This window comes from Notamacropus eugenii, chromosome X (assembly GCF_028372415.1).
Source record: "Notamacropus eugenii isolate mMacEug1 chromosome X, mMacEug1.pri_v2, whole genome shotgun sequence".
NCBI lineage: Eukaryota > Metazoa > Chordata > Mammalia > Diprotodontia > Macropodidae > Notamacropus > Notamacropus eugenii.
The window spans coordinates 65272487-65342619 of NC_092879.1; the positions used below are offsets into that span (position 1 = coordinate 65272487).

At 47.7% G+C, this 70133-nt stretch overlaps 1 protein-coding gene, 4 long non-coding RNA genes and 2 pseudogenes across 8 annotated transcripts; 3 read left to right on the plus strand and 4 right to left on the minus strand.

The window, feature by feature from the left end:
• Positions 1-180: 180 nt before the first annotated feature.
• On the minus strand, positions 181-1180 carry LOC140515223 (uncharacterized). Of its 2 annotated transcripts, none has more exons than XR_011970902.1 (3): positions 983-1180; positions 793-885; positions 181-527 (listed from the first exon to the last, which is right to left on the minus strand). It is a non-coding gene; the product is annotated as an uncharacterized lncRNA (long non-coding RNA). The 2 variants fall into 2 exon arrangements; XR_011970901.1 differs by having other exon boundaries at positions 181-530.
• A 23372-nt stretch (positions 1181-24552) lies between these two features.
• Positions 24553-25522, minus strand: LOC140515415 (uncharacterized). The gene is made up of 3 exons (XR_011971019.1): positions 25331-25522; positions 25141-25233; positions 24553-24878 (listed from the first exon to the last, which is right to left on the minus strand). It is a non-coding gene; the product is annotated as an uncharacterized lncRNA (long non-coding RNA).
• A 3105-nt stretch (positions 25523-28627) lies between these two features.
• On the plus strand, positions 28628-29680 carry LOC140516347 (gamma-soluble NSF attachment protein pseudogene; annotated as a pseudogene).
• Positions 29681-38592: 8912 nt separating this feature from the next.
• On the plus strand, positions 38593-39375 carry LOC140516349 (gamma-soluble NSF attachment protein-like). Its single transcript, XM_072627321.1, has one exon. The coding sequence runs from the start codon at positions 38593-38595 to the stop codon at positions 39373-39375; it is 783 nt and encodes a 260-aa protein (XP_072483422.1).
• A 9182-nt stretch (positions 39376-48557) lies between these two features.
• On the minus strand, positions 48558-52677 carry LOC140515434 (uncharacterized). Of its 3 annotated transcripts, none has more exons than XR_011971029.1 (5): positions 52508-52677; positions 52089-52171; positions 50632-50713; positions 49046-49582; positions 48558-48799 (listed from the first exon to the last, which is right to left on the minus strand). It is a non-coding gene; the product is annotated as an uncharacterized lncRNA (long non-coding RNA). The 3 variants fall into 3 exon arrangements; XR_011971030.1 differs by having other exon boundaries at positions 48559-48799; positions 49314-49582; positions 52508-52676; XR_011971028.1 differs by having other exon boundaries at positions 48558-49582; positions 52508-52676.
• A 141-nt stretch (positions 52678-52818) lies between these two features.
• On the plus strand, positions 52819-53667 carry LOC140516350 (gamma-soluble NSF attachment protein pseudogene; annotated as a pseudogene).
• A 4765-nt stretch (positions 53668-58432) lies between these two features.
• On the minus strand, positions 58433-59403 carry LOC140515170 (uncharacterized). The gene is made up of 3 exons (XR_011970864.1): positions 59211-59403; positions 59021-59113; positions 58433-58758 (listed from the first exon to the last, which is right to left on the minus strand). It is a non-coding gene; the product is annotated as an uncharacterized lncRNA (long non-coding RNA).
• Positions 59404-70133: the final 10730 nt, after the last annotated feature.

Here is a 70133-nt window from a genome sequence, read left to right on the forward strand (position 1 = left end):
ATGCCTCGATTTCTAGTCCCAATGAAGTGAAGCCCAATGGGCATTATCAGTGTTTTATTCTGAATTTTACTGTGAATGAGTCTAGAGTTACTCTTATATACAATGCCAGTTAATTCAGAGTTTTAGATAGTTCAGTTGCACCGACAAATGAAGATTATTAAAGACACGAGAAATCTCGAATTGTTCGTAATCAATCACTTTATTTAGTGACCAACACAGAGGAAAGCCAGGAAAAGACAGAAGACTGAGTGCACGATGCAGAAGATGCAGAGCGCATCTAGGATGATCAGCGTCACGTCACAGAGGTGTCCTTAACTGGCTGGAAAGAGGCTGCAGGATGTTATTCCTCACTGGCGCCATGCTGTCTTGCGTGCTGTAATCCAGAGCACACCTGCAGCCCCAGGACAGTGACATTGTCTGACAGGAACCTGACACTGAGGAAGATCTTGTCTTACAAGGATCTTGGTTAGAGAGACTTGGTAGTGCTACTGCTGCTGCTGCTGCTGCTGCTCCTGCTGCTCCTGCTGCTGCTGCAAAATGAATAGATTAAAAAATACCTCCTGACCCCTGGAAATGTGAGGCTCTCCAAAGCTGGAGGTTACTATACGTTCCTCCATCAAAAACACCATGTTACAAGTTCAATTCATGACGAGTAAGAAACTACATTAAGTTGGAACTTGCTTACTCCGTACGTGTCTACTTGTATCGTCATTTTGAACGTGTAGGATACGTCCGCATGACCTTAAGTTCTTAACGTTTGGGGGTGAGGATCAATGAGCCAAGGGTGCTTACCTGACTGGAGAATGTCATGCTTCTAAGAGTCTGGAAGCCAAGTCTTGTTTTTGAAAATCTTTGTAGAGGTGCCAAGATTTTCCCTCAGAATATCTGGAATGAGCAGTAAACAACCTTGAGTTCCAACTTGAAAACCTTTGTAGAGGGACTGAGATTTTTACTCAACAGTCTAGAAAGAGCAGTAAACTACCTTGAGTTCCAACGTGAAAATCTTTGTAGAGGGACTGAGATTTTATTTTAACTCAGAATATCTAGAATGACCAGTACAAAACCTTGAGCCTCTACTTTCAGTTAGGTCAGGACTCTTGGGTTATCACTCACTTTCCCAGGGGAGGGAAGTTGATACCCTCCCTCTTAGACTTGTTGGCCCAGATTTAGGCTTTCCACGGAGCTCTGGCCCTCTATTTATACCCACAGTAGGGGTGACACTCCCATTGACCCAACAATGCTTGACATCTCAACAACTGCTCACAGTAGAGGCATTTTTACCAAATATGGTTGTACTGTCCTACTTGGCATAAAAAGGCTAAATTGCCTTTTTTAACCAAAATTAGTCCTATGGGTTTTGAAACCCAACAGTGGTGACACTGACTTTTTTTCACCATAAATGGTAATACCAACTTTAAAATCTGACATGCCTTTAACTTTCTTCATGCGTGACACTCTGCAATGGGGTATACTCTTGTCAGTCAATCAATCAAGCTGTACTTTTGATTGCTTAGTGTTTGGAAGTACATATTTGCAAGTGAGGGAGCTGTGCTGCCTCCAGCTTTTGCTCTGCTAGGATAAGGTAATAAGCTGATTTTCTATTGGGAAGGTGATGGCACAAACGCGACTTTTAGAACCAGATGAGTTTTAAGGTGCCTTCTCACTCCAAATCTATGACAATTGTGCCGGTAGTCAGCACGGGTAAGTGGGAAAGTCACGTACACATTTGAAAGGAGAGCATGGAAGACGTGGACTGTGCTGTTCCTATGGAAATTACGAGCTCAGAAGAACAACAGCTGTGGCTTCCCCACCTTTGGAAGGTGAATGAAAATTGTAAAACCTGAAGGGACAGAAACCAAGGCATGATTATGTTACATTCAAATTTACCCCTGCTGACAAAAGGATAGTAATAGTAAGGCAATTCAAAACAAGACTTAGACAGATCACCTTTGTTCATGGATGACTACAATGAGTTGCTGTTGGACCCTGGGCTTTGACTCCCTGCTGTGAATCATTACTTTCCTCTTACCTTTTGTGTTGCAGGTTCCTCTGCTGTTTGTCTGGTCTGGATTTCAGGTCATTCAGACCCCTCTGCTGCTTTCCATATCTGCACTGGAACTGTCCATGGCTAAAAGGCAGTCTGTGTATAGAGTTCTGGGGTGTCTCCTAGAGCTCACCCTCACACCCACTGTGAGTGATATAATTCTGTGTGGATTTTGGCTGTCTGTTCCCTTTTCTTGACCAGGGGCATACTTTGGGGAAATTCTGGCCTCCTTCAAGCTGTCATTTTCCATCATTCTGTTTTATCAGGTGTACAAACTCTTGGTGTGTCCAGGTTATGGATTCTGGCCCAGATTCCAGCGTTGGCCCATCTCTTGTCAAAGCCTGGCCTATGGATGGTATTTTCTGTAATATTTCCTTCCTCTATATCTGGGTCTTCATTTGAGGAGCTTCTGGTCCACTTCCTGCTTTCCCCTCTAGACTGAAGGATTTTCTTCTGATCACGTTTAGTTATGGTGGACCCTTGTGGGGTCATTTTACACTCCAAGTGGCTGGTTCACTGACTCTTCTGCATGGGCTTTTTGCTGTTCTCTTTGACTCGTTTTTGCTGGGCAACTGATTAAGTAGATTCTGGGTGAAATCCTATTGTGAGTAATGATGCAGGGAATACTGACGGTCACAAGAACATCTTTTGACAGATATGAAGGGAAATCATCTGTACTGAGTGATGTAGTCCCATGGTGACAGTGAGCTCAAAGTTGAGGGCTTTGTTTCAGATTCAACCTTTTTTGCCCTATCACATATTTTGTAGGGAATTGTCCCTTCCACAGAAGCTCCCTCTCACCCAGGAGACTTTTCCCAGTAACTGCAAGGTCCCCATATCAATGTCTGTGGGGTTCCCTCCACAGAGCACCTTGGATGATCTCCTGCTCTGGCACCTGGCACCTTGGAAGCTGCCTGGGTCCTCCAAAGGGGCATTGAGTCTCATTGCTTGCAATCAGTTGAGCAGAACACTTCCTTTGTGGTCCACCTAACAAGGTGAGACATAGCCTCAGTGTCCCTCCATGCAAAATATCTCTGGGCTCAATTTTTTTAACAATTTGTTCCTGAGTTGGGATGGTTTTTGACCATTCATCTCCTTTGTTGGGCAATTCTGATCAAGTACTCAGATCTCTCTTGAAACAGGAGCTGTCTACACTCCAGTCACTATCCGTAGATCACGAGAGTGGATTGCTCTTGGGACCTGGGTTCTGACTCCCTGCTGTCAAACTTGTCTTCCATTTTAGCCTTTTGTGTTGCAGATTCCTCTTCTCTTTTCCTGCCTCTGGATTTCAGGCCATTTAGGCCCCTTTGCTAATTTCCATGTCTGCACTGAAACTGCACAGTGCCGCCAGGCATTCTGCATAGACTTCTGGTGTGTCTGCCGGAGCCCATTCTCACCCTTACCACAGTGTGACTGATTGAATCCTGGGTGTATTCTGACGCTCAATTCCCTTTTCTTTACCAGGGGCACACATATCAGGTGCTTTGACAAGGTTCTGGCGCTTCTATTGGTCCATTGGTCTTTCCAAGTTCTGCAGACTCTTGGTGAATGGATGTGAGGGAATATGGCCAAGAGTGAAATGTATGTCCCCTGGCTATAATCAGCTTTGGCATGCATGGGATTTTGGGGAGATTCTCTTTCTCTGTATCGCGGTCTCCGTTTCACTTCCTTCTGGTCCTTTTTCTGCGTTCCCTCTAGACAGAAGGATTGCCTTGGGACCGTGTCTAATCAGTTGAGACATTTCTAGGGTCACTTCTAAAAGCCAAATAACCGGTTCAGTGACTGTATCTGCATGAGCTTTCTTGGTGAACTCTCTGAATATTTTTTGCTGGGCAGGTGATTGAGCGGATTCTGGATGAGGTCCTATTGTCAGTCACGATTCAAAGAATATTCAAGGTCACAAGAACTTCTTTGCAAGATTGGAAGGGATCTGTTTTGTGTTCCCTGGAAGGGCCCCCACTGTGACTGCCCGCTCTCACGAAGAGATCTGTTTCAGATTGAATTTCTTTTGCTCTATCACACAGTTTGTGGGGACTTAGCCCATCCACAGATGATCCCTGTAACCCAGGAGATGTTTCGCAGAAAGCACCATGTGTGCACATCAATTTCTGTGGAGTTCCCTCCACAGAGCCCCTTGGAGGACCTCCCGCTTTCTCTGTTCCTGTGTTCCCCCTCCTGGGCATTCAGACCCATTGCGTGTGTTCAGTTGAGCGGAACACTTCCTCTGTGGTCCACCTATAAACTGTGACATAGTATCTTTGTCCCTCCATCCAAAATTTCCCTGTGCTCGTATTTATTTTTTCTAATTTGTTCCCGCATAGGGTTTGTCATTTGCCATTCATCTCCGATTCGCTGAGGAGTTCATTTGGGGAATTCTGGTCAAGTACTCCGATCCCTCTTGAAGCAGGGGCTGTCTACTCTACAGTCATTGTCCATGGATAACTACAATGGTTTGCTGTTAGGACCTGGGGTGGAACCCCTGCTGTGAATCATGACTTCCCTCTTAGCCTTTGGTGTTGCAGATTCCTCTTCTCTTTGCTTGGGTCTGGATTTCAGGCCATTCAGGACCCTCTGATGCTTTCTGTCTATATGCTGGATCTGTCCTGGTCTGACTGGCCATCTGTGGATAGATTTCTGGGACACCTCCCTAGAGCCTGCAGTACAGGATACAAATGCCTAACTTTGCTATTGTCACCTCTGTAACCTGCCATTATGTTATCTTTCCAGCCTAAAGCACCACTATTTTCCTTCAGGGATTCTCTGCTTCTGCCTTACAGGGCAGTTCTTTGTAAGTCCTGCCACCCTTTGCCCACCCTTTAGGTTTGACCAATATGGTCTGAAAGCTTCCTTCTTCCTTCAAGGCTTGCATTGACCCAGACAAGCATTTCTGACAGAGGTGATACAACTTGCATGATACCTTTCAGATTTTTTCCCCAACTTTCAATTCCTACACAGAATTCTGACTCAGTTAGACTCTCTCCATCCAATAATCAGCTCCTCTTGCTCATGGTCTCTGAGTCCTTTGCCTGAAACTCAGCTTAGATCCCATTCAAAGAAACTCTGAAGATTCTGAACCAACTTTCTGGTTTTTCTCAGTGGGATCTGGTAGGCCTTAGCAAAAAAAACTTTGAAAGTTTTTGGATAAACCTCCTACAGAAAGGTTTGTTTTCTTAAAATCATTATATGTCATCTGAGGGAGCATAGTGTGGAGGACACAACTGTGGACTGGGGGAGTCAGGGGACCTGGGATTGAATTGAGCCTCCCCTAGTAGCTGTGTCACCCTGGGCAAGGCCTTTAACCTCTGTGTCTCCATTTCCTCCTCTGTTGAGTTTAATGGAGTGTGATGTCCCTTCCCATCTCCACACCTGTGATCCTGTGACTGGGATGCTCTTTCCATGGACATTGTGGGGTTTCCCTCCCTCTCAAAGCATACCCTTGAGACATGTCTTTTTTTTCTCTCTTTTCTTTCAGCAATTAGGATTAAAAACTTCCCCTGAAATTTAAAAGCTACTTATAAAGACTGCAGAGATGAATCAAGAGATAGATGCTAACCCATGGCCAGGCTAACAGCTTGCCCAGCAGCCGCCCTCCCCTGGGGTCCTTTGTGGTTCCCAGCAACCTTTTTGCTGTTCCAAAGGATCCCCACCCCTCCAGTTCTTTGGCACGTTCTCAGGGTCCCAGAGGGGTGTGATGTGTTAGTTACTAGGTCTGAGCCCTGTGGCTCTCCCTGGAAGCATCCCCTTCCTCCACTCCCCCACCCTGTGTTCCCCTCTGCCTCTCCATTGGCCCTTCTCTGTCGCCCCAGTCTGGCCCAGGTCTTTGGCTACCCAGTGCTGAATGCTGTACAGACTCCCTCTTTGTTGGTTCAGCCACCTCCTTGCCTGGATGGATTGCTGGGAGAGGCCCTTCTTGCTCTCCAGAGACACAGGAGGCCCTACACCCCCACCCCACTTCCACCATGGCTCTGACTCTGGGGACCTCTGTCGGGATTCTAATGGAGTAAATGGGATGTTCCATTTGCACCCCTCCCCCACAATGCTCAACTCCACACTCTGTTGGGTTCTGTTGTTGGGGTGAGCTGTGGCTTTCCCTCTCTCTCTCTCCAGGCAGTTCCCTGTTGGCCCAGGTCCTCCTCTCCTGCAGCTGGCAGCCAAGGGACATGGAAGAACAAAAAAACAAGGAGGCCTTGGGGCATATGGCCCAGGCCACCCAATACATGTCCATTGGGCTGTGGAGATGGGAGCCCGACTATGGGAAGGCTGCGAGTGAGTACGAGCAGGCTGCCTTAGCCTTTCGCAGCGCCAAGAAGCTGGAGGAGGCTGCAGAAGCCTTCCTCAATGAAGCCGAGGCCCACGAGAAAAACAGAGCTCTCCTGTGTGCCGCAATGGCCTATGAGCAAGCCGGCCTGTACCTGAGCAGGTCTGACCACCTGCAGGAGGCTGCCCAGGCCGTGAAGCACGCTGTTTCCTGGTACCTGGAGTGTGGAGAGGCAGACACCGCAGCCTGCACCTTGAGGAGCTTCAGTCAGCTGCTGGAGAGCCAGATACCACACCAGGTGGTATGTCTCTACCAGCGAGCATCCCAGCTATTTGAGGGGGAGGACCGCTTCTTGCTGGCCCTGGACTTCACTGGCCGAGCCTCCAAGCTTCTAGTGAGGCACAAGTGCTACAGGGACGCTGCAATCTCCCTAGGCCAGGAGAAGCACTTGTATGTGGAGGTAGAGAGCTTCTCCATGTGCCACCAGAGAGCCCTGGCACAATGTCTAGCCTACCTGTGTGACCTGGATTTCCCTGCCGCCTGCAAGTGCCTGGGAGATAGCTGTACCTATTTTCCCAGTTTCCAAAGCAGCAGCGAATATGTGGCGATGGTAACTTTGCTAAATTTCTATGAAGACCAAGACCAAGACGGAGTGGATGAAGTCTGCATTTCTCCTGTCTTCGAACACCTGGACCAGGAGTACAGGGAGATGACCACAGTGCTGAAGGTACCTGGCTTCGAAAACGTGAGGACCAGTATTTTGGCACCATCTACATGCATGTCCCCCTATGACAGCAGCAAGGAAACAGCCTCAACAACAAAGAAAGAGGAGGGGGAGGAGAAGAAGATGGAGAATGTGGAGGAGGAGGACACTAAGGAAGGGGAGGAGAAATTGGAGGACAAGGAGGAGGAAGGGGAACATTGGTTCCCTTTCTCTTTCCCATGTACCATTTGTTAACCTATCCTTCCTAGAGCAACAAATAAATTAAAGCTAATCAAATAAGAAAAAAGTTCTGTGATACCTGTCTTTGGTGTGTGTATGTGTGTGTGTGTGTGTGTGTGTGTGTGTGTGTGTGTGTGTGTGTGTGTGCTTTGTCCCATCATACCTATTCTCACCCTCTTTATTTCAAATGTGCATGCAATCCTTTGGGATCCTCCACCTTCCCAATGACCCCTCTGTTCCATCCTCCCAGAGTAGATGCATTCCATGCATGGTTAAATATTTTCCCTTTACTGACTGGTAATTACTGACTCAAGTCATGGGTTCCAGTAGAAAACCACCAAGTAGGTTAGTCTCAGCTTTCCCACTCCTCACCCTCTCCTTTCCCAATGATCATCAAGACATACTTCTTACATTAATAGACATTTTGACTGCCCAAACTCCTCAGGATGACATTATAAAACACCTAAAAATTCTGAGACATTCTTCATGCCTCCCCCATCGTTAACCTTCTAAGACACATTGCCCAGACCTTGAAAAACTGCAAATGACTTAGACTTTTTCCTGGAAAATGGAAGTGAACTTCATTCAGTCAGCTTGAGCTTGAGGCTCAGGTGTGGGATAAGGAACAGGATCAGCAGTTAACCTGGATGGGACTTGAGCAGGTCTACCCAGACTATTCCCCTTATTTTACATAGGAGGTAGCCCTGGGGCACAAAGAAGTTAGCTTGCTCAGGAACCAACTGGTGACAGGCCACAGGGAACATGGACAGGCTGGGTGGGCCCTCTGGGTCTTTCAATTCCAAATACAGTGAAGCAGTGAAATCAAGTTGGAGAGGAAATGGGACCAGACAACAGACAGACGTGACCAGGGATGCATGGAACGCCACTGACATAGTAATGCAAGCTTTGCCTAACCTCACACAGATGGGACAGAAGTGCCTTGTGCAGGAGGAATCTGCAGCATCTCTCAGATCCATCCCTGTCCTGCTTTTCTCCCTGTACACATTTTCTTTTTCAAAATCATTCAACAGTATTTAAATTACCAAAAGTTAATTGGAGCCAGATTGAGGAAGGTCCAACAGAATAATCATCTAAATTCCTTGACACATCTGACATTCCCAAGGGAGGTTGGAAAGAAGGTAGAACTTGAAGCTTCACTTAGGAAACACTTGCTAATAATTAGAAATATCCCAAAGTGGAATGAATCGTCTCAAGACAAAGTGGGTCCCCAGGCCGAGGAACTTGGGCAGCAAAGACCAGCTGACTTCTTGCTGGTTTCCTGCAATGGAGGTCCTTGTCCAGGAGTTGGACTGAAATGGTCTCAGAATTCTCCTCCACCTTTCTAATTCTGTTCCCACTTGTAACCCATTAAACATGCAGACTGTTTGCAAAACTGGGAAACAACTGACGGAACTCTCCTGGACATTTCTAGAGTGTTCCCTGCATGACACAATATGATTATATGTAGAGCCCCTAAAAGAAAATTGCCTCCAGGGTTGTGTTGGCTCTCATGTTAATGTGAATCAGGGAAAAACCTTTTCTATTCCTTCCCAAAAGAACACTGAAAGTAGAACGAGCTCCCATCAATATGACCGCCTCTCCAGCAATACACAAATGCTGATTCCTTCCATGGAGGGGTGGTCCTCTTAAACTTGCTTTGAGTATCCTGGACCCCTCTGGCAGCTTGGTGAAGACTCAGAACACTTTCAGAAAAATATCCTTCAATGCAAAACATATATAGGCTTACAAGGGGGACTAATTATGTTGAAATAAAGATGTATTTTCTTTTTCTCCAGCATATGTAATGGATGTCCTGAAATGCGTCAGAATGATGCTGCCCTAGGAAAGAGTGTTGCAAGGTAAATGAGGTCATAAAGACATATTTCCTTAGTGCTGCTTTCATGTTCACTTCCAGTCACAGATGCTCTTATGGTGTGGATGTGCATGCCTTTGTAGAATGTCCACCAGAAGCATTCTTATCCATCGTCCCTTCTGCCCCCTCTCTCCACCCCTGCCAGGGTCTACCAGTGCTTTTAAGACCTATGAGTCCACGTCACTGTGCACAGAGCAGAGTATTTATTTTCACAGCAGTGGAAATCCACCTCTGCTCTCCCTTCTACTTGCCAAAAAGAAATACTGCAATTATGAATTAGTTTACTTAGAGCAGCATACTAAGCCTTCAAGGTGAGTGTTTCTTGGACAGTGCTTTTTTTTTTTTTCTTTTTCTGCTTTGGATCTGTCATGTCAATGAAGTGGAGAACTCTCAGAATGAAAACTTACTCCACAGATGAGCCTCACTCAGCAGGACTTGGGGAGCTTCCTGGTGAGAGACTTGGCTGTTCCAGGTGGGACTTCCCAACCAGACCTGAAGTCACTTTTCTGATTGCCAGCCTGACCCCTGTACTGACCACTTCATGTTCCTATTGTCTTTTCCTTAGAGCATGTATTTCAAAGAAAACAAAATACACCATCTATGCCAAAATGACCCTTTTGCCCTCAGTTGCACTTGACTCATTTTAAGATGGTGACCTAGGAGAACAAAGCACAAAGTCGAAGACAGTGATGTTTTATTACAGGGATGAAACTGGATCTCGAGAAAACCTGTTCTCCGTGTTGAATTATGTCACTGTTTCCCAATTTTGTCTCTCTTTTCATGATTTAATGGGGACAAGATGCATGGGCTGCTACTTTCAATGGATCTGCTGGAAACATGTCATTCGATATACCATTCCATGGAATGTAGAATTCCATGGCAAAGAAACTCCAGGCTTGACAGCTATGCCAAGAAAGCTGAAAGTTTAAAAGGAAGTCACTGCAAATGGCGGGAGGTAATTAATATTGTCAGAAAGTGGAGTAAGATAAGTAGCAAACAAAATGTGAAGGAAACTCCCGGCAGCAGGCAAAAGGAGCGCCACTAGTGATAGAGCAGAAAGTGCTCAGTTCCCTTCTCTAGGAGTAAGGCTAGAGATGACTTTCTAATCCCTAAGGCAGACCTATTCCTTTGTCTGCAGGAAAATCATCCGTGGCTTCAGTCAGGAAGCAGAAGCTTCCTTCAGTCAGGTAAATCACTAAGCAGGAACATAAAAGCTCACTTTCCATGAGACCTCTTCTGAATCTCCAGTTCCCTCAATACTCATTCCTAGATAGACCAGTGGAGTGCCCAATTTGGAGGAGGCAGAACACTGCTGCAGAAACCCAGACTAAGTTTCCAATACATCTTTGCTGTCTTGGTCCAAAACATCATGGATTCAACTGGATTAAACGAGTGCAAGGAGCTTCTCAATTCAAATCATCTCCTATCTCTAGGTCTATACCAACTGCCCCCAGGCCCAAAAGTGCTTTCCTGTTCCTCCTTCACTTCTCAGCATTCCCGGGTTCTCTCAGGATCATTTCAAGCATCCCCTTCTATACAGGGCCTTGGCCAGTTTCCGGGCCACTAGGACCTCTCCTTCCAAAGGAACCTCCCATCTACTTTGTATGTGTCTTGCATGTTGCTCTACATGGACATATTGGCTTTAGCTAGCAGACACAGTAGATAGGGAGCCAGCCCTGGGATCAAGAAGATTGGAGTTCAGGTTCTGTCTCAGATAATGCAGAGCTCTGTGACCCTAGTCAGATCATTGTTTAAAAACTGCCTCAAGTTCACCATCTGCAAATTGAAGATAATGAATGCACCTCCCAGGGTTGTTGTGAGGACCAGTTGAGGTGGAAGAATAAATGTCTGATCTCTTCCCCTTATACAACAGGCAGCAAGGTCGCATGGAAGGGATAGAGCCCTGTCCGCATCAGTCCCTGTGTCCCCATGTATCTGTGCATGTATTTCCATCAGTCTGTGTGTCTGCCATCAGTCTCTCCATGTTTCCCCACCTGTGCTTGTATCCTCATCTGTCCTTGTCTCCCCATTGGTTTGTGTGTACCCATATGCCTGTTTCTCTCTCTGTGCTTGTGTCCCCATCTCTCTGTCTATGTGTGCCCATCTGTCCGTGTGTCCCCATATGTCCTTCACTAGACACTTTTGAAAGACCTCCTGCTGTGGTTGTTGCTCCCTTGGTTGGTTCCTGTACTTTTCCTTGGAGGTCACTGAGGGCCATTGCTTGTGTTTCTTTCAGCATGTCTGTGCTCTCTCTAGGCTGAGGGATAGGGCCAGGGTCCCTGCATCCAAAATTTGTCTGGGCCTATTTCTTTTAAGCAATTTGTTACCAGATTGAGTTTTGTTTTGTTTTGGGTTTTTTTTTTTGCATGTTCTTCTCCTCTTTCCCTGTAGAGTTCATTTGGGGGATTGTGGCCTAGTTCCTGGGGTCCCTCTTGATAAAGGGGCTGTTTCCTCTTTAGTAACTGTTCATGGGTCATTTTAGTGTGTTGCTACTGGCACCTCAGTTGGGATCCTATGCTGTGAATCGTTCCGTAGGTCTTAGATTTATTTGTGCAGATGCCCCTTCTGTGTCCTGGGTCTTCATTTCAGACCACTGTAGGTACTTTGGTCATTTCCATGTATATACTGGAACCTTCTTGGGTCGATCGACATTCTGTAGATAGATTTCCGTAGTGTCTGCTAAAACCCATCCTCAGTACCTACTGTGAGTGACTGATTTCTGGGTGGATACTGGCTGACTATTCACTTTTGTTCACCAGGGCGACACTCTTCACGTATTTTGGCAATGTTCGGGCTGCATTTTTGCTCCACTTTCCACTTTCCCTGTAGACTGAAGGATGGCCTTGGGATCAAGTGTAATAAGTGGAGACATCTCTAGGATCATTGGTAAGGCCCAAGTAGCTGGCATACTGACTTCCTCTGCATGGACTCTCTTGTTGTGCTTTCTGACAGTCTTTCTCACTGAGCAACTGATTTAGGTGATTTAGTTGAGATCCTAATATCCGTCATGGTTGAGGAAATGTTGAAGGTCCCAAGAACTTCTTTTGACAGGTTTGAGGGGCTCTGTTCTGGTCCTTGGAAGGGCCCCCTGCTGTGCCTGTGGTCTAAAAGTTCTGGGTTTTGTTTCAGAATCATCAGGACATTTTCCCAGTAACCACCATGTCCTTGGATCAATGGTTGTAGTGTCCATCTGTCTGTGTGTCTCCTCTCTGTACTTGTCTTACCCTCTGTGTGTCCCCAGTGTCCTGATTTTGTGTCCCCATCTGGCTGTTTGTGTGTCCCCACGTGTCTGTCTGTGTGTTCCATCTGTCTCTGTGTCCCCTTTTGTCTCTCCGTGTGCCCCATCCATGTGTGTGTCCCCATCTGTTTTTCTGAGTGTCTCCATCAGTCTGCGTATGTGTCCCCATGTGGCTGTCATTGTTTCTCAATCTGTTTCCCATTCTGTCCATCCGTGTGTCCCCATGTGTCTGTGTGCCCCCATATGTCTGTCTGTGTTTCCCCTTCCGTTGGTCTATGCCCCGCCTGTGTGTCCATGTTTCCCCACCAGTGCTTGAATTCTGATCTGTCTGTCCATGAATCTCCATTGTTCTGTCCTTGTGTCCCCACCTGTCCGTGTCCCCATCTCTCTGTATGTTTGTCCCCATGTGTCTGTCTGTGTGTTTCTATCACTATGAGTGTTCCCATCTCTTCATGTGGCTCCTGTCTGTCTTTGTATCACTTCTCAGTCTGTATATCCCTGTTCTTTCTCTCCATGTTTCCCCAGCTGTGCATACATCCTCATCTGTCCATGTGTCTCCATGCATCTGTCCGTGTTTTTCCATCTCTACCGTGTTTGGTCATCTGTCCATGTGTACCCCATCTGTCTGTCCATGTTTCCCCACCTGTCCATGTCTCCTCGTCTGTCTGTCCGTGTATCCCCATCTGCCTGTCCATGTGTCGCCATCTGTCTATGTGACCCCATATGTGTGTTTTTGTGTCCCCGTGAGTCTGTGTGTCTCCTATCTATCCATGTGTTCTACTCTCTCTTCCCATGTGTCCCTATCTTTCTGTGCCTGTGTCACCATCTGCGCTTCTGTCCTTTTTGATCTGTCTCTGTGCCCCGTTCAGTCTCTGTGTTCGCATCTCTCTGTGTTTCCCCATACGTCTCAGTATTGTCTGCGTGTCTGCTCTGTCTGTGTCCCCCATCTATCCGTCCATGTTTCCCCACCTGTCCCTGTGCCCCCATCTGCCTGTCTGAGTTTCCCCATCTGTCTTTGTATCTCCCATCTGTCCATGTGCTCTACTCTGTGTGTCCATGTGTCCCCATAGGTCTGTGTGTTCCCTCTCTGTCTGTTTGTGTGTCCCCATCTGTCCCTCACTAGAGGCTTTTGGTAGACGTCTACTATGGTTGCTGGCACCTAGGATGGTTCTTGTATTTTCCCTCTCAGGGCACTGAGTCCCATTGCTTGTGTTCGTTTCAGCATGACCCTTTGCCTGTGTTCCCTCTCGAGGCTGAGGCAGAGCACCATTGTCCCTGCATCCAAAAGCTCTCTGGGCCTATTTCTTTGAAGCAACTTGTTGTAAGCAACCTCATAGGGTTGAATTTTTTTCTTGCACATTCTTCTCCTCTTTCCCTGAGGATTTCATTTGGGGGATTGTGGCCGACGTCCTGGGGTCGTTCTTGAAAAAACAGGCTATCTACTCTCGAGATATCACTTTAGCAGTTGATACAGGCACCACAGTTGGGACCCTATGCTGTGAATCATTCCCTAGATATTACGGTATTTTTGTGCACATTCCTATCCTATGTCCTGAGTCTCGATTTCAGACCATTGTAGGTACTCTGGTCATTTTCATGCATACACTGGAACCCTCCTGGGCCCATAGGCAGTCTGTGGATAGATTTCTTGATTGTCTGATACAGGTCATCCTCTGCCCCCACTGAAAGACTGAATTCAGGGTGGACCCTGGCTGTGCATTCTCTTTTCCTGACCAGGGGCATGCTTTGGGGGAATTTTGGCCTAGTTCCTGCTGTGCTTTTGCACCACTGTTCTTTATCAGGGCTGCATACAGCTGGTGGATCCCCTTTATGGAATGTAGACCAGAGTGCAAACAAGGAGCCACTGTGTGAGGGCCTGGCCCCTGGATGGGATTTTGGGGAAGATTCTTTACTGTCTGCCTGGGTCTTGATGTTGGCCCCTTCTGGTGCCTCTGTCCTTTATATGTACACTGTGCTATTGTCTTTGGCAGACATACAGCCTGTGGACAGATTTCTGATACGTTTGCCAGAGCACACCCACAGGCTCCCTACTGTGAACGACTGAATTCTGGCTGGATTTGGGCTGTCCATTCCCTTCCTTGAGCAGGAGTACGCTTTGGGTGTACGTTGGCTTAGGAGTGGCTTTGCTTTGCTTCCATTGGACTTTCTGCAATTTGCACCGTGTTGGCTAAGGAATGTGAAGGAATGTGAACCAGAGTGTGATGTAGACCCCCGCCCCGGGGTAAAGGCCTGTGTTTTGATTGGGATTTTGTGGAAGATCCCCTTTCTCTTTCCCTGGGTTTCCATTTCGGGTGCTTCTTGTCCATGTCCTGCTTTCCCTCAAGCCTGAAGGATTGCCTTGGTACCACATGTAGTCATTGGGGTCCTTTCTAGGGTCACATGTAAAGCCCAAGAAGCTGGATTGCTGACTGCTTCAGCATGGGCTTCCTTGTTGCTTTCTGACTCATTCTCTGGGCAGTTGGTTGAGGGGATTCTGTTTGAGATGCCATTGTCAGTCATGACTGAGGGAATATAAAAGGTTAGAAGCACTTCTTTTGACAGATCTGAGGGGGTCTGGTCTGTGGACCTTGCCAGGACCCCTGCTGTGCCAGCGTCTCCAAGTCTGGGGCTTTCTTTCCCAAACCTTCTCTTTGTGGTATGGCACACTTAGCAGGGAATTTGCCCCCACACCGATGCACCAACGCATCCAGGAGGCTATTCTCAGTACCCAGAATGTCCCTGGATCCATTTCTTTGGGGTTCCCTCACCATTGCCTTTGGCTACTCTCTGTGTCTCCATCTGTCTGTCTGTCTCTCTGTGTGATTTCTTTAGTGCCTGCTGTAGCCCAGCCTCAACCACCCATCTTGAGTGACAGAATTCTGGGGGGATTCTGGCCATTCAAACCCTCTTCCTAACCAGGGGCATCCTTGGGGGGTATTCTGGCTTCATTCTAGCTTTGTTTTTTCCTCGATTCTGCAATGGCAGGTCTTTAAGCTGTTGGTGGATCCAGGTTAGGGAATATGGCCTAGATTCCATGGGCAACCGCTGTGGTGAAGGCCGGCAGTATGGATTGGATTTTGTGCAAGATTCCCTTTCTCTCTTCCTGGGTCTCCATGTCAGATGCTTCTGTTCCTCTTCCTGCTTTCCTTGTAGAGTGAAGGATTGCCTTGGGACCAATGTAGTCAATGGAGAGGTTCCTAGGGTGACTTCTGAAGCCCAAGTAACTGGCTCAATGAGTGCTTCAGTAAGGGCTTTCTTGGTGACTTCTCTGACTCTTTTGTGCTGGGCAGCTGCCTAAGGGGATCCTGGTTGAGATCCTCTTGTCAGTCAGGATTCAGGGAATATTCAAGGTCAAGAGAACATCTCTGATAGATTTCAGGTGATCTGCTTCGTGTTCCAGGACTCTCACTTCCAAAGAAATGCTTAATGTGAATGATCACGGTGACAAAAATCCAGTCTCCCAGGCATGAGGATTTATAGCTGCACTGGCTTCAGGATGGATCTGAATTTGGTTTTCCATTCTTTGCCTAAAGACCTGTAGGGTCCATATATATCTATAAACTGTGACATGCTCTGTGTTCACAGTGTTTGTAGAGGGACTGAGATTTTCACTCAGAAAGTCTGGAAGGAGTAGTAAAGAACCTAGATGGGGATGAGACTTTGGGGAAGATTCCTCTCCTCTCTGCCTGGGCCTACATTTCAGCCCCTATTGGTGCCTCTGTCCTTTCTATGTACTCTGTGCCATTGTGCTCGACATACACACTGTCTGTGGATAGATTTCTGCTTTGTTCGCCAGAGCACACCGACAGATTCCCTACTGTGAATGATTAAATCCTGGCTGGATTGGGGCTGTCCATTCCCTTCCTTGACCAGGGACACACTTTTTGGATGCTTGAGCCTCGTACTGGCTGTGCTTTTCCTCCATTGCACTTTCTAAGTTTTGCACACTGTTGGTGGATGGTTGTGAGGGAATGTGGCCAAGAGTGTATTGTATGTCCCCCTGCAGTGAAGGATGTTGTCACGTATGAAATTTTGTGGGAGATTCTCTTTCTCTATCCTGGTGTCCCCATTTCAGGAGCTTCTGGTCCTCTTCTTGCTTTCCCTCCAGCATGATGTATCTTTCTGTGTGTCCCCATCTGTTCCACTAGTCCCCTTCTTTCTGGGTGTCCCCATCAATCCGTCTGTGTATCTCCTATCTCTCTGTGTGTCCCCATCTGCTTATCCGTGCATCCTCATCTGTTGAGACCCATCTGTCCGTGTCTCCTCTCTGTCCCAGTGTTCCCCTCTGTGTGTCCCCAACGTCTTGATTTTGTATCCCCATCTGCCTGTCTGTGTGTCCCTCAAGTGTCTGTCTGCTTGTTTCCATCTGTCTCTGTGTCCTCATTTGTCTCTCCGTGTGTCCCATCTAGCTCTGTGTCCCTATCTGTCCATGTCTCTCATATCTCTTCTTGTGTCCCCATCTATCTGTGTGTCCCCATCTGTTTTTCCAAGTGTCTCCATCAGTCTGTGAATGTGTCCCCATCTGTTTGTCACTGTTTCCCTATCTTTGTTCCCCAATCAGTCTGTCCTCAATTGTCTGTGTGTCCCCATCTGCCCATCCTTGTGTCCCCATCAGTCTCTGTGTCCCCATGTGTCTGTCCGTGTTTCCTTTTCTCTTGGTGTATCCCCCACCTGTCTGTCCATGTTTCCCCACCAATCTTTGCATCCTCATCTGTCTGTCCATGCATGCCCATCTCTCTGTCCTTGTGCTCCATCTGTCTGTTCACGTTTCCCCATCTCTCCCTGTGTCCCCATATGTCTTTGTGTCTCCTGTCTGTGCTATGTTCCACTCTGTCTGTCCCTGTGTCTCCATCGGTCTGTGTGTCCCCTCTCTGTCTGTTTATGTGTCCCCATCTGTTCCTTCCTAGAGGCTCTTGGTAGAGCTCTAGCTATGGTTGCTTCTACCTTGGATGGTTTCTGTATTTTCCCTCTCAGGGCACTGAGACCCATTGCTTGTGATCCTTTCAGCATGACCCTTAGTGTGTGTTCCCTCTCGAGGCAGGGGCAGAGTACCAGTGTCCCTGCATCTTAAAGCTCTCTGGGCTGACCCAGCTGAGCCTTTCTGGCCAAGCTGCTACCACTTGCATTGACCACTTACCTTTCCCAATCTTTCCCCACCTTCCAGCCCCCAAACAAAAATCTGACTCAGTTAGACACTCTTTCTCCAATAATCAGTTCCTCCTGCTCATGGCTCTCTGAGTCCTTTCCCTGGATCTCAGCTTAGATCCCAGACAAAGAAGCTTTGCAGATTGTGAACCATCTTTCTGGTTTTTCTCAATGGGATCTGGTAGGTCTGAACCAAATAGAAGTTTGAAAGTTATTGGATAAACCTCCTACAGAAAAGTTTCTTTTATTAAAAATCATTATATATCATTATAGGCAGTATCCTGTAGTGGGCCAAGTTCGGGACTTGGGAAGTCAGAGGACCTGGGTTTGAACTGAGCCTCCCTTAGTAGCTGTGTCTCACTGGGCAAGTTATGTAACCTCTGTGCCTCTGTTTCCTCCTTCGTTGAATTTCATGGACTGTGATGTCCCTTCCTGACTTCACACCTGTGATCCTATGACTGTGACCTTGTTTCCACAGGAAATGTCAGGGTTTCTCTCCCCCATAAAGCACACCGTTGAATTATGTTTTATTTTTGTCTCTCTTTTCTTTCAGCAATTAGGATTAAAAAAATCCCCTGAAATTTAAAATCCACTTATAAAGACTAGAGAAATGAATTGAGGGATGAATGGTAACCCTTGGCCTGGCTAAAAGTTTGCCCAGCACCTGCGCTCTCCCGGGGTCCTTTGTGGTTCCCAGCAACCTCTTTGCTCTTCCAAAGGATCCCCTCCCCTCCAGTTCTTTGGCACGATCTCAGCATCCCAGAGGGGTGTGATATGTTACTTACCAGGCCTGAGCCCTGTGGCTCTCCCTCGGAGTGATCCCCTTCCTTCCTTCCCCCACCCTGTGTTCCCCTCTGCCTCTCCATTGGCCCTTCTCTGTGGCCCCAGTCTGGCCCAGGTCTTTGGCTACCCAGTGCTGAATGCTGTCCAGACTCCCTCCTTGTTGGTTTGGCCACCTCCTTGCCTGGATAGATTGCTTGCGAGATGTCCTTCTTGCTCTGCAAGGACCCAGGAAACCCTATATCTCCAGCCCCACTTCCACTATAGCTCTGACTCCAGGGACCTCTGTCGGGATGCTTATGCAATCAATGGCGTGTTCCATTTGAACCCCTCCCCCCCACACACAATGCTCATCTCCTCACTATGTTGGGTTCTGTTGCTGGGGTGAGCTGTGGCTTTCCCTCTCTCTCTCTCCAGGCAGTTCCCTGTTGGCCCAGGTCCTCCTCCCTTGCAGCTGGCAGCCGCGGGACATGGAAGAACAAGAAACCAGGGAGGCCTTGGGGCATATGGCCCAGGCCACCCGATACATGTGCTTTGGGCTGTGGAGAAGGAAGCCCAACTACGGGAAGGCTGCCAGCAAGTATAAGCAGGCCACCTTAGCCTTCCTCAGGGCCAAGAGGCTGGAGGAGGCTGCAGAAGCCTTCCTCAAGGAAGCTGAGTCCCATGAGAAAAACAGAGCGCCCCTCTGTGCGGCAATGGCCTATGAGCAAGCTGGCCTGTACCTGAGCAAGTCCAACCACCTGCAGGAGATGGCCCAGGCTCTCAAACAGGCTGTCTCCTGGTACCTGCAGTGTGGAGAGGCAAACATCGCAGCCTGGATCTTGAGGAGCTCCAGTGAGCTACTGGAGAGCCAGATCCCTCACCAGGTGGTGTGCCTCTACCAGAGGGCATCCCAGTTATTTGAGGAGGAGTCCCGCTTCCTGAAGGCCCTGGACTTCACTGGCCGAGCCTCCAAGGTGCTGGTGAGGCACAAGCGCTACGGGGACGCTGCTATCTCCCTCGGCCAGGAGAAGCGCTTGTATGTCAAGGCAGAGGGCTTCCCTGTGTGCCACTGGAGAGCCCTGGCGCAGTGCCTATCCCACCTGTGTGACCTGGATTTCGCTGCTGCCTCCACCTGCCTGGAAGATAGCTGTATATATTTTCCCAATTTCACAAGCACTGCTGAGTTCATGGCGATGGTAACTTTGCTGAATTGCTACGAAGACAAGGACCAAGAAGGAGTGAACTGGGTCTGCCGGTTTCCTGTCTTCAAACACCTGGACAAGGAATACAGGAAGATGACCACATTCCTGAAGGTACCTGGCGTCGAGAACCTGAAGACCAGTCTTTTGCCACCTTCATCCACATGCATGTCCCCTTCCAACATCGAAAAGCAAGCAACCTCAACAACAAATAAGGAGGAGGGGGTGGAGGAGAAGAATGTGGAGAACCTGGAGGAGGACATTAAGGAGGAGGAGGAGAAATTGGAAGAGAAAGAGGAAGAAGAGGAACATAGGATCTCTCTCTCCATGGAATGTACCATCTGCTAACCTCTGCTTCCTAAAACAATGATTTAATTAAAGCTAATTAGTTAAAAAAATAAACGTTCTGTTATACCAGTCTTGTATCTGTGTGTGTGTGGGTGTGCTTTCTCCCATCATACCTTTTCTCACCCTTTTTATTTCAAATTTGAATGGAGGCCTTTGCATTCCTCCCCATTCCCAATGACCCCTATGGGCCATCCTCCCAGAGTAGATATACCTTCCTTCCAAGGTGAAATATTTTCCCTTTACTGACTGGTAATTCCTGGCTCAGGGCATGGGTTCCAGGAGAAAATTATCAACGAGGTTACTCTCTGCTTTGCCAGACCCACCCCCCCAACCTTTCCCAATGATCATCAAGAACTACTTCTTATATTTATAGATTTTTTAACTGCCAAAAGTCCTCAGGGTCAGATTATAGAACACCTAAAAATTCTTAGATTTTGTTCATGCCTCCCCTGTGCTTACCATTCTAAGACCTAGTGCCCAGACCTTGAAGTCTGCAAATGAATTAGCCTTTTCCCTGGAAAACTCAAATGAACTTCTTTCAATCAGTTTGAGCTAGAGGCTAAGGTGTAGGATAAGGAACAGGGTCAGTTGTCAACCTGGATGGGACTTGAGTAGGTCCACCCAGTCTAATCCCTTCATTATACATAAGAGGTAGTTCTGGGGCCCAAAGAAGTTAACTTGCACAGGAACCCACTGGGGACAGGCCACAGGGAACAGGGACAGGCAGGATGGGCCCTCTGGGTCTTCTGATTCCAAATACAATGAAGAAGTGAAACCAAGGTGGTGAGGAAATGGGAGCAGACATGAGAGAAAGACATGTGACCAGGGAGGCATGGAACACCACTGACATGGTAATGTAAGCTTTGCCTAACCTCGCCCAGAGGGGACAGAAGTGCCTTGTGCAGGAGGAATCTAGCATCTTTCAGACCCATCCCTGTCCTGCTCTTCTCTCTGTACACGTGGACTTTCTGGTTGAATGTTCTGAAACTTCTCACTGGGATTAAGGGGATTCTGGTTTGGGATGCTATTGTCAGTAAGAACTGGGGGAATATTAAAGGTCACCAGGACATCTTTCCATCGATGTGACAGGATATGTTCCGTGGTCCATGGCAGGGTCCCCTGCTGTGATGACTCGCTCTAAATTGAGGGCTTTGTTTCATTTTCATAATCTGGCTCTCTATGGCATTCTGAGCTGCGAATGGGCCCTTCCACCAATACTCCCTCTACCTGAAGAGATTATCCCAGTCACCACAATGTGCTTGGATCAATTTCTGTGGTGTTCCCTCAAGGCCTCCTGCTGTGCCTGTTGGCACATTGGACAATTTACTGGACACTCAGGCCCAATACTTATGTTCAGCTCGCCTGAACACTTCCTCTGTGGTCCACCTATAGACTGTGACATAACATCAGTGTTCCTCCAATGAAGGTCTATCTGGGCTCACTTTTTAGACCAATTTGTTCTTGGATTGGATTTGTATTTTTTAACCATTCTTCTCTTTTTCCCTGGGAAGTTCATGTGGGGGATTTTGGCCAAGTACTCGGGTCCTTCTTGTACGGTCTACTCTCCAGTTATTGTTCACAGATCACTACAGTGGGGTGATCCTGGAATCTAGGTTAGGAACCCCTGCTATGAATCCTTAATTTCTTCTGACCTTTTGTCCTGCAGTTTCCTCTTCTGTTTCCTGGATCTGGATTTCAGGCCATTCTGGACCCTACACTCCTTGCAGTGTCTACACTGGAACTGTGCAGGGACAACAAGCAGTCTGAGGAAAGATTTCTGGGGTATTTCCTAGAGTTCACCCTTAGCCCCACTGTGAGAGATATCATTCTGTGTGGATTTGTACAACCTGTTCCCTTTTCTTGACCCTGGACATACTTCAGGGAAATTCTAGCCTACCTCCACCTGTGGATTTCCATTAATCTGTTTTATGTGTTCTACAAATTCTTGGTAGGGCCAACTTAAGGATTCTAGCCCATATCACACCCTAGCCCCGTCTGCAGTTAAGGCCTGGCCCAGGCATTGGACTTTCTATAAGATTATCTTCCTCTATACCAGGGTCTCCATTTCAGGAGCTATGAGGTGACTTGCTGCTTTTCCTCTAGACTGATGGATTGCCTTTGGACCATGTATATTCATTTTAAATCCTTCTTGGTTCATTCTGCAGTCCAAGTTGCTGGTTCACTGAATGCTTCTGCTTGGGCTTTCCTGTTGCTCTCTTTGACTCATTTTCACTAGGCAGCTGATTAATGGGATTCTGGTTGAGATCCTATTGTTTGTCAGGACTGCAGGAGTATTGAAGGTCACAAGAACAACTTTTTGCAGATATGAGGGAATCTGTTCAGTAGTGTGTGCTGTGATCCCACGGTGACAGCCAGATCTAAGTTGAGGGCTTTTCTCATATTCATCCTCTTTTGCTCTACCACAAAATTTGTTGGCATTTGGCCCATCCACAGATGCTCCCTGCAGCCTAGGAGGTTTTCTCAGAAACCACCATGTGCCCAGATTACTTTCTGTGGGGTTCTCTCCACAAAGAAGTTTGGAGGGCCCCTGCTGAGACACCTGGTACCTTGCAAGGTTCCTGGGTCCCCCATAAGGGGCACTGAGGATCGTTGCTTCCATTCACTTGAGAAGAACACTTCCTCTGTATTCCACCTGTAGCTGAAGACATAACATCAGTGTCCCTCCATCTATCTCTCTGGGCTCCTTTTGTGTTAACCCATTTGTTCCTGGGTTGGGTTTGTTTTGGACCATTCTTGTCCTTGCTGCTGAGGAGTTCATTTGGGGAACTCTGGCCAAGTACTTGGGTCCCTCTTGAAGCAGGGGCTTTTGTCTCTTCAGTCAGCGCCTTTTGGATCGCTACAGTGTTTTGCTGGTAGAACTTGGTTTGAGACCCCCTGCTGTGAATGCTGAATTCTCTCTTAACCTTTTGTGCTGCAGTTTCCTCTTCTCTTTTGCCTGAGTCTGGATTTCAGACCAATCAGGCCTCTCTGTTGCTTTCCATGTCTACAGTGGAACTGTCCATGGCCTCCAGAAAGAGGAGCAGGGCAGGCTGCAGGTGAGTGTGGAACCCTCCAAGGCTAATGGTGACTTTTCCATCTCCATCCTGCCTAGCACTAGTGTCCCCAGGACACAGAACTTCCTGGAGATGGCTGTAGCTATCCACCCTGGGCAGAGATTCCCCCTGTAGTAGAATCCAGGACATGCTCGTGAGCATCACTGAGTAGACCAGTGTCATTTACCCCTAGGGGATGTAAGAAAGCTTCTGAACGCTGGGTGTGAAGGCAGCACGAGGAAGAAGAAAGCCAGTCTGTCATACTTCTGCCAGCCTCAGTTCAGCAAATGAAGAAGAACCTGTTTTACCATCTTGATAGTCTTCTACGTCTCTGGAACATCCATATATAGTCAGATCATGCTATAGAATGACATCACATGACATGGCCCCAAGATTTCACAGAGCTTGTTTGGGGGGGAGACAGAGAAGTAGTCCTCAAGAGTTTTCCTTAGATTATTTGTTGTGAAATTCTTTTGAGTTGTTCTCTCTAGTCTTACCTCTTGAGAAATGTTTCCTAATGAAATTCAGCACTCTCAGTACCACAGAAATGCTTAATTTTAATGATCAGTGTGACAAAGATATCTTTTCCTCAGCATGAGAAATTGTAGCTGCACTGGCTTGGGGATGGGTCTGACCTTGGCTGCCAAACTTTGCCCACTTTTTCATGGTGCATATGTGCCAGTATTCCCTGTGATACTCTCCATGTTCAGAAGCTGGAGTGTGCAAATTAGCTTGGTAAATCCTAGGATGTTGTCTGGGACACAGAGAATCAAAGATGACAGAAATAGCATGGAGGCATCAGAGGTAGGATATGAAGAACCTTTACCCTCGGCAAGGTAAGCTTTGTGCTGTAGGGACTCATTAAAACTCACAGATAGGGGATGGCATGTGCAGTTATGAAGGGAACTTCTGTGCTGAGAGCACTGTATATCAACATTAGTATATCCCAGATTCTTCTATTATCTTGCCTGAGTTTTCTGAATTATGCACTTTTTCCAAGACAGTCCTGTAATGAACCTACGTTCCTTCCCTGTATCCAATATTTATTTGTGGTGGACAAACAAACTAGTGGCCAGCCTGCTGTCCTTAGTTTGGCTGTTCTGTAAGTAAAGGTACCTGACACATACCTCCTGGCACCACTTGGACCTTCCACTACGTGCTGCCACACCCTCCAGCGCTTGAGAATCTTGTAGAACAGGGCATTCTTTATTTCCTTGAAATTCTTTATTTCTGTCAACTGATTTTTGCTGTGGCAAAAGTTGGGGGCATAATCCGTCGTTACTTGCCCTTGATGTACAAAGTAATGTGGCTTCTCATCAATATTTTTCCTAAAGTGTTGTGATTTCTAGTAAATCCTGACTGAGTTTTAAACCATCTTGTTGCTTAGAATGACATCTCTTATCCATCCTTTTGTGACATGAGGTCTGATTTTTATTAACTATCATTGGGTATTGACAGTTACAAATAGACCATTTTCTCTGAAGAGACAATTTTGTCCATTTGTCTATGTTGTGCCTCGATTTCTAGTCCCAATTAAGTGAAGCCCAGAGGGCATTATCAGTGTTTTATTCTGAATTTTACTGTGAATGAGTCTAGAGTTACACATATACAATGCCAGTTAATTCAGCATTTTAGATAGTTCAGTTGCACCGACAAATGAAGATTATTAAAGACACGAGAAACCTCGAGTTGTTCGTAATCAATCACTTTATTTAGTGACCAACACAGAGGAAAGCCAAGAAAAGATAGAAGACTGAGTGCACGACGTAGAAGATGCAGAGCGCATCTAGGATGTTCAGCGTCATATCACAGAGGTGTCCTTAACTGGCTGGAAACAGGCTGCAGGATGATATTCCTCACTGGTGCCATGCTGTCTTGCGTGCTGTAATCCAGAGCACACCTGCAGCCCCAGGACAGTGACATTGTCTGACAGGAACCTGACACTGAGGAAGATCTTGTCTTACAAGGATCTTGGTTAGATAGACTTGGTGGTGCTACTGCTGCTGCTGCTGTTGCTGCAAAATGAATAGATTAAAAAATACCTCCTGACCCCTGGAAATGTGAGGCTCTCCAAAGCTGGAGGTTACTATACGTTCCTCCATCAAAAACACCATGTTACAAGTTCAATTCATGAAGAGTAAGAAACTACATTAAGTTGGAACTTGCTTACTCCGTACGTGTCTAGTTTTATCGTCATTTTGAACGTGTAGGATACGTCCGCATGACCTTAAGATCTTAACGTTTGGGGGTGAGGATCAATGAGCCAAGGGTGCTTACCTGACTGGAGAATGTCATGCTTCTAAGAGTCTGGAAGCCAAGTCTTGTTTTTGAAAATCTTTGTAGAGGTGCCAAGATTTTCCCTCAGAATATCTGGAATGAGCAGTAAACAACCTTGAGTTCCAACTTGAAAACCTTTGTAGAGGGACTGAGATTTTTACTCAACAGTCTAGAAAGAGCAGTAAACTACCTTGAGTTCCAACGTGAAAATCTTTGTAGAGGGACTGAGATTTTATTTTAACTCAGAATATCTAGAATGACCAGTACAAAACCTTGAGCCTCTACTTTCAGTTAGGTCGGGACTCTTGGGTTATCACTCACTTTCCCAGGGGAGGGAAGTTGATACCCTCCCTCTTAGACTTGTTGGCCCAGATTTAGGCTTTCCACGGAGCTCTGGCCCTCTATTTATACCCACAGTAGGGGTGACACTCCCATTGACCCAACAATGCTTGACATCTCAACAACTGCTCACAGTAGAGGCATTTTTACCAAATATGGTTGTACTGTCCTACTTGGCATAAAAAGGCTAAATTGCCTTTTTTAACCAAAATTAGTCCTATGGGTTTTGAAACCCAACAGTGGTGACACTGACTTTTTTTCACCATAAATGGTAATACCAACTTTAAAATCTGACATGCCTTTAATTTTCTTCATGCATGACACTCTGCAATGGGGTGTACTCTTGTCAGTCAATCAATCAAGCTGTACTTTTGATTGCTTAGTGTTTGGAAATACATATTTGAAAGTGAGGGAGCTGTGCTGCCTCCAGCTTTTGCTCTGCTAGGATAAGGTAATAAGCTGATTTTCTATTGGGAAGGTAATGGCACAAACGCGACTTTAAGAACTAGATGAGTTTTAAGGTACCTTCTCTCTCCAAATCTATGACAATTGTGCCGGTAGTCAGCACAGGTAAGTGGGAAAGTCACGTACACATTTGAAAGGAGAGCATGGAAGACGTGGACTGTGCTGTTCCTATGGAAATTACGAGCTCAGAAGAACAACAGCTGTGGCTTCCCCACCTTTGGAAGGTGAATGAAAATTGTAAAACCTGAAGGGACAGAAACCAAGGCATGATTATGTTACATTCAAATTTACCACTGCTGACAAAAGGGTAGTAATAGTAAGGCAATTCAAAACAAGACTTAGACAGATCACCTTTGTTCATGGATGACTACAATGAGTTGCTGTTGGACCCTGGGCTTTGACTCCCTGCTGTGAATCATTACTTTCCTCTTACCTTTTGTGTTGCAGGTTCCTCTGCTGTTTGTCTGCTCTGGATTTCAGGTCATTCAGACCCCTCTGCTGCTTTCCATATCTGCACTGGAACTGTCCATGGCTAAAAGGCAGTCTGTGTATAGAGTTCTGGGGTGTCTCCTAGAGGCCATTCTCACCCACATTTCAGCTGTTAGTGATTGAGTTCTGGGCAAATTCTCCCTTTCCATTACCTATTCTTGATCAGGGGCATACTTTGGGAAAATTCTGGCCTTCTTCTAACTGGGGTGTTCTACCATTCTACTTTATCAAGTCTGGTCACTGTTGGTGGATCCAAATGAAGGATTCTGACCCAGCATCCAACATTGCCCCCCCTGCTGTGAATGCCTGGCCCAAGGATGCAATTTTGTGTAAGATTCCCTTCGTCTATGCTGGGGTCTCCTTTTCAAGAGCTTCAGGTCCACCTCCTGCTTTCCCTCTAGACTGAAGGATTGCCTGAGACCATGTCTAATCAATGGAGATGTTTCTAGGGTTACTTCTAAAGTCCAAGGAACTGGTTCGATGAATGCTTGTGCATGGGTTTCCTTCTTACTCTCTTTGACTCATTTTCTCCAGGCAACTGATTAATAGGATTCTGGTTGAGATCCTGTTGTCAGTCAAGACTGATGAAGTATGGATGGTCACAAGAACAAATATTTACAGATATGAGGGGAAAAGTGCATGGCCAACAGAAAGGCTGTGGAAAGATTTCTGGGGTGCCTCCCTAGAGCCTGCAGGACAGGATACAAATGCTTAACTTTGCAGTTGAAACCTCTGTAACCTGCCATTACATTATCTTTCCAGCCTAAAGCACCACTATTTTCCTTCAGGGCTTCTGCCTTACTGGGCAGTTCTTTGTAAGTCCTGTCACCCTTTGCCCACCCTTTAGGTTTGACCAATATGGTCTGAAAGCTTCCTTCTTCCTTCAAGGCTTGCATTGACCCAGCCAAGCCTTTCTGACAGAGGTGATACAACTTGCATGATACCTTTCCGATTTTTTCCCCAACTTTCAATTCCTACACAGAATTCTGACTCAGTTAGACTCTCTCCATCCAATAATCAGCTCCTCTTGCTCATGGTCTCTGAGTCCTTTGCCTGAAACTCAGCTTAGATCCCATCCAAAGAAACTCTGAAGATTCTGAACCACCTTTCTGGTTTTTCTCAGTGGGATCTGGTAGGCCTTAGGAAAAAAAAAAAACTTTGAAAGTTTTTGGATAAACCTCCTACAGAAAAGTTTGTTTTCTTAAAATCATTATATGTCATCTGAGGGAGCATAGTGTGGAGGACACAACTCTGGACTGGGGGAGTCAGGGGACCTGGGATTGAATTGAGCCTCCCCTAGTAGCTGTGTCACCCTGGGCAAGGCCTTTAACCTCTGTGTCTCCATTTCCTCCTCTGTTGAGTTTAATGGAGTGTGATGTCCCTTCCCAGCTCCAAACCTGTGATCCTGTGACTGGGATGCTCTTTCCATGGACATTGTGGGGTTTCCCTCCCTCGCAAAGCACACCCTTGAGTCATGTCTTTTTTTTCTCTCTTTTCTTTCAGCAATTAGGATGAAAAACTTCCCCTGAAATTTAAAAGCCACTTATAAAGACTGCAGAGAGGAATCAAGATATAGATGCTAAGCCATGGCCAGGCTAACAGCTTGCCCAGCAGCCGCTCTCCCCCGGGGTCCTTTGTGGTTCCCAGCAACCTTTTTGCTGTTCCAAAGGTTCCCACCCCTCCAGTTCTTTGGCACGTTCTCAGCATCACAGAGGGGTGTGATGAGTTAGTTACTAGGTCTGAGCCCTGTGGCTCTCCCTCGAAGCATCCCCTTCCTCCCCTCCCCCACCCTGTGTTCCCCTCTGCCTCTCCATTGGCCCTTCTCTGTGGCCCCAGTCTGGCCCAGGTCTTTGGCTACCCAGTGCTGAATGCTGTCCAGACTCCCTCCTTGTTGGTTTGGCCACCTCCTTGCCTGGATCGATTGCTTGCGAGATGTCCTTCTCGCTCTCCAAGGACCCAGGAGTCCCTATCTCCCCAGCCCCACTTCCACTATGGCTCTGACTCCAGGGACCTCTGTCGAGATGCTTATGCAATCAATGGGGTGTTCCATTTGAACCCCTCCCCCCCACAATGCTCATCCTCTCTCTCTGTTGGGTTCTGTTGCTGGGGTGAGCTGTGGCTTTCCCTCTCTCTCTCTCCAGGCAGTTCCCGGTTGACCCAGGTCCTCCTCCCTTACAGCTGGCAGCCACGGGACATGGAAGAACAAAAAACCAGGGAGGCCTTGGGGCATATGGCCCAGGCCACCCAATACAAGTGCATTGGACTGTTGAGATGGAAGCCCGACTACGGGAAGGCTGCGAGCGAGTATGAGCAGGCCGCCTTAGCCTTCCTCAGGGCCAAGAGGCTGGAGGAGGCCTCAGAAGCCTTCCTCAAGGAAGCTGAGTCCCACGAGAGAAACAGAGCACCCCTGTGTGCCGCAATGGCCTATGAGCAAGCTGGCCTGTACCTGAGCAAGTCCAACCACCTGGAGAAGGCCGCCCAGGCCGTGAAGCAGGCTGTCTCCTGGTACCTGGAGTGTGGAGAAGCAGACACCGCAGCCTGGACCTTGAGGCGCTTCAGACAGCTGCTGGAGAGCCACATTCCGCACCAGGTGGTGTGTCTCTACCAGCAGGCATCCCAGCTATTTGAGGGGGAGAACTGCTTCTCGCTGGCCCTGGAATTCACTGGCCGAGCCTCCAAGGTGCTAGTGAGGCACAAGCGCTACAGGGACGCTGCGTTCTCCCTCGGCCAGGAGAAACACTTGTATATGGAGGTAGAGAGCTTCTCCATGTGCCACCAGACAGCCCTGGCACAATGTCTAGCCTACCTGTGTGACCTGGATTTCCCTGCTGCCTGCAAGTGCCTGGAACACAGCTGTATATGCTTCCCCAGTTTTCAAAGCAGCAGCGAATATGTGGCGATGGTAACTTTGCTGAATTACTATTTAGATGAGGACCAAGACGGAGTGGATGAGGTCTGCAGTTCTGTCTTCAAACATCTTGACAAGGAGTATGGGGAGATGACCGTGATTCTCAAGGTACCTGACCTCGAGAACCTGAGGACTAGGATTTTGCCACCTCCATCTAAATGCATGCCCAGCTCTGACAGCCAGAAGAAAACAGCCCCAACAACAAAGAAGGTGGAGAGCGAGGAAAAGAAGTTGGAGATGGTTGAGGAGGACACTAAGGAGGGGGAGGAAAAATTGGAGGACAAGGAGGAGGAAGACGATTACGTGTTCGGTCTGTCTATGGAAAGTCCCATCTGTTAACTTATCCTTCCTAGAACAACGAATAAATTAAAGCTAATGAAATAAGAAAAAAGTTCTGTTATACCTGTCTTTGGGGTGTGTGTGTGTGTGTGTGCGTGTGTGTGTGTGTCCTCTGTCCCGACATACCTATTCTCACCCTCCTTATTTCAAACGTGCATGCAACCCCTGGGGATCCTCCCCCTTCCCAATGACCCCTCTGTTCCCTCCTCTCAGAGTAGATTCATTCCATGCATGGTGAAATATTTTCTCTTTACTGACTGGTAATTACTGTCAGTAATGGGATCCAGTGGAAAACAATCAAATAGGTTAGTCTCAGCTTTCCCACTCTTCACCCTCTCCTTTCCCAATGATCATCACCGACATACTTCTCACATTAATAGACATTTTGACTGCTGAAACTCCTCAGCATGAGATTATAGAACACCTAAAACTTCTGAGACATTGTATATGCCTCCCCCATGGTTAACATTCTAAGACACATTGCCCAGACCTTGAAAACTGCAAATGACTTAGCCATTTCCCTGGAAAGTGGAAGTGAACTTCATTCAATCAGCTTGAGCTTGAGGCTCAGGTATAGGATAAGGAACAGGATCAGTTGTCAACCTGGAGGGGACTTGAGCAGGTCCACCCAGTGTAATCCCCTCATTTTACATCGGAGCTAGCCCTGGGCCCCAAAGAAGATAACTTACTCAGCAACCCGCTGGGGACAGGCCAGAGGAAACAGGCACAGGCAGGACGGGCCTTCTGGGTCTTTCAGTTCCAAACACAATGAAGAAGTGAACTCAAGTTGGTCAGGAAATGGGACCAGAGAAGAGAGAAAGACAAGTGACCAGGGAGGCATGGAACACCACTGACATGGTAATGCAAGCTTTCCCTAACCTCTCCCAGAAGGGACAGAAGTGCCTTTTACAGCAGGAATCCATAGCAGCTTTCAGATCCATCCCTGTCCTGCTTTTCTCCCTGTGCACATTTTCTTTTTCAAAATCATTCAACAGTATTTAAATTACCAAAAATTAATTGGAGCCAGATTGAGGAGGGTCCAACAGAACAACCACCTAAATTTCTTGACACATCTGAAATTCCCAAGGGAGTTTGGAAAGAAGGTAGAACTTGAAGCTTCACTTAGGAAACACATGCTAATAATCAGAAATATCCCAAAGTGGAATGAATCGTCTCAAGACAAAATGGATCCCCAGGCCGAGGAACTTGGGCAGCAAAGACCAGCTGAATTCTTGCTGGTTTCCTGCAAGGGAGGTCCTTGTCCAGGAGTTGGACTGAAATGGCCTCGGAATGCCCCTGCACCTGTCTAATTCTGTTTCACTTGGAGCCCATTAGACATGCAGACTGTTTGCAAAACTGGGAGAGAAGTCATGGAACTCCCCTGGACATCTCTAGAGTGTTCCCTGCATGACACGATATGACTATATGTATAGCCCCTAAAATAAAATTGCCTCCAGGATTGTGTTGGCTCTCATGTTAATGTGAATCAGGGAAAAACCTTTTCTATTCCTTCCCAAAAGAACACTGAAAGTAGAACAAGTTCCCATCAATATGACCGCCTCTCCAGCAATACACAAATGCTGATTCCTTCCATGGAGGGGTGGTCCTCTTAAGCTTGCTTTGAGTATCCTGGACCCCTCTGGCAGCTTGGTGAAGACTCAGAACACTTTCAGAAAAATATCCTTCAATGCAAAAAATATATAGGCTTACAAGGGGGACTAATTATGTTGAAATAAAGATGTATTTTCTTTTTCTCCAGCATATGTAATGGATGTCCTGAAATGCATCAGAATGATGCTGCCCTAGGAAAGAGTGTTGCAAGGTAAATGAGGTCATAAAGACAGATTTCCTTAGTGCTGCTTTCACGTTCACTTCCAGTCACAGATGTTATTATGGTGTGGATGTGCATGCCCCTGTAGAACGCCCACCAGAAGCATTCTTATCCATCGTCCCTTCTGCCCCCTCTCTCCACCCCTGCCAGGGTCTACCAGTCCTTTAAAGACCTATGAGTCCATGTCACTGTGCACCAGAGTACTGATTTTCACAGCAGTGGAAATCCACCTCTGCTCTCCCTTCTACTGACCAAAAAGGAACACCACAATCATGAATTAGTTTACTGAGAGCAGCATACTAAGCCTTCAAGGTGAGTGTTTCTTGGATAGTGCTTTTTTTGTCTTTTTCTCCTTTGGATCTGTGATGTCACTGATGTGGAGAACTCTCAGGATGAAAACTTACTCCACAGATGAACCTCACTTCACAGGACTTCGGGAGGTTCTTGGTGAGAGACTTGGCTGTTCCAGGTGGGACTTCCCAACCAGAGCTGAAGTCACTTTTCTGATTGCCAGCCTGACCCCTCTATCAACCAGCCCATGTTCCTATTGTCTTTTCTTAGAGCATGTATTTGAAAGAAAACAAAATACACCATCTATGCCAAAATGACCCTTTTACCCTCAGTTGCACTTGACTCATTTTAAGATGGTGACCTAGGAGAACAAAGCACAAAGTCGAAAACGGTGATGTTTTATTACGGGGATGAAACTGGATCTCGAGAAAACCTGTTCTCCGTGTTGAATTATGTCACTGTTTCCCAATTTTGTCTCTCTTTTCATGATTTAATGGGGACAAGATGCATGGGCTGCTAATTTCAATGGATCTGCTGGAAACTTGTCATTCGATATACCATTCCATGGAACGTAGAATTCCATGGCAAAGAAACTCCAGGCTTGACAGCTATGCCAAGAAAGCTGAAAGTTTAAAAGGAAGTCACTGCAAATGGCGGGATGTAATTAATATTGTCAGAAAGTGGAGTAAGATAAGTAGCAAACAAAATGTGAAGGAAACTCCCGGCAGCAGGCAAAAGGAGCGCCACTAGTGATAGAGCAGAAAGTGTTCAGTTCCCTTCTCTAGGAGTAAGGCTAGAGATGACTTTCTAATGCCTAAGGCAGACCTATTCCTTTGTCTGCAGGAAAATCATCCGTGGCTTCAGTCAGGAAGCAGAAGCTTCCTTCAGTCAGGTAAATCACTAAGCAGGAAGATAAAAGTTCACTTTCCATGAGACCTCTTCTGAATCTCCCGTTCCCTCAATACTCATTCCTAGATAGACCAGTGGAGTGCCCAATTTGGAGGAGGCAGAACACTGCTGCAGAAACCCAGACTAAGTTTCCAATACATCTTTGCTGTCTTGGTCCAAAACATCATGGATTCAACTGGATTAAACGAGTGCAAGGAGCTTCTCAATTCAAATCATCTCCTATCTCTAGGTCTATACCAACTGCCCCCAGGCCCAAAAGTGCTTTCCTGTTCCTCCTTCACTTCTCAGCATTCCCGGGTTCTCTCAGGATCATTTCAAGCATCCCCTTCTATACAGGGCCTTGGCCAGTTTCCGGGCCACTAGGACCTCTCCTTCCAAAGGAACCTCCCATCTACTTTGTATGTGTCTTGCATGTTGCTCTACGTGGACATATTGGCTTTAGCTAGCAGACACAGTAGATAGGGAGCCAGCCCTGGGATCAAGAAGATTGGAGTTCAGGTTCTGTCTCAGATAATGCAGAGCTCTGTGACCCTAGTCAGATCATTGTTTAAAAACTGCCTCAAGTTCACCATCTGCAAACTGGAGATAATGAATATACCTCCCAGGGTTGTGGTGAGGACCAGCTGAGGTGGTAGAATAAGCGCCTGCTCTCTTTCCCTTACACAACAGATAGCCAGGTGGCATGGGGGGTATGGAGCCTTGTTCCCATCAGTCCTTGTGTCCCCATGTATCTGTCCATGTACTCCCATCAGTCTGCGTGTCTGCCATCAGTCTCTCCATGTTTCCCCACCTGTGCTTGTGTCCTCATCTGTCCATGTCTCCCCATCTGTTTGTGTGTGCCCATATGCCTGTGTCTCTCTCTGTCCTTGTATTCCCACCTCTCTGTCTTTGTGTCCCCATTTGTCCGAGTCTCCCCATCTATGTGTGCCCATTTGTTAGTGTCCCCATCTGTCCGTGTCTCCCCATCTGTCCTTCACTAGACACTTTTGAAAGACCTCCTGCTGTGGTTGTTGCTCCCTTGGTTGGTTCCTGTACTGTTCCTTGGAGGGCACTGAGGTCCGTTGCTTGTGTTCCTTTCAGCATGTCTGTGGTCCCTCTCTAGGCCGAGGGATAAGGCCAGGGTCCCTGCATTTAAAATCTCTCTGGGCCTATTTCTTTTAAGTAATTTGTTATCAGATTGAGGGTTTTTTTTTTTTTGCACATTCTTCTCCTCTTTCCCTGATGAGTTCATTTGGGGGATTGTGGCCTAGTTCCTGGGGTCCCTCTTGATAAAGGGGCTGTTTCCTCTTTAGTACCTGTTCAGGGATCATTTTAGTGGCTTGCTACTGGCACCTCAGTTGGGATCCTACGCTGTGAATCATTCCATAGACCTTAGATTTATTTGTGCAGACTCCTCTTCTGTGTCCTGGGTCTTGATTTCAGACCATTGTAGGTACTCTGGTCATTTCTGTGTATACACTGGAACGATCTTGGGTCAATCGACATTCTGTAGATAGATTTCTGTAGTGTCTGCTAAAACCCATCCTCAGTCCCCCACTGTGAGTGATGGATTTCTGCGTGGATACTGGCTGACTCTTCCCTTTTCTTCAGCAGGGGGGCATTTTTCAGGTATTTTGGCAGTGTTCGGGCTGCATTTTTGCTCCACTTCCCGCTTTCCCTGTAGACTGAAGGATGGCCTTGGGATCAAGTGTCATAAGTGGAGACATCTCTAGGATCATTGGTAAGGTCCAAGTAGCTGGCACACTGACTTCCTCTGCATGGACTCTCTTGTTGTGCTTTCTGACAGTCTTTTGCACTGAGCAGTTGATTTTGGTGATTCTGGTTGAGATCCCATTATCGGTCATGACTGAGGAAATGTTGAAGGTCCCAAGAACTTCTTTTGACAGATTTGAGGGGATCTGTTCTGTGGGCCTCTGAAGGGCCCCCTGCTGTGCGTGTGGACTAAATGTTTTGGGTTTTGCTTCAGAATCCTCAGGAGATTTTCCCAGTAACTACCATGTCCTTGGATCAATGGTTGTAGTGTTCCCTTAAAGGAGCCCTTTGGAGGACCTGCTGCTTTGTCAGCTGGCACCTCAGGTACTTCCTGTGTTCCCCTTGCTCAGCATTTAGGGACATTGCTGCTGCTCACTTCAGCAAATCATTCCTCTGTATTCCACCTGTAGGCCCAGAGGTAGCATCAGTGTCCCTCCATCTATCACTCCGGGCTCCTTTTGTGTTAACCCATTTGTTCCCGGGTTGGGTTTGTTTTGGACCATTCTTCTCCTTGTTGCTGAGGAGCTCATTTGCGGAATTCTGGCCAAGTACTGGGGTCCCTCTTGGACCAGGGGCTTTCTTCTCTCCAGTCAGCGCTCATGGATCACTACAGGGGTTTGCTGGTCGAACTTGGGTTGGGACCCCCTGCTGTGAATGTTGAAATCCCTCTTAGCCTTTTGGGTTGCAAATTCCTCTTCTCTTTCGCCTGAGTCTGGATTTCAGGCCATTCAGGCCCCTCTGCTGCTTCCCATGTCTGCAGTGGAACTGTACAGGGCCTTCAGAAAGAGGAGCAGGGCAGGCTCCAGGTGAGTCTGGAACCCACCAAGGCCAATGGTGACTTTCCCATCTCCATTCTCCCTAGCACTAGTGTCCCCCGGACACAAAACTTCCTGGAGATGGCTGTAGCTATCCACCCTGGGTAGAGATTCCCCCAGTGGCAGAATCCAGGACATGCTTGTGAGCATCACTGAGCAGACCAGTGTCATTCACCCCTAGGGCATGTAAGAAAGCCTCTGAAGGCTGGGTTTGAGGGCAGCACGAGGAAGAAGAAAGCCAGTCTCTCCTGCTTATGCCAGACTCAGCTCAGCAAATGAAGAAGGACCTGTATTACCATCATGCTAGTCATCTATGTTTCTGGTACATCCCTGTATATTCAGGTCATGATGTAAAAGGACGCGAGGTGCCATGGCCCCAAGATTTCACAAAGCTAGTTCTGGGGGGGGAGGACACAGGAGTAGTAACCAGAGCTTTCCTTAGATTATTTATTGTGAAATTCTTCTGAGTTCGCATCCCTAGCTTTACTTCTTTAGAAACCATTCCTGATGAAATTCAGCACTCTCACTTCCAAAGAAATGCTTAATGTGAATGAGCCGCGTGACAAACATCCAGTCTGCTAGGCATGAGAATTTGTAGCTGCACTGGCTTGGGGATGGGTCTGAATTTGGTTTTCCAATCTTTGCCCAAGGATTGACGGGTACATATATGTCAGTAAACTGTGACATGCTCTGTGTTCACAATCTTTGTAGAGGGACTGAGATTTTCACTCAGAAAGTTTGGAAGGAGTAGTAAAGAACCTAGATGGGGATGAGACTTTGGGGAAGATTCCTCTCCTCTCTGCCTGGGCCTACATTTCAGCCCTTGTTGGTGCCTCTGTCCTTTCTATGTACTCTGTGCTATTGTGCTCGACATACACACTGTCTGTGAATAGATTTCTGCTATGTTTGCCCGAGTGCACCTACAGACTCCCCACTGTGAATGATTGAATCCTGGCTGGATTTGGGCTGTCCATTCCATTCCTTGATAAGGGACACACTTTTTGGCTGCTTGAGCCTCGTACTGGCTGGGCTTTTCCTCCATTGCACTTTCTAAGGTTTGCACCCTGTTGGTGGATGGATGTGAGGGAATGTGGCTAAGAGTGTATTGTATGTCCCTCTGCTGGGAAGGACTTTATCATGTATGAGATTTTGTGGGAGATTCTCTTTCTCTTTCCCGAGGTCCCCATTTCAGGAGCTTCTGGTCCTCTTCCCGCTTTCCCTACAGCCTGATGCATCTGTCTGTGTGTCCCCATCTCTTCCACGAGTTCCCTTCTGGCAGTCTGCATAGACTTCTGGGAGTGTGCTGGAGCCCATCCTCACCCCTACCCCACTGTGAGTGATTGAATCCTGGATGTATTCTGGCCATCGATTCTCCTTTCTTTACCAGGGGCACACATATCGGGTCCTTTGGCAAGGTTCTGCCGCTTCTGTTGGCCCATTGACCTTACCAAGGTCTGCAGACTGTTGGTGAATGGATGTGAGGGAATATGGCCATGAGTGTAATGTATGTCCCCTGCTGTGAAGCACTTTGGCGTCTTTGTGATTCTTCTGGGCTCAAGGTGTAGGCACTGACACAGTCTAAGTGTCCCTGTATCCAAAGTCTCTCTGGGCCTATTTTTTTTTCACCTATTTGGTATTTCTTCCTGCACTTTCTTCTCCAGTTCCTGTGTTCCCTCTTGACCAAGGGGCTGTCTACTCCCCAGTGGTTTTGAAAGGATCATTTTAGAGGGTTGCTACTAGAACCTCAGGTGGGACCCCCTCTGTGAATTACTACTTCCCTGTAAGCTTGTTGTTTTCCCGATTCCTCTTCTGTTTGCCTGTGTCAGGATTTCAGCCCATTCTGGCCCCTCTGCTGCTTTCCATGTATATGCTGGAGCTGTCCTGGGCCAAAAGGCAGTCTGTGCGTGGATTTCTGGGGTGTCTGTTAGAGTTGATCATCAGCCCCCCGACCAATGTGAGTGCTTGAATTCTGGTTGGATTCCCAGTGTCCATTCCATTTTCTGGATCGGGGCATGCTTAATGGGTACTTTGCCAAGGTTCTGGACGTGCTTTTCCTCTGTGGGACTTTTTATGGTCTTTGCATTGCGTGGTGGATGGATGTGAAAGAATCTTACCAAGGGTGTAATGTGGGTTGCCTTGCTGTGAAGGACTTTGGCTAGGATGGGATTTGGTGGAAGATTCCCTTTCTCTGTACCTGGGCCTCCATTTCAGTTGCTTCAGGTTCACTTCCTGCTCTCCCTCTAGACTGAAGGATTTCCTTGGGACCCAGTGTAATCAGAGGAGATGTGTCCAGGGTCACTTCTAAAGCCCAAGGAACTGGTTCAATGATTGTTTCCATGTGGGCTTTCTTAATTAATTAGTTAATTAGGATTGCTAATCTTAATCACAAAATGATAATCAATCTGTAGCTTTTACACCTAAAAAATAAAAAATGATTCTGTATCATCAGAGGGATTATAGTGTAGTGGATAAAATTCTGGACTTGGGGAGTCAGGGGACCTGGGTGTGAATTGAGCTTGCCTTAGTAGCTGTGTCACATGGGGCAAGTCTTCTAACTTCCATGTCTCCATTTCCTGCTCTGGTGACTTGAATGACCTGTGATGTCCCTTCCCACCTCCACACCTGTGATCCCATGACTGTGAGGTTGTTTCCAGAGGACATCTCAGGGTTTCCCTCCCCCATAAAGCACACCCTTGAGTCATGTTTGCTTTCCTCCCTTTTCTGTCAGCAATTAGCATTCAAAGTTTTCCTGGAGATTTAAAAGGTGTTATAAAGACTGGCAGAGGTGAACCCCTGGTGAAAGAGAGTAACACCTGGACAGGCTAACAGCTTGACCAGCAGCCTCCCTCCCAGTTCCTAGGTCTGAACCCTGTGGTTCTCCCTGGGACTGACCCCCGTCCCTTCCCACCACTCTGTGTTCCCCTCCACCTCTCCATTGGCCCGTTTCTGTCCAGCCTCTCCTTTTTATCTCCCCCAGTCTGCCTCAGGTCTTTGGCTACCCAGCTCTGAATGCTCTACAGACTCCCTCCTTGTTGGTTCAGCCACCTCCCTGCCCATAAGGATAGCTTGCGAGAGGCCCGTCTTGCTCTCCCTGGACCCAGGAGGCCCTCTATCTCCAGCCCCACCTCCACCGTGGCTCCGACTACGGGGACCTCTGTCAGGGTTCTTCTGGAATCGATGCAGTGTTCCATTGGCATTCCTCCCCCCCACACTCTGCCCCCCACACTCCATTGGGTTCTGTTGCTGGGGTGAGCTGTGGCTCTCCCTCTCCCTCTCCCCAAGCCCTTCCCCCTTGACCCTGGTCAGTCCCAGACATGGAAGAACAAGAAACCAGGGAGGGCCTGTTGCATATGGCCCAGGCCACCCAACGCAGGTGCATCGGGCTGTTCAGATGGAAGCTGGACTACGAGAAGGCTGCGAGCGAGTATGCAAAGTCCACCTTAGCCTTCTGCAGAGCTAAGAGGCTCGACCAGGCCATGGAAGCCTTCCTCAAGGAAGCCGAGGCCCACGAAAAAAGCCGGGTGCCCCTTCCTGCGGCCATGGCCTACGAGCAAGCTGGCCTGTACCTGAGCAGGTCCGACCACCTGCAGGAGGCCACCCAGGCCATGAAGCAGGCTGTCTCCTGGTACTTGGAGTGTGGAGAGGCAGAGATGGCATCCTGTACCTTGAGACACTTCACCTACTTGCTTGAGAGCCAGATCCCGCACCAGTTGGTGTGCTTCTACCAGTGGGCATCCCAGCTATTTCAGGGGGAGGACCCCTTCTGGAAGGCCCTGGACTGGACTGAGGAAGCCTCCAGGTTGCTGCTACGGCAGAAGTGCTACGGGGATGCTGTGATCTCCCTTGGCCAGGAGAAGCACTTGTATGTGAAGGAAATGTGCTCCTGCTTGTGCCACCAGAGAGCCCTAGCGCAGTGTCTAGCCCCGCTTTGTGACCTGGATTTCCCTGCTGCCTGCAAGTGCCTGGAAGGCACTTGTCCCTATTTGCCCACTTTCAAGTTCAGCCCCCAGTATGATGGGATGGTAACTTTGCTGAGCTTCTATGAAGACCAGGACCAAGATGCAGTGTACCAGGTCTGCACCTCCCCTGTCTCTTAAGACCTGGACCAGGGCTACAGGGAGATGACCACATTGCTGAAGGTACCTGGTGGGAGAACCTGTGCTTCCTAGAACAATGACTTAATTAAAGCTAATTAGTGAAAAAATAAAAGTTCGCTTACCCCTGGGGTGTGTGTGTGTGTGTGTGTGTGTGTGTGTGTGTGTGTGTGTGTGTGTGTGTGTGTGTGTGTGTGTGTGTGTGTGTGTTTGCGTGGGTGTGCTTTCTCCCATCTTACCTGTTCTCAGCCTCTTTATTTCAAACGAGCATGGAAGCCTTTGGCTTCCTCCCCCTTTCCCAGTGACTCTTCCCCATCCTTCCAGAGAAGAATCGTTCCTTCCATGGGTAAATGTTTTCCCTTGACGCATTGGTTCCAGTGGAAAACCATCAATTAGGTTGCTCTCTGCTTTCCCACCCCTCTCCCTCTCCTTTCCCAGTGATCATCAAGACCTACTTCTTACATTAATTGACATTCTGAGTGCCCAAACTCCTCAGGATGAGATTGTAGAGCACGGAAAACTTCTGAGATTTTCTTCACGCCTCCCCCATGGTTAGTATTTTAAGATTTACTGCCCAGACTCTGAAGTGTGCAAATGACTTAGCCTTTTCCCTGGAAAATGGAAATGAACTTCATTCATTCAGCTTGAGCTTGAGGCTCAGGTGGGGGATAAGGAACAGGATCAGTTGTCAATCTGTATGGGACTTGAGCAGGTCCACCCAGTCTAATCCCCTCATTTTACATAGGAGGTAGCCTTGGGGCCCAAAGAAGATAACTTACTCAGGAACCCACTGGAGACAGGCCCCAGGGAACAGGCACAGGCAGGATGGGCCCTCTGGGTCTTCCAATTCCAAATTCAAGGAAGAAGTGAAACCAAGTTGGTGAGGAAATGGGAGCAGACAAGGGAGAAAGACATGTGACCAGGGAGGCATGGAACACCACTGACATGGTAATGCAAGCTTTGCCTAACCTCCCCCAGAGGGGACAGAAGTGCCTTGTGCAGAAGGAATCTAGTATCTTTCATACCCATCCCTGTCCTTCTCTTCTCTCTGTACACAGATTTTCTTGTTGAGCATTGGGAAACTTCTTTTCCCTGGAAAGCTGATTAAGGGGATCTGGTTCAAGATCCTCCTGACAGGAACGACTCGGGGAATACTGAAGGTCACCAGGATATCTTTCCACAATTTTGGAAGGATCTGTTCTGTGGTCCATAGAAGGGCCCCCACAATGACTGCCTGCTCTGTCTGGAGGGTTTTGTCTCATTGTCATAATTTCTTGCTCTATGGCATTCCTAGCTGGGAATGGGCCCTTCCACCAATGCTCCCTCTAACTCAGGAGACTTTCCCAGTAACCACCATTGCCTTGGATCATTTTCTGCAGTATTCCCTCAAAGGAGCCCCTTGGAGGACGTCCTGCTTTGTCTGCTGGCGTCTTGGATAGTTCCTGGGTTCCACCACCTGATCACTCAGGCCCATCGTTTGTGTTCACTTCAGCAGTACACTTCCTCTGTGGTCCACCTACAGGCTGTGATGCAGCATCAGTGTCCCTCCACTGACAGTCTCTCTGGGCTCATTTTCTCTTCACCAATTTGTTGGGCTTATTTCTGACCATTCTTCTCCTTTTCACTGAGGAGGTCATTTCAGGGATTCTGGTCAAGTCTTTGGGTCCCCTGTGAACCAGGGCCTTTCCACTCTCCAGTTCATAGATCACTATAGGGGGTGGCTGCCTGCAGTTGGGTTGGGTCCCCCTGCTGTGAATGCATAATTCCCTTTTAGCCCTTTGTGTTGCAGATTCCTCTTCTCTTTTGCCTGGTTCTGGGATTCAAGCCTTTCAGGCCCCTCTGCTCCTTTCTATGCCTCCAGTGGAACTGTTCAGGGCCTGGGCCTCCAGAAACAGGAGCAGGGCAGGATCCAGGGGAGTCTGTAACCCACTAAGGCCAATGGTGACTTTTCCATCTCCATCCTCCCAACAGTAGTGTCCCCATGACACAGAACTTCCTGGAGATAGCTGTAGCTATCCACCTTGGGCCTCAGAGATTCCCCTAGAATCAGAATCCAGGCCATGCTCATGAACGTCACTGAGTACACCAGTGCCATCCACCCCTGTCAGGACGTCAAAAAGCCTCTGAACTCTGGGTTTGAAGGCAGCACGAGTCAGAAGAAACCCAGTCTGTCATGCTTATGCCAGCCTCAGCTCACCTAATGAAGAAGGACCTGTTTTACCATCTTGGTAGTCTTCTATTCTCTGGTACACCCCTGTATAATCAGGTCATGCTGTAAAGTGATATCATGTGGCATGGCCCCAAGTTTTCATGCAGGTTGTTTATGGTGGGGGGGAAGACACAGGAGGAGTACTCAGAGTTTTCCTTAGATTATTTCTTGTGAAATTCTTTTGAGTTCTTATCACTAGCCTGCCTCTTTAGAAATGATTCCTAACGAAATTCTGCACTCTCATTTCCAAAGAAATCCTTAATGTGAATGATCAGGGTGACAAAAATCCAGTCTCCTAGGTTTGTAGCTGCACTGGCTTGGGGATGGGTCTGAATTTGGTTTTCCAGTCTTTGACTAAGGATTGACAGGTACATGTATGTCAATAACCTGTGATATGCTCTGTGTTCACAGTCTTTGTAGAGGGACTGAGATTTTCACTCAGAAAGTCTGGAAGGAGTAGTAAAGAACCTAGATGGGGATGAGACTTTGGGGAAGATTCGTCTCCTCTCTGCCTGGACCTACATTTCAGCCCCTATTGGTGACTCTGTCCTTTCTATGTACTCTGTGCAATTGTGCTCGACATACACACTGTCTGTGGATAGATTTCTGTTTTGTTTGCCAGAGCACACCTACAGATTCCCTACTGTGAATGATTGAATCCTGGCTGGATTGGGGCTGTCCATTCCCTTCCTTGACCAGGGACACACTTTTTGGCTGCTTGAGCCTCGTACTGGCTGTGCTTTTCCTCCATTGCACATTCTAAGTTTTGCACACTGTTGGTGGATGGTTGTAAGGGAATGTGGCCAAGAGTGTATTGTGTGTTCCCCTGCTGTGAAGGACGTTGTCACGTATGAAATTTTGTGGGAGATTCTCTTTCTCTATCCTGGTGTCCCCATTTCAGGAGCTTCTGGTCCTCTTCTTGCTTTCCCTCCAGCATGATGTATCTTTCTGTGTGTCCCCATTTGTTCCACGAGTCCCCTTCTTTCTGGGTGTCCCCATCAATCCGTCTGTGTATCTCCTATCTCTCTGTGTGTCCCCATCTGCTTATCCATGCATCCTCATCTGTTGAGACCCATCTGTCCGTGTCTCCTCTCTGTCCCAGTGTTCCCCTCTGTGTGTCCCCAACGTCTTGATTTTGTATCCCCTTCTGCCTGTCTGTGTGTCCCTCAAGTGTCTGTCTGCTTGTTTCCATCTGTCTCTGTGTCCTCATTTGTCTCTCCTTGTGTGCCATCTAGCTCTGTGTCCCTATCTGTCCATGTCTCTCATATCTCTTCTTGTGTTCCCATCTATCTGTGTGTCCCCATCTGTTTTTCCAAGTGTCTCCATTAGTCTGTGAATGTGTCCCCATCTGTTTGTCACTGTTTCCCTATCTTTGTTCCCCAATCAGTCTGTCCTCATCTGTCTGTGTGTCCCCATCTGCCCATCCTTGTGTCCCTATCTGTCTCTGTGTCACCATGTGTCTGTCCGTGTTTCCTTTTCTCTTGGTGTATCCCCCACCTGTCTGTCCATGTTTCCCCACCAGTCTTTGCATCCTCCTCTGTCTGTCCATGCATGCCCATCTCTCTGTCCTTGTGCCCCATCTGTCTGTTCACGTTTCCCCATCTCTCCCTGTGTCCCCATATGTCTTTGTGTCTCCTATCTGTGCTGTGTTCCACTCTGTCTGTCCCTGTGTCTCCATCAGTCCATGTGTCCCCTCTCTGTATGTGTGTGTGTCCCCGTCTGTCTGTTTGTGTGTCCCCATCTGTCCCTTCCTAGAGGCTCTTGGTAGAGCTCTAGCTATGGTTGCTTGCACCTTGGATGGTTTCTGTATTTTCCCTCTCAGGGCACTGAGGCCCATTGCTTGTGATCCTTTCAGCACGACCCTTAGTGTGTGTTCCCTGTCGAGGCAGGGGCAGAGCACCAGTGCCCCTGCATCTTAAAGCTCTCTGGGCTGACCCAGCTGAGCCTTTCTGGCCAAGCTGCTACCACTTGCATTGACCACTTACCTTTCCCAATCTTTCCCCACCTTCCAGCCCCCAAACAAAAATCTGACTCAGTTAGACACTCTCTCTCCAATAATCAGTTCCTCCTGCTCATGGCTCTCTGAGTCCTTTCCCTGGAACTCAGCTTAGATCCCAGACAAAGAAGCTTTGCAGATTGTGAACCATCTTTCTGGTTTTTCTCAATGGGATCTGGTAGGGCCGAACCAAATAGAAGTTTGAAAGTTATTGGATAAACCTCCTACAGAAAAGTTTCTTTTATTCAACATCATTATATATCATCATAGGCAGTATCCTGCAGTGGGCCAAGTTCGGGACTTGGGAAGTCAGAGGACCTGGGTTTGAACTGAGCCTCCCTTAGTAGCTGTGTCTCACTGGGCAAGTCATGTAACCTCTGTGCCTCTGTTTCCTCCTTCGTTGAATTTCATGGACTGTGATGTCCCTTCCTGACTTCACACCTGTGATCCTATGACTGTGACCTTGTTTCCATAGGAAATGTCAGGGTTTCCCTCCCCAATAAAGCACACCTTTCAATTGTGTTTTATTTTTGTCTCTCTTTTCTTTCAGCAATTACGATTAAAAAATTCCCCTGAAATTTAAAATCCACTTATAAAGACTGCAGAGATGAATCAAGTGATGGATGGTAACCCTGAGCCTGGCTAACAGTTTGCCCAGCACCTGAGCTCTCCCGGGGTCCTTTGTGGTTCCCAGCAACCTTTTTGCTCTTCCAAAGGATCCCCTCCCCTCCAGTTCTTTGGCACGTTCTCAGCGTCCCAGAGGGGTGTGATGTGTTAGTTACCAGGCCTGAGCCCTGTGGCTCTCCCTGGGAATGATCCCCTTCCTCCCCTCCCCCACCCTGTGTTCCCCTCTGCCTCTCCATTGGCCCTTCTCTGTGGCCCCAGTCTGGCGCAGGTCTTTGGCTACCCAGTGCTGAATGCTGTCCAGACTCCCTCCTTGTTGGTTTGGCCACCTCCTTGCCTGGATAGATTGCTTGTGAGATGTCCTTCTTGCTCTGCAAGGACCCAGGAGTCCCTATATCCCCAGCCCCACTTCCACTATGGCTCTGACTCCAGGGACCTCTGTCGGGATGCTTATGCAATCAATGGGGTGTTCCATTTGAACCCCTCCCCCCCCCCACAATGCTCATCTCCTCACTCTGTTGGGTTCTGTTGCTGGGGTGAGCTGTGGCTTTCCCTCTCTCTCTCTCCAGGCAGTTCCCTGTTGGCCCAGGTCCTCCTCCCCTGCAGCTGGCAGCCGCGGGACATGGAAGAACAAGAAACCAGGGAGGCCTTGGGGCATATGGCCCAGGCCACCCGATACATACGCATTGGACTGTGGAGATGGAAGCCCAACTACGGGAAGGCTGCCAGCAAGTATAAGCAGGCCGCCTTAGCCTTCCTCAGGGCCAAGAGGCTGGAGGAGGCTGCAGAAGCCTTCCTCAAGGAAGCTGAGTCCCATGAGAAAAACAGAGCGCCCCTCTGTGCGGCAATGGCCTATGAGCAAGCTGGCCTGTACCTGAGCAAGTCCAATCACCTGCAGGAGACGGCCCAGGCTCTGAAACAGGCTGTCTCCTGCTACCTGCAGTGTGGAGAGGCAAACATCGCAGCCTGGATCTTGAGGAGCTCCAGTGAGCTACTGGAGAGCCAGATCCCTCACCAGGTGGTGTGCCTCTACCAGAGGGCATCCCAGTTATTTGAGGAGGAGTCCCGCTTCCTGAAGGCCCTGGACTTCACTGGCCGAGCCTCCAAGGTGCTGGTGAGGCACAAGCGCTACGGGGACGCTGCTATCTCCCTCGGCCAGGAGAAGCGCTTGTATGTGAAGGCGGAGGGCTTCCCTGTGTGCCACTGGAGAGCCCTGGCGCAGTGCCTAGCCCACCTGTGTGACCGGGATTTCGCTGCTGCCTCCACCTGCCTGGAAGATAGCTGTATATATTTTCCCAATTTCACAAGCACTGCTGAGTTCATGGCGATGGTAACTTTGCTGAATTGCTACGAAGACAAGGACCAAGAAGGAGTGAACTGGGTCTGCAGGTTTCCTGTCTTCAAACACCTGGACAAGGAATTCAGGAAGATGACCACATTCCTGAAGGTACCTGGCGTCGAGAACCTGAAGACCAGTCTTTTGCCAACTTCATCCACATGCATGTCCCCTTCCAACATCGAAAAGCAAGCAGCCTCAGCAACAAAGGAGGAGGACGGGGGCGAGGAGAAGATGGTGGAGAACCCGGAGGAGGACATTAAGGAGGAGGAGGAGAAATTGGAAGAGAAGGAGAAGGAAGAGGAAGATAGGATCTCTCTCTCCATGGAATGTACCATCTGCTAACCTCTGCTTCCAGGAACAATGATTTAATTAAAGCTAATTAGTTACAAAAATAAACGTTCTGTTATACCAGTCTTGTATCTGTGTGTGTGTGGGTGTGCTTTCTCCCATCATACCTTTTCTCACCCTTTTTTTTCAAACTTGAATGGAGGCCTTTGCATTCCTCCCCCTTCCCAATGACCCCTCTGGGCCATCATCCCAGAGTAGATATACATTCCTTCCAAGGTGAAATATTTTCCCTTTACTGACTGGTAATTCCTGGCTCAGGCATGGGTTCCAGGAGAAAATTATCAACGAGGTTACTCTCTGCTTTGCCACACCCACCCCCCCAACCTTTCCCAATGATCATCAAGAACTACTTCTTATATTTATAGATTTTTTAACTGCCAAAACTCCTCAGGGTCAGATTATAGAACACCTAAAAATTCTTAGATTTTGTTCATGCCTCCCCTGTGCTAACCATTCTAAGACCTAGTGCCCAGACCTTGAAGTCTGCAAATGAATTAGCCTTTTCCCTGGAAAACTGAAATGAACTTCTTTCAATCAGTTTGAGCTTGAGGCTAAGGTGTAGGATAAGGAACAGGATCAGTTGTCAACCTGGAGGGGACTTGAATAGGTCCACCCAGTCTAATCCCCTCATTTTACATAAGAGGTAGTTCTGGGCCCCAAAGAAGTTAACTTGCTCAGGAACCCACTGGGGACAGGCCACAGGGGATGGGGACAGGCCACAGGGAACAGGGACAGGCATGATGGGTCCTCTGGGTCTTTCAATTCCAAATACAATCAAGAAGTGAAATCAAGTTGGAGAGGAGTAAGACTAGAGATGCCTTTCTAATCCCAAAGGCAGACCTATTCCTTTGTCTGCAGGAAAATCATCTGTGGCTTTAGTCAGGATGCAGAAGCTTCCTTCAGTCAGGTAAATCACTAAGCAGGAAGAAAAAGCTCACTCTCCATGAGACCTCTTCTGAATCTCCATTTCCTTCAGCACTCAGTCCTAGATAGACAGGTGGAGTGCCCAATTTGGAGGAGGCAGAAGACTGCTGCAGAAACCCAGACTACCTTTCCAATACATCTTGGCTGTCTTGGTCCAAAACATCATGGATTCAACTGGATTAAACCAGTGCAAGGAGCTTCTCAATTCAAATCATCTCCCATCCCTCTCTTTCCACCAACTGTACCCCACCAGGCCCCGAAGTGCTTTCCTCTTCCTCCTTTACTTCTCAGCATTCCTGGGTTCTCTCAGGAACAATTCAAGCATCTCATTCTGTAAGGGGCCCTGGCCAGTTTCCTGGCCACTAGAACCTCCCTTCCAAAGCCACCTCCCAACTACCTTGTATGTCTCTTGCATGTACCTCTACGTGGACATATTGGCTTTAGGTAGCAGACACAGTAGATAGAGAGCCAGCCCTGGGATGAAGAAGATTTGAGTTCAGCTTCTGTCTCAGATAATTCATAGGTCTGTGACCCTAGTCAGATCATTTTTAAAAAACTTCCTCAAGTTCACCATCTGCAAATTGGAGATAATGAATGCACCTCCCAGGGTTGTTGTGAGGACCAGCTGAGGTGGTAGAATAAGTGCCTGCTGTCTTCCCCTTATACAACAGGCAGCAAGGTGGCATGGGGGGAATGGAGACCCTTGTATGTGGAGGTAGAGAACATCTCCATGTGCCACCAGAGAGCCCTAGCACAATGTCTAGCCCATCTGTGTGACCTGGATTTCCCTGCCGCCTACAACTGCCTGGGAGACAGCTGTATCTACTTTCCCAGTTTCCAAAGCAGGAGCCAATATGTGGCGATGGTAACTTTGCTGAATTTCTATGAAGTTCAGGACCAAGACGGAGTGGATGAGGTCTGCGGTTCTTCTGTCTTCAAACATCTTGACAAGGAGTATGGGAAGATGACCGTGATGCTGAAGGTACCTGACCTCAAGAACATGAGGACCAGGGTTTTGCCACCTCCATCTACATGCATGCCCATCTCTGACAGCCACAAGAAAACAGCCCCAATAACAAAGAAGGTGGAGGGCGAGGAGAAGAAGATGGAGAAGGTGGAGGAGGACACTAAGGAGGGGGAGCAGAAATTGGAGGAAAAGGAGGAGGAAGAGGAACGTGTTCTCTCTCTACATGGAATGTACCATCTGTTAACCTATCCTTCCTAGAACAACGAATAAATTAAAGCTAATCAAATAAGAAAAAAGTTCTGTTATACCTGTCTTTAGGGTGTGTGTGGGGGGGGGGGGGAATCTGGCCAAGTACTCGGGTGCTTCTTGAGTCGCAGGTTGTCTCCTCTACAGTCTTTGTTCAAGGATCACTTTACTGGGTTGGTGTTGGAACCTCAGGTTGGGAACCCCTGCTGTGAAGCATGAATTTCCTCAGCCTTTTGTGTGGCAGATTCCTCTTCTCTTCCCCTAGGTCTGGATTTCATTCCATTCTGGCTGCTTTGATGCATTCCATGTCTACACTGGAACTGTCTGGAGCCAACACACAGTCTACAGAGATTTGTGGTGCGCCTGCTGCAGCTCATCTTGACTCCCATCCCCACTGTGAGGGACTGGATTTCACAGAGCTTGTTTGGTGGTGGTGGGGAGACGCAGGTGTAGTACTCAGAGTTTTCCTTAGTTTATTTACTGTGAAATTCTTTCGAGTTCTTATCACTAGTCTTACCTCTTTAGAAATGATTCCTAATGAAATTCAGCACTCTCAGTTGCACAGAAATGTTTAATTTTAATGATCAGGGTGACAAATATCCAGTCTCCTGGGCATGAGAAGTTGTTACTGCACCAGCTTGGGGATGGATCTGACCTTGGCTGCCCAAACTTTGCCCAAGTGTTGATGGGTACATATATGTGAATAACCTGTGATGCGCTCCGTGTTCAGAAGTCTGAGTGTGAAACGTAACTGGATATGTCCTCAGATGTTGCCTGAGACACAGAGAATCAAGGATGACAGAAATAGAAAGCAAGTGACAGTCAGGCTATGAAGAACTCTTACCCTGGGCAAGTTAACCTTTGTGCTGTATGGACTAACTCTAACTTTAGATTCATCGCCTTTTGTTCCAAGGTATACTTAGCAGGGAACTGGCCATTCCACAGATGCCCCCTCTAACCCAGGTGACTTTTCTGAGTAACCACCATGTGCCCAGATCAATTTCTCTGGGGTTCCCTCACCAGAGCCCCTTGGAGGACATCCTGTTGTGGCTGCTGGCACCTTGGATGTTTCCTGTGTCCCCCTTACTGGGCAATCAGGCTCACTACTTATGTATAGTTGAGCAGAACGCTTCCGTGGTGGTTCACCTATAGGCCCTGACATAGGATCAGTGGCCCTGCATCCAAAGACTCTCTGGACGTATTTTTTTAACCACTTTGTTCCTGGGTTGGGTTTGCTTTTGAACATTCTTCTCTGTTTAGCTGAGGAGGTTATTTGGGGGATTCTGACCTAGTAGTCACGTCCCTCTTAGACCAGGGGCTGTCTGTTGGCCAGTCATTGTGCATGGATCACTACAGCAGGTTGCTGCTGGGCCCTAGGGTAGGACCCCCTGCTGTGAAACATCACTTCCCTCTTATCGTTTTGTGTTGAAGATTCCTCTTCTGTTTGCCTGGGTCTGGATTTCAGGTCATTCAGGCCCCTCTGCTGCTTTCCATGTATACACTTGATCTGGCTGACTGGCCATGTGTGGATAGATTTCTGGGGTGCCTCCCTAGAACCTGCAGCACAGGATAGAAATGCTTAGCTTTGCTTTTGTGGCCTCTGTAGCCTGCCTTTATACTATCTTTCCAGCCTAAAGCCCCACTTGTCTCCTTCAGGGATTATGTGCTTCTGCCTTACTGCGCAGTTCTTTGTTCTTCCTGCCATCCTGTGCCTGCCCTTGGTTTTTGACCAATATTCCCTGAAAGCTTCCTTCTTCCTTCAAGCCTTGACTTGACCCAGCCAAGCCTTTCTGGCCCAGGCGCTACCATTTGTGTGATTCCTTTCCCAATCTTTTCCCCAACTTCCAGCCCAGACACAGAAATCTGTCTCAGGTAGACATCCCTCTCCCATAATCAGCTCCTCTTGCTCATGGCTCTCTGAGTCCTTTGCCTGGAATTCAGATTAAATCCCATCCAAAGAAGCTTGGGAGATTCTGAACCATCTTTCAGGTTTTTCTCAATGGGATCTGGTAGGCCTTAGCAAAACAACAAAGTTTAAAAGTTGTTGGATATACCTCCTACAGGAAAGTTTGCTTTATTAAAAATCATTATATATCATCACAGTGCAGTGGACAAAATTCTGGACTTGTGGAACCAGGGGACCTGGGTGTGAATTGGGCCTCCCTTAGTAGCTGTGTCACCCTGGGCAAGTCATTTAACCTCTGTGCCTGCATTTTCTCCTGTGAGGAGTTTAATGGCCTGTGCTGTCCCTTCCCAGCTCCACACCTGTGATCCTAGGACTGTGATGCTGTTTCCACAGGGCATTTGGGGGCTTCCCTCCCCCAAGCACACCCTTGAGTCATTTTTTTCCTCTCTCTTTTTTAAAACAATTAATGTTTAAAAATTTCCCTGCCATTTAAAAGCCATTTATGAAGGCTGGCAGAGCTGAGCCAGTGGTGATAGAGGGTAGTGCCTGGCCAGGCTAACAGCTTGGCCAGCAGACTCCCTCCCGCATGACCTTTTGTGGTCCCTGGTGACCTCTTTGCTGTTGCAAAGGACCGCGGTCCTGGTTCACTGGCATGCCCTCACCACCCCATAGGGGTGTGATGTGTTATTCATACACTTACTGAACATTTGTGCCCCTCTGGTATACCATAGAGTATGCACATCTGAAGCTGTCCATTGCAAGAGAATCATCTAAGCGGGACCCTTGTAACAAAAAAGGACAGAGAACAATTAAATATGAAAGCAGATTCTTCTCTAGTTATGTAGAATCTTAAGGCAACTTGGATACACATCTCTCAGCAGAAGTGCTGTTTAGGGAACTTCATTTAAAGTATAGTAAAAATGCTGATCCTGATTAGCCCTTAAGTGTACATTTCATTGTACAGAAAGCTACATTGTAACATTTTCTCAACATTCACAGAGCAGCTGTCAATTACCTTGTAGTCTTTGTGCAGACTGAAGAAGTGGTGTATTATTTGCAGAAAGCGCTCTTGCCCAAGGCTTTTGAGCTTTACCATAGCGATTCTAACATGCCCAGTGATTGGTAATTAGAAATGTTACTTTCACTGAAAGGGTCCTGAGATTTCAATTACTTTTAACCAACATGGGCACATTAAACTTTCTTTTGGGTTTATCAGCTGTTTCTCTTGTGCACAGGTAATAAGTGAATTAAAAATGATTTCTGAGCCACTAGTTTCCAAAGAGTTTTGGTAGTCCTATAAGAATAGGTGAGCATTCCGCTTTTCAGAAGCTCAGAGAGGAGACATTTTGGAGGAAAACTGCCTCCAAATTGGACCAGGATTGTACCTGGTAACCAAACATCTGTATGAATTGAAATGGATATTGGGTAATGTAGAAATTTACAGAGAAAAGATAAAGAACTGTTCCAACTATGCAGTAAGCCCGTTGGGCTTCTCTTTCTACAGCCTTTCTTCTAGAGAAATCCTATGTGGCTAATTCTCAGACTGTTGGGTGGTACATTCCTCTAGGAGCAATTCAAAGATGACCTAGAACTTAGCCATGTATTTGATTGCCTGGTCCAGTATTCACTTAGGTCAGTTTGTTTCCCTTGTGTACAGTTTTAAAAAACTGAAAGGTGTTCAAGTAACATGAGCGCAGACCGATATTTCAAGGGAAATACTGAATTTCAGTTCTGTTACTTCTGTAACTGCGTGCCTCAGACATGGTTGTGGAGGCCATATTGCCCCCCTAATCTGTTCAGACACTGTTCCTTGGCAAGAATAATGTGCAGTACACAGGCACAAGGAGTGTAAGTTGAGTTCCCATGATATTCACGTCTGCTCTTTCTGCCTTGTTCCTCAATCTGGTTAAGTGCCAACTTCGGTACTAGTCAATGGGAAAGGTGGTGTTCAGTTGTGGGAAAGCATCATAGCCAATTGGATAATTTATTATCGAGAAAATTACAATAAATCTCTAGCTTTTATACTTAAAAAAACAAATCATTCTATATCATGAGAGGGAGTATAGTGTAGTGTATAAAATTCTGGATTTGGGGAGTCAGGGGACCTGCGTTTGAATTGAGCCTCCCTTGGTAGCTGTGTCACCCTGGGCAAGTCACCTCTCTAAACTCTGTGCTGCAGTTTCCTCCTCTGTTGAGTTTAAGGGCCTGTGATGTCCCTTCCCAGCTCCACATTTGTGGTCCTGTGGAAACAACATCACGGTCATAGGATCAGACCCTTGAGTCATGACTTTCCCCCCCCTCTCTTTTCTTTCAGCGATTAGTATGAAAATAAATTCTCCCAAAATTTAAAAGGCTTTTATAAACACTGACAGAGCTGAATCACTGGTGATAGAGGGTAAGCCCTGGCCAGGTGAACAGCTTGGCCAGCAGCAGCTGCTCTCCCGGTTACAAGGTCTGATCCCTGTGACTCCCCTGGGACAGACCCCCTTCCCCTCCCCCCACCCTGTGTTCCCCTCTACCTCTCCATTGGCCCTTTTCTGTCCTCCCCAGTCTGGCCCTGGTCTTTAGCTACCCACCTCTGAATGCTCTACGCACTCCCTCCTTGTTAGTTCCGCCACCTCCTTGCCCACATGGATCACTTGTGAGAGCTCCTTCTTCCTCTGCACAGGTCCAGGAGGCCCTCTGTCCCCGGGCCTAGCTTGCCCTGTGGCTCTGACTAGGGGGCCCTCTGTCAGAATTCTTCTGGAATCAATGGGATGTTCCATTGGCACCCCTCCCCCACAATGCTCCACTGCACACTCTGTTCGGTTCTGTGACTGGGGTGAGCTGTGGCTCTCCCTCTCTCTCTCTCCTCATCGTTCCCCTTTGCGCCTGCTCAGCCCCGGACATGGCAGGACAACAAAGCAGGGAGGGCCTGCGGCATATGGCCAAGGCCATCCAACACACACACGTCGGGCTGTTGAGATGGAAGCCAGACTATGGCAAGGCTGCTAGCGAATATGCACAGGCTGCCTTAGCCTTCTGCAGAGCTAAGAGGGTGGAGAAGGCCACAGAAGCCTTCCTCAAGGAAGCCGAGTCCCACGAGAAAAACCAAGTGCCCCTCCGTGCCGCCATGGCCTACGAGCAAGCCGGCCTGTACCTGAGCACGTCCGACCACGTGGAGGATGCCGCTGAAGCCGTGAAGCAGGCTATCTCCTGGTACCTGGAGTGTGGAGAGGTAGACATCGCAGCCTGGACCTTAAGGCGCTTCAGCCACCTGCTGGAGAGCCACATCCCGCACCACGTGGTGTATCTCTACCAGCAGGCATCCCAGCTCCTTGAAGGGGATGACCGTTTCCTGCTGGCCCTGGACTTCACTGGCCGAGCCTCCAAGGTGCTGGTGAGGTACAAGAACTACAGGGACGCTGCGATGTCCCTAGGCCAGGAGAAACACTTGTGTATGAAGGTAGCGCGCTTCTCTTTGGGCCGCCAGAGAGCCCTGTTGGAGTGTCTAGCCCATCTGTGTGACCTGGATTTCCCTGCAGCCTCCAAGTGCCTGAAGGAAACTTGTGTCTGTTTTCCAACTTTCCCATTCAGCGGCGAGTATGGTTTGTTGGTAACTTTGATGACTTGCTATCAAGACCGGGACCAAGATGCAGTGGACCTGATCTGCGGCTGTCCTCTCTTCCGTCACCTCGACAACGAGTACAAGAAGATGATGAAAATGCTGAAGGTACCTGACGTCGAGGACTTGTGATTCCTTCAACAATGAACTGATTAAAGCTAGTTAGTTAAAAAAATAAAAGCTAGTTAGTTAAAAAAAATAAAAGTTCTACTATACCTGCCATGTGTGTTAGCGTGCTTTCTCCCATCATGCCTATTCTCAACCTCTTTCCTTGAAACGTGCATGGAAGCCTTTGGCTTCCTCTGCTTTCCCACTGTCCATCCTGTCCCGTCCTTCCAGAGTAGATGCGTTCCTTCCATGATTAAATATTTTCCCTTGACGGATTGGTAATTCCCTGCTCAAAGTGATGGGTTCCAGTGGAAAGCCATCAATTAGGTTACTCTCTGCTTTCCCACACCCATTCCCCTCTTTGTCCCCTTTCCCCATGATCCTCAGGACCTACTTCCTACATTCGTAGACATTTGGCTGCCCAGACCCCTCAGGATGAGATTTTAGAACACCGAAAACTGCTGAGACTTTCTTCCTGCCTCTCCCACGCTTACCCTTCTAAGACATTCTGCCAGAACTTGAAGTCTACACATGACTTAGCCTTTTCCCTGGAAAATGGAACTGGACTTCATTCAGTCAGCTTGCGCTTGAGGCTCAGGTGTGGGGTAAGGAACAGGATCAGTTGTCAATCTGTGTGGGACTTGAGCAGGTCCACCCAGTCTGCTCCCCCCATTTTACATAGGAGGTAGCCCTGGGGCCCAAGGAAGTTAGTTTGCTCAGGAACCCACTGGGGAAAGGCCACAGGGAACAGGGACAGGCAGGATGGGCCCTCTGGGTCTTCTGATTCCAAATACAATGAAGTGAAACCAAGGTGGTGAGGAAATGGGAGCAGACATGAGAGAAAGACATGAGACCAGGGAGGCATGGAACACCACTGACATGGTGATGTAAGCTTTGCCTAACCTCGCCCAGAGGGGACAGAAGTGCCTTGTGCAGGAAGAATCTAGCATCTTTCAGACCCAGCCCTGTCCTGCTCTTCTCTCTGTACACGTGGACTTTCTTGTTGAGTGTTCTGACACTTCTTCTCACTGGGATTAAGGGGATTCTGGTTTGAGATGCTATTGTCAGTAAGAACTGGGGGAATATTAAAGGTCACCAGGACATCATTCCATAGATGTGACAGGATATGTTCTGTGGTCCATGGCAGGGCCCCCTGCTGTGATGACTCGCTCTAAGTTGAGGGCTTTGTTTCATTTTCATAATCTGGCTCTCTATGGCGTGCCTAGCTGCGAATGGGCCCTTCCACCAATACTCCCTCTACCTCAAGAGATTATCCCAGTCACCACAATGTGCTTGGATCAATTTCCGTGGTGTTCCCTCCTAAGAGGCCCTTGGAGGGCCTCCTGCTGTGCCTCCTGCTGTGCCTGCTGGCACATTGGACAATTTACTGGACACTCAGGCCCAGTACTTATGTTCAGCTGAGCAGAACACTTCCTCTGCGTTCCGCCTATAGGCTGTGACATAACATCAGTGTTCCTCCAACGAAGGTCTGTCTGGGCTCACTTTTTAGACCAATTTGTTCCTGGATTGGATTTGTATTTTTTTACCATTCTTCTCTTTTTCCCTGGGAAGTTCATGTGGGAGATTTTGACCAAGTACTCGGGTCCTTCTTGTACGGTCTACTCTCCAGTTATTGTTCACAGATCACTACAGTGGGGTGGTCCTGGAACCTAGGTTAGGAACCCCTGCTATGAATCCTTAATTTCTTCTGACCTTTTGTCCTGCAGATTCCTCTTCTGTTTCCTGGATCTGGATTTCAGGCCATTCTGGACCCTACACTCCTTGCAGTGTCTACACTGGAACTGTGCAGGGACAACAAGCAGTCTGAGGAAAGATTTCTGGGGTATCTCCTAGAGTTCACCCTTAGCCCCACTGTGAGAGATATCATTCTGTGTGGATTTGGACAACCTGTTCCCTTTTCTTGACCCTGGACATACTTCAGGGAAATTTTAGCCTACCTCCACCTATGGTTTTCATTATTGTGTTTTATGTGTTCTACAAATTCTTGGCAGGTGCAACTTTAGGATTCTGGCCCATATCACACCGTAGGCCCCCCTGAGGTGAAGGCCTGACCCAGGCATTGGACTTTCTATAAGATTATCTTCCTCTATACCAGGGTCTCCATTTCAGGAGCTATGAGGTGACTTGCTGCTTTTCCTCTAGACTGATGGATTGCCTTTGGACCATGTGTATTCATTTTAAATTCTTCTTGGTTCATTCTGCTGTCCAAGGAGCTGGTTCACTGAATGCTTCTGCTTGGGCTTTCCTGTTGCTCTCTTTGACTCATTTTCGCTAGGCAGCTGATTAATGGGATTCTGGTTGAGATCCTATTGTTTGTCAGGACTGAAGGAATATTGAAGGTCACAAGAACAACTTTTTGCAGATATGAGGGAATCTCTTCAGTACTCTGTGCTGTGATGCCATGGTGACAGCCAGATCGAAGTTGAGGGATTTTTTTCATATTCATTCTCTTTTGCTCTATCACAAAATTTGCTGGCTTTTGGCCCATCCACAGATGTTCCCTGCAGCCTAGAAGGTTTTCTCAGAAACCACCATGTGCCCAGATTACTTTCTGTGGGGTTCTCTCCACAAAGCCCTTTGGAGGGCCTCCTGCTGAGACACCTGGTACCCTGCAAGGTTCCTGGGTCCCCCATAAGGGGCACTGAGGATCGTTGCTTCCATTCACTTGAGAAGAACACTTCCTCTGTATTCCACCTGTAGCCGAAGACATACCATCAGTGTCCCTCCGTCTATATCTCTGGGCTCCTTTTGTGTTAACCCATTTGTTCCTGGGTTGGGTTCCTTTTCGCTGAGGAGTTCATTTGTTGAATTCTGGCCAAGTACTGGGGTCCCTCTTGAAGCAGGGGCTTTCTTATCTGCAGTCAGCGCTCCTGGATCACTACAGTGCTTTGCTAGTAGAACTTGGGTTGAGAGCCCTTGCTGTGATGCTGAATTTCCTCTTAGCCTTTTGTGCTGCAAGTTCCTCTTCTCTTTTGCCTGAGTCTGGATTTCAGGCCATTCAGGCCCCTCTCCTGCTTTCCATGTCTACAGTGGAACTGTCCAGACCCTCCAGAAAAAGGAGCAGGGCAGGCTGCAGGTGAGTCTGGAACCCACCAAGGCCAATGGTGACTTGTCCATCTCCATCCTGCCTAGCAGTAGTGTCCCCAGGACACAGAACTTCCTGGAGATGGCTGTAGCTATCCACCCTGGGCAGAGACTCCCCCAGTATCAGAATCCAGGCCATGCTCCTGAGCTTCACTGAGTAGACCAGTGTCATTCACCCCTAGGGGATGTAAGAAAGCCTCTAAAGGCTGGGTTTGAAGGCAGCACGAGGAAGAAGAAAGCCAATCTGTCATGCTTATGCCAGCCCCAGCTCAGCAAATGAAGAAGAACCTGTTTTACCATCTTGATAGTCTTCTACATCTCTGGTACATCCCTCTATAGTCAGACCATGTTATAAAATTACATCACATGACATGGCCCCAAGATTTCACAGAGCTTGTTTGGGGGGAGAGAAAGAGAATAGTACTCAAGAGTTTTCCTTAGATTATTTGTTGTGAAATCCTTTTGAGTTGTTCTCTCTAGTCTGACCTCTTGAGAAATGTTTGCTAAGGAAATTCAGCACTCTCAGTACTACAGAAATGCTTAATTTTAATGATCAGTGTGACAAAGATCTCATCTCCTCAGCATGAGTAATTGTAGCTGCACTGGCTTGGGGATGGGTCTGACCTTGGCTGCCAAACTTTGCCCACTTTTTCATGGTGCATATGTGCCAGTATTCCCTGTGATACTCTCCATGTTCAGAAGTTGGAGTGTGCAAATTAGCTTGGTAAATCCTAGGATGTTGTCTGGGACACAGAGAATCAGAGATGACCGAAATAGCATGGAGGCATCAGAGGTAGGATAGGAAGAACCCTTACCCTTGGCAAGGTAAGCTTTGTGCTGTAGGGACTCATTAAAACTCACAAATAGGGGATGGCATGTGCAGTTATGAAGGGAACTTCTGTGCTGGGAGCACAGTATATCAACATTAGTATATCCCAGATTCTTCCATTATCATACCTGAGTTTTCTGAATTATGCACTTCTTCCAAGCCAGTCCTTTAATGAACCTACATTCCTTCCCTGCATCCAATACTGATTTGTGGTGGACAAACCAACTGGTGGCCAGCCTGCTGTCCTTAGTTTGGCTGGTCTGTAAGGAACAGGCACCTGACACATACCTCCTGGCACCACGTGGACCTTCCACTACGTGCTGCCACACCCTCCAGCGCTTGAGTATCTTGTACAACAGGGCATTCTTTATTTCCTTGAAATTCTTTATTTCTGTCAACTGATTTTTGCTGTGGAAAAAGTTGGGGGCATAATCCGTCATTCGTTGCCCTTGATCCACAAAGTAATGTGGCTTCTCATCAATATTTTTCCTAAAGTGTTGTGATTTCTGGTAAATCTTGACTGAGTTTTAAACCATCTTGTTGCTTAGAATGACATGTCTCTTATGCCTCCCTTTTGTGACATGAGGTCTGATTTTTATTAATTATCTTTGGGTATTGACAGTTACAAATAGACCATTTTCCCTGCAGAGATAATTTTGTCCCTTTGTCTACGTTATGCCTCGATTTCTAGTCCCAATGAAGTGAAGCCCAATGGGCATTATCAGTGTTTTATTCTGAATTTTACTGTGAATGAGTCTAGAGTTACTCTTATATACAATGCCAGTTAATTCAGAGTTTTAGATAGTTCAGTTGCACCGACAAATGAAGATTATTAAAGACACGAGAAATCTCGAGTTGTTCGTAATCAATCACTTTATTTAGTGACCAACACAGAGGAAAGCCAGGAAAAGACAGAAGACTGAGTGCACGATGCAGAAGATGCAGAGCGCATCTAGGATGATCAGCGTCACGTCACAGAGGTGTCCTTAACTGGCTGGAAAGAGGCTGCAGGATGTTATTCCTCACTGGCGCCATGCTGTCTTGCATGCTGGAATCCAGAGCACACCTGCAGCCCCAGGACAGTGACATTGTCTGACAGGAACCTGACACTGAGGAAGATCTTGTCTTACAAGGATCTTGGTTAGATAGACTTGGTGGTGCTACTGCTGCTGCTGCTGTTGCTGCAAAATGAATAGATTAAAAAATACCTCCTGACCCCTGGAAATGTGAGGCTCTCCAAAGCTGGAGGTTACTATACGTTCCTCCATCAAAAACACCATGTTACAAGTTCAATTCATGAAGAGTAAGAAACTACATTAAGTTGGAACTTGCTTACTCCGTACGTGTCTAGTTTTATCGTCATTTTGAACGTGTAGGATACGTCCGCATGACCTTAAGATCTTAACGTTTGGGGGTGAGGATCAATGAGCCAAGGGTGCTTACCTGACTGGAGAATGTCATGCTTCTAAGAGTCTGGAAGCCAAGTCTTGTTTTTGAAAATCTTTGTAGAGGTGCCAAGATTTTCCCTCAGAATATCTGGAATGAGCAGTAAACAACCTTGAGTTCCAACTTGAAAACCTTTGTAGAGGGACTGAGATTTTTACTCAACAGTCTAGAAAGAGCAGTAAACTACCTTGAGTTCCAACGTGAAAATCTTTGTAGAGGGACTGAGATTTTATTTTAACTCAGAATATCTAGAATGACCAGTACAAAACCTTGAGCCTCTACTTTCAGTTAGGTCGGGACTCTTGGGTTATCACTCACTTTCCCAGGGGAGGGAAGTTGATACCCTCCCTCTTAGACTTGTTGGCCCAGATTTAGGCTTTCCACGGAGCTCTGGCCCTCTATTTATACCCACAGTAGGGGTGACACTCCCATTGACCCAACAATGCTTGACATCTCAACAACTGCTCACAGTAGAGGCATTTTTACCAAATATGGTTGTACTGTCCTACTTGGCATAAAAAGGCTAAATTGCCTTTTTTAACCAAAATTAGTCCTATGGGTTTTGAAACCCAACAGTGGTGACACTGACTTTTTTTCACCATAAATGGTAATACCAACTTTAAAATCTGACATGCCTTTAACTTTCTTCATGCGTGACACTCTGCAATGGGGTATACTCTTGTCAGTCAATCAATCAAGCTGTACTTTTGATTGCTTAGTGTTTGGAAGTACATATTTGCAAGTGAGGGAGCTGTGCTGCCTCCAGCTTTTGCTCTGCTAGGATAAGGTAATAAGCTGATTTTCTATTGGGAAGGTGATGGCACAAACGCGACTTTTAGAACTAGATGAATTTTAAGGTGCCTTCTCACTCCAAATCTATGAAAATTGTGCCGGTAGTCAGCACAGGTAAGTGGGAAAGTCACGTACACATTTGAAAGGAGAGCATGGAAGACGTGGACTGTGCTGTTCCTATGGAAATTACGAGCTCAGAAGAACAACAGCTGTGGCTTCCCCACCTTTGGAAGGTGAATGAAAATTGTAAAACCTGAAGGGACAGAAACCAAGGCATGATTATGTTACATTCAAATTTACCACTGCTGACAAAAGGATAGTAATAGTAAGGCAATTCAAAACAAGACTTAGACAGATCACCTTTGTTCATGGATGACTACAATGAGTTGCTGTTGGACCCTGGGCTTTGACTCCCTGCTGTGAATCATTACTTTCCTCTTACCTTTTGTGTTGCAGGTTCCTCTGCTGTTTGTCTGCTCTGGATTTCAGGTCATTCAGACCCCTCTGCTGCTTTCCATATCTGCACTGGAACTGTCCATGGCTAAAAGGCAGTCTGTGTATAGAGTTCTGGGGTGTCTCCTAGAGGCCATTCTCACCCACATTTCAGCTGTTAGTGATTGAGTTCTGGGCAAATTCTCCCTTTCCATTACCTATTCTTGATCAGGGGCATACTTTGGGAAAATTCTGGCCTTCTTCTAACTGGGGTGTTCTCCCATTCTACTTTATCAAGTCTGGTCACTGTTGGTGGATCCAAATGAAGGATTCTGACCCAGCATCCAACATTGCCCCCCCTGCTGTGAATGCCTGGCCCAAGGATGCAATTTTGTGTAAGATTCCCTTCGTCTATGCTGGGGTCTCCTTTTCAAGAGCTTCAGGTCCACCTCCTGCTTTCCCTCTAGACTGAAGGATTGCCTGAGACCATGTCTAATCAATGGAGATGTTTCTAGGGTTACTTCTAAAGTCCAAGGAACTGGTTCGATGAATGCTTGTGCATGGGTTTCCTTCTTACTCTCTTTGACTCATTTTCTCCAGGCAACTGATTAATAGGATTCTGGTTGAGATCCTGTTGTCAGTCAAGACTGATGAAGTATGGATGGTCACAAGAACAAATATTTACAGATATGAGGGGAAAAGTGCAGGGCCAACAGACAGGCTGTGGAAAGATTTCTGGGGTGCCTCCCTAGAGCCTGAAGGAGAGGATACAAATGCTTAACTTTGCAGTTGAAACCTCTGTAACTTGCCATTACATTATCTTTCCAGCCTAAGCACCACTATTTTCCTTCAGGGCTTCTGCCTTACTGGGCAGTTCTTTGTAAGTCCTGTCACCCTTTGCCCACCCTTTAGGTTTGACCAATATGGTCTGAAAGCTTCCTTCTTCCTTCAAGGCTTGCATTGACCCAGCCAAGCCTTTCTGACAGAGGTGATACAACTTGCATGATACCTTTCTGATTTTTTCCCCAACTTTCAGTTCCTACGCAGAATTCTGACTCAGTTAGACTCTCTCCATCCAATAATCAGCTCCTCTTGCTCATGGTCTCTGAGTCCTTTGCCTGAAACTCAGCTTAGATCCCATCCAAAGAAACTCTGAAGATTCTGAACCATCTTTCTGGTTTTTCTCAGTGGGATCTGGTAGGCCTTAGGAAAAAAAAAAACTTTGAAAGTTTTTGGATAAACCTCCTACAGAAAAGTTTGTTTTCTTAAAATCATTATATGTCATCTGAGGGAGCATAGTGTGGAGGACACAACTGTGGACTGGGGGAGTCAGGGGACCTTGGATTGAATTGAGCCTCCCCTAGTAGCTGTGTCACCCTGGGCAAGGCCTTTAACCTCTGTGTCTCCATTTCCTCCTCTGTTGAGTTTAATGGAGTGTGATGTCCCTTCCCAGCTCCAAACCTGTGATCCTGTGACTGGGATGCTCTTTCCATGGACATTGTGGGGTTTCCCTCCCTCGCAAAGCACACCCTTGAGTCATGTCTTTTTTTTTCTCTTTTCTTTCAGCAATTAGGATGAAAAACTTCCCCTGAAATTTAAAAGCCACTTATAAAGACTGCAGAGAGGAATCAAGATATAGATGCTAAGCCATGGCCAGGCTAACAGCTTGCCCAGCAGCCGCTCTCCCCCGGGGTCCTTTGTGGTTCCCAGCAACCTTTTTGCTGTTCCAAAGGTTCCCACCCCTCCAGTTCTTTGGCACGTTCTCAGCATCACAGAGGGGTGTGATGAGTTAGTTACTAGGTCTGAGCCCTGTGGCTCTCCCTCGAAGCATCCCCTTCCTCCCCTCCCCCACCCTGTGTTCCCCTCTGCCTCTCCATTGGCCCTTCTCTGTGGCCCCAGTCTGGCCCAGGTCTTTGGCTACCCAGTGCTGAATGCTGTCCAGACTCCCTCCTTGTTGGTTTGGCCACCTCCTTGCCTGGATCGATTGCTTGCGAGATGTCCTTCTCGCTCTCCAAGGACCCAGGAGTCCCTATCTCCCCAGCCCCACTTCCACTATGGCTCTGACTCCAGGGACCTCTGTCGAGATGCTTATGCAATCAATGGGGTGTTCCATTTGAACCCCTCCCCCCCACAATGCTCATCCTCTCTCTCTGTTGGGTTCTGTTGCTGGGGTGAGCTGTGGCTTTCCCTCTCTCTCTCTCCAGGCAGTTCCCGGTTGACCCAGGTCCTCCTCCCTTACAGCTGGCAGCCACGGGACATGGAAGAACAAAAAACCAGGGAGGCCTTGGGGCATATGGCCCAGGCCACCCAATACAAGTGCATTGGACTGTTGAGATGGAAGCCCGACTACGGGAAGGCTGCGAGCGAGTATGAGCAGGCCGCCTTAGCCTTCCTCAGGGCCAAGAGGCTGGAGGAGGCCTCAGAAGCCTTCCTCAAGGAAGCTGAGTCCCACGAGAGAAACAGAGCACCCCTGTGTGCCGCAATGGCCTATGAGCAAGCTGGCCTGTACCTGAGCAAGTCCAACCACCTGGAGAAGGCCGCCCAGGCCGTGAAGCAGGCTGTCTCCTGGTACCTGGAGTGTGGAGAAGCAGACACCGCAGCCTGGACCTTGAGGCGCTTCAGACAGCTGCTGGAGAGCCACATTCCGCACCAGGTGGTGTGTCTCTACCAGCAGGCATCCCAGCTATTTGAGGGGGAGAACTGCTTCTCGCTGGCCCTGGAATTCACTGGCCGAGCCTCCAAGGTGCTAGTGAGGCACAAGCGCTACAGGGACGCTGCGTTCTCCCTCGGCCAGGAGAAACACTTGTATATGGAGGTAGCGAGCTTCTCCATGTGCCACCAGACAGCCCTGGCACAATGTCTAGCCTACCTGTGTGACCTGGATTTCCCTGCTGCCTGCAAGTGCCTGGAACACAGCTGTATATGCTTCCCCAGTTTTCAAAGCAGCAGCGAATATGTGGCGATGGTAACTTTGCTGAATTACTATTTAGATGAGGACCAAGACGGAGTGGATGAGGTCTGCAGTTCTGTCTTCAAACATCTTGACAAGGAGTATGGGGAGATGACCGTGATTCTCAAGGTACCTGACCTCGAGAACCTGAGGACCAGGATTTTGCCACCTCCATCTAAATGCATGCCCAGCTCTGACAGCCAGAAGAAAACAGCCCCAACAACAAAGAAGGTGGAGAGCGAGGAAAAGAAGTTGGAGATGGTTGAGGAGGACACTAAGGAGGGGGAGGAAAAATTGGAGGACAAGGAGGAGGAAGACGATTACGTGTTCGGTCTGTCTATGGAAAGTCCCATCTGTTAACTTATCCTTCCTAGAACAACGAATAAATTAAAGCTAATGAAATAAGAAAAAAGTTCTGTTACACCTGTCTGTGGGGGGTGTGTGTGTGTGCGTGTGTGTGTGTCCTCTGTCCCGACATACCTATTCTCACCCTCCTTATTTCAAACGTGCATGCAACCCCTGGGGATCCTCCCCCTTCCCAATGACCCCTCTGTTCCCTCCTCTCAGAGTAGATTCATTCCATGCATGGTGAAATATTTTCTCTTTACTGACTGGTAATTACTGTCAGTAATGGGATCCAGTGGAAAACAATCAAATAGGTTAGTCTCAGCTTTCCCACTCTTCACCCTCTCCTTTCCCAATGATCATCACTACATACTTCTCACATTAGTAGACATTTTGACTGCTGAAACTCCTCAGGATGAGATTATAGAACCCTAAAACTTCTGAGACATTCTATACGCCTCCCCCATGGTTAACATTCTAAGACACATTGCCCAGACCTTGAAAACTGCAAATGACTTAGTCATTTCCCTGGAAAGTGGAAGTGAACTTCATTCAATCAGCTTGAGCTTGAGGAGCAGGTGTAGGATAAGGAACAGGATCAATTGTCGCCCTGGAGGGGACTTGAGCAGGTCCACTCAGTGTAATCCCCTCATTTTACATCGGAGCTAGCCCTGGGCCCCAAAGAAGATAACTTACTCAGCAACCTACTGGGGACAGGCCAGAGGAAACAGGCACAGGCAGGATGGGCCTTCTGGGTCTTTCAGTTCCAAACACAATGAAGAAGTGAACTCAAGTTGGTCAGGAAATGGAACCAGAGAAGAGAGAAAGACAAGAGACCAGGGAGGCATGGAACACCACTGACATGGTAATGCAAGCTTTCCCTAACCTCTCCCAGAAGGGACAGAAGCAACTTTTACAGCAGGAATACATAGCAGCTTTCAGATCCATCCCTGTCCTGCTCTTCTCTCTGTACATAGATTTTCTTGTTGAGCATTGGGAAACTTCTTTTCCCTGGAAAGCTGATTAAGGGGATCTGGTTCAAAATCCTCCTGACAGGAACGACTCGGAGAATACTGAAGGTCACCAGGATATCTTTCCACAGTTTTGTCAGGACCTGTTCTGTGGTCCATGGAAGGGCCCCCACAATGACTGCCTGCTCTGTCTTGAGGGCTTTGTCTCATTTTCATAATTTCTTGCTCTATGGCATTCCTAGCTGGGAATGGGCCCTTCCACCAATGCTCCCTCTAACTCAGGAGACTTTCCCAGTAACCACCATTGCCTTGGATCATTTTCTGCAGTATTGCCTCAAAGGAGCCCCTTGGAGGACGTCCCGCTTTGTCTGCTGGCGTCTTGGATAGTTCCGGGATTCCACCACCTGATCACTCAGGCCCATCATTTGTGTTCACTTCAGCAGTACACTTCCTCTGTGGTCCACCTACAGGCTGTGACGCAGCATCAGTGTCCCTCCATTGACAGTCTCTCTGGGCTCATTTTCTCTTCACCAATTTGTTGGGCTTATTTCTGACCATTCTTCTCCTTTTCACTGAGGAGGTCATTTCAGGGATTCTGGTCAAGTCTTTGGGTCCCCTGTGAACCAGGGCCTTTCCACTCTCCAGTTCATAGATCACTATAGGGGGTGGCTGCCTGCAGTTGGGTTGGGTCCCCCTGCTGTGAATGCATAATTCCCTTTTAGCCCTTTGTGTTGCAGATTCCTCTTCTCTTTTGCCTGGTTCTGGGATTCAAGCCTTTCAGGCCCCTCTGCTCCTTTCTATGCCTCCAGTGGAACTGTTCAGGGCCTGGGCCTCCAGAAACAGGAGCAGGGCAGGATCCAGGGGAGTCTGTAACCCACTAAGGCCAATGGTGACTTTTCCATCTCCATCCTCCCAACAGTAGTGTCCCCATGACACAGAACTTCCTGGAGATAGCTGTAGCTATCCACCTTGGGCCTCAGAGATTCCCCTAGAATCAGAATCCAGGCCATGCTCATGAACGTCACTGAGTACACCAGTGCCATCCACCCCTGTCAGGACGTCAAAAAGCCTCTGAACTCTGGGTTTGAAGGCAGCACGAGTCAGAAGAAACCCAGTCTGTCATGCTTATGCCAGCCTCAGCTCACCTAATGAAGAAGGACCTGTATTACCATCTTGGTAGTCTTCTATTCTCTGGTACACCCCTGTATATTCAGATCATGCTGTAAAGTGATACCATGTGACATGGCCCCAAGTTTTCATGCAGGTTGTTTGTGGTGGGGGGAAGCCACAGGAGGAGTACTCAGAGTTTTCCTTAGATTATTTCTTGTGAAATTCTTTTGAGTTCTTATCACTAGCCTGCCTCTTTAGAAATGATTCCTAACGAAATTCTGCACTCTCAGTTCCAAAGAAATCCTTAATATGAATGATCAGGGTGACAAAGATCCAGTCTCCTAGGTTTGTAGCTGCACTGGCTTGGGGATGGGTCTGAATTTGGTTTTCCAGTCTTTGCCTAAGGATTGACAGGTACATGTATATCAATAACCTGTGATATGCTCTGTGTTCACAATCTTTGTAGAGGGACTGAGATTTTCACTCAGAAAGTCTGGAAGGAGAAGTAAAGAACCTAGATGGGGATGAGACTTTGGGGAAGATTCCTCTCCTCTCTGCCTGGACCTACATTTCAGCCCCTATTGGTGCCTCTGTCCTTTCTATGTACTCTGTGCAATTGTGCTCGACATCCACACTGTCTGTGGATAGATTTCTGCTTTGTTTGCCAGAGCACACCTACAGATTCCCTACTGTGAATGATTGAATCCTGGCTGGATTGGGGCTGTCCATTCCCTTCCTTGACCAGGGACACACTTTTTGACTACTTTGGCCTCTTCCGGGCTGTGCTTTTCCTCCATTGCACTTTCTAAGTTTTACACAGTGTTGGTGGATGGATATGAAGTAATGTGGCCAAGAGTGTGTTTTTTATGACCCCCTGCTGTGAAGGACTTTGACATGTGTGAGATTTTGTGGGAGATTCTCTTTCTCTATCCCGGAGTCCCCATTTCAGGAGCTTCTGGTCCTCTTCTTGCTCTCCCTCAAGCATGATGTATCTGTCTGTGTGTCCCCATCTGTTCCACGAGTCCCCTTCTTTCTGGGTGTCCCCATCAATCTGTCTGTGTATCTCCTATCTCTCCATGTGACCCCATCTGTTTGTCCGTGCATCCTCATCTGTTGTGTCCCCATCTGTCCATGTCTCCTCTCTGTCCTTGTGTGAGGGCCTGGCCCCTGGATGGGATTTTGGGGAAGATTCTTTACTGTCTGCCTGGGCCTTGATGTTGGCCTCTTCTGGTGCCTCTGTCCTTTATATGTACACTGTGCTATTGTCTTTGGCAGACATACAGTCTGTGGAGAGGTTTCTGATACGTTTGCCAGAGCACACCCACAGGCTCCCTACTGTGAATGACTGAATTCTGGCTGGATTTGGCCTATCCGTTCCCTTCCTTGACCAGGAGTACACTTTGGGTGGACGTTGGCCTAGTAGTGGCTGTGCATTGCTTCCATTGGACTTTCTGTGATTTGCACAGTGTTGGCGGATGAATGTGAAAGAACGTGAACCAGAGTGTAATGTAGACCCCCCCTGGTGTGAAGGCCTGGGTTTTGACTGGGATTTTGTGGAAGATCCCCTTTCTCTTTCCCTGTATTTCCATTTCATGTGATTCTTATCCACTTCCTACTTTTCCTCAAGCCTCAAGGATACCCCTGTGACCACATGTAGTCAGTGGGGTCATTTCTAGGCTCATATGTAAAGCCAAGAAGCTGGATCACTGACTGCTTCTGCATGGGCTTCCTTGTTGCTTTCTGACTCACTCTCTGGGCAGCTGTTTGGGGGGATTCTGTTTGAGATCCCATTGTCAGTCATGACTGAGGGAATATAAAAGGTTATAAGCACTTCTTTTGACAGATCTGAGGGCATCTGCTCTGTGGTCCTTGCCAGGACCCCTGCTGTGCCAGCGTCTCCAAGTCTGGGGCTTTCCTTCCCAATCCTTCTCATTTGTGGTATGGCACACTTAGCAGGGAATTTGCTCCCACATTTATGCACCTCCTCATCCAGGAGGCTATTCTCAGTACCCAGAATGTCCCTGGATATATTTCTTTGGGGTTCCCTCACCATTGCCCTTGGCTACTCTGTGTGTCTCCATCTGTCTGTCTGTCTCTCTGTGTGACTTCTTTAGTGCCTGCTGTAGCCCAGCCTCTGCCACCCACCTTGAGTGACAGAATTCTGAGGGGATTCTGGCCGTCCAAACCCTCTTCCTTACCAGGGACGTTGTTGGAGGGTGTTGTGGCTTCATTCTTGCTTTGTTTTTCCTCCATTCTGCATTGGTAGGTCTTTAAACTGTTGGTGGATCCAGGTTAGGGAATATGGCCTAGATTCCATGGGCCACCCCTGTGGTGCAGGCCTGCCCTATGGATTGGATTTTGTGGAAGATTCCCTTTCTCTCTTCCTGGTCTCCATGTCAGGTGCTTCTGTTCCCCTTCCTGCTTTCCTTGTAGATGGAAGGATTGCCTTGGAACCAGTGTAGTCAGTGGAGACCTTTCTAGGGTGACTTCTAAAGCCCAAGTAACTGGTTCAATGAGTGCTTGAGTATGGGCTTTCTTGGTGACCTCTCTGACTCTTTGTGTTGGGCAGCTGCCTAAGGGGATCCGGGCTGAGATCCTGTTGTCAGTCAGGATTCAAGGAATATTCAAGGTCAAGAGAACATCTCTGATAGATCTGAGGTGATCTGTTTTGTGGTCCCGGGTCGGGTCTCCACTGTGACTGCCTGCTCCAAGTAGAGGGCTTTGTCTGAGATACATAATCTGTTGCTGTATGGCATTCCTAGGGAGGAATGGGCCCTCACGCTGATGCTCCTTCTAACCCAGGAGATTTTCCCAGTACCTACAATAGGCTTCGATCTATTTCTGTGGTGTTCCATCAAAGGAACCCCTTGCAGGAACTCCTGCTGTGGCAGCTGGCACCTTGGATGGTTCCCATGTCCCCCTTACTGGTCAATCAGGGTCCTTGTTTGGTTTACTTTAGCAGAACCCTTTCTCTGTGGTCCATCTGTAGGTTGTGACATAGTGTCAGTGTCCCAGTATCCAAAGTCTCTCTGGGCCTATTTTTTTAACCATTTTCTTCCTGGGTGGGATTTGTTTCTGAACGTTATTCTCCTTTTGGCTGAGGAGTTCATCTGGGGGATTCTGGCCCGGTAGTCAGGGCCCTCTTGCATCAGGAGCTGTCTGCTCTTCAGTCATCCTTCATGGATCGCTGTAGTGGGTTTTGCTGCAACCTCTGCTGGGATCCCCTGCTGTGAAGCATTACTTTTCTATTAATATTTGTGTGGCAGATTCCTCTTCTCTTTGCCTGGGTCTATATTTCAGGCCATTCAGGCCCCTCTGCTGCTTTCCTTATATACACTGGATCTGTCCTGGGCTTACTGGCCCTGTGTACATAGATTTGTGAGGTGCCTCCCCAGAGCCTGTAGCACAGGATATAAATCCTCAGCTTTCCTTTTGCCAACTCTTTAACCTGTCAGTATGTTATCTTTCCAGCCTAAACCATGGCTATTTTCCTTCAGCGATTCTGTGCTTCTGCCTTACTGGATAATTGATCCTTTTACCTGCCACCTTGTGCCTGCCTGTTAGGTTAGACCTATGTTTCCTGAAAGCTTCCTTCTGGCTTCAAGGCTTGGCTTCACGCAGCCCAGCCTTTCTGGCCAAGCTGGTACCACTTCCATTGACCACTTACCTTTCCCAATCTTTCCCCACCTTCCAGCCCCCAAACAAAAACCTGACTCACTTAGACACTCTCTGTCCAATAATCAGCTGCTCCTGCTCATGGCTCTCTGAGTCCTTTGCTGGAACTCAGCTTAAAGGCCAGATAAAGAGGTTTTCAAGATTCTGAACCATCTTTCAGATTTCTCTCGAAGGAATCTTGTAGGTCTTAGGAAAAGAATGTGTTTGAAAGTTATTGGATAGAGCTGCTGAGGAAATATTTGTATTATTAAAAATCATTATATGTCATCAGAGGGAGTAGAGGGTAGTAGATAAAAAGCTAGATTAGAGGAGGATGGGGAGCTGGGTTTGAATTGAGCTTCCCTTATTCGCTGTACCACACTGGGCAAGTCCTTTCACCTCTCTGTCTCTGTTTCATCCTCTGTTGAGGTTAACGGGCTGGGATGTCCCTTCTCAGCTTCACACCTGTGATCCTATGTCTGTGACTGTGATGTTGTTTCCACAGGACCTTTCCAGGTTTCCCTCCCCCGTAAAGCAAACCCTCGAGTCATATTTGTTTTCCACTCTTTCATTTCAGCAATTAGTATTAAAAAACATTGCCCTGCAATTAAAAAGTCATTCATAAAGACTGGCAGAGGTGAATCACTGGTAATAGAAGGTAAACAGTGGCCAAGCTAACAGCTTGGTCAGCATCCCTCCTTCCTCCTGGCCCTTTGGGGTTCCTGGTGATTTCTTTGCTGTTCCTTTGTTTGTTTGGCATACACTCAGTGACCCATAGGGGTGTCATGTGTTAGTTACTAGGTCTGAGCCCTGTGGCTGTCCCTCGTACCCACCTCCTTCCCTCCATCCTGTACCC

Bases quoted from the DNA above. Each gene is read 5' to 3' on its own strand.
- LOC140516349 (XM_072627321.1), top strand. From the start codon at position 38,593: ATGGAAGAACAAGAAACCAGGGAGGGCCTGTTGCATATGGCCCAGGCC.